The sequence below is a fragment of the Erigeron canadensis genome, chromosome 5 (genome assembly GCF_010389155.1).
Source record: "Erigeron canadensis isolate Cc75 chromosome 5, C_canadensis_v1, whole genome shotgun sequence".
Lineage (NCBI taxonomy): Eukaryota > Viridiplantae > Streptophyta > Magnoliopsida > Asterales > Asteraceae > Erigeron > Erigeron canadensis.
The window spans coordinates 38,058,054-38,119,001 of record NC_057765.1 but is presented as its reverse complement, the minus strand read 5'-3'; the positions used below and the strand labels follow the sequence as shown (position 1 = coordinate 38,119,001).

The window sequence follows — 60,948 nt, the reverse complement described above, 5'->3', positions numbered from 1 at the left end:
TAGTTAGTTAAGCTATTCCATAATCCCCAAAAGTATATTAGAAGCGATTTCGGAACGTTTGGGAAACAAACGAAGAGGTTTTGGTTAAATATATTTCAATGACTTAACACCTATATTTGACAACTTATTTGACATTTGTTTGATGATATAAGACTAGTGTATAAGTATCAGGCCTTGAAAAAGTCGACCGATGGCCAAACGGAAAAAGTATAAAAAGAAGACAGTGGAGCGCGTTCTATGCTGAAACACAGCGAACGCGCTTCCAACCTCAACGCACCCCCTACAAACACAGCGCACGCGCTCTCAATTTCAGGGCTAAACTCAATTGGTGATGGTCCAAAACCCATTTTCATACATTATTAACCATAAATAAACATAATTATAAACCGTTTGACAAAACCCATTTCATAAGTTCAATCCATAACCTTAAATTCATGTTCAACCCGTTTTTGACTCATTTGCAAACCTAAAGAACCCTAAATGGTTTTTGAGGTAGGATCCGGTTTGAGGAGTTCCAAGACTTGCTTTTGTGTAAAACAAACGTGTTTAAGCATAACCCACTTAAAATTCCCTTTCCATAACATCAATTCTTGACCTAAATGGTTTTTGACCTAATTCAAGAACCATTAACCCTAATTTGACCAAAATTTGGTTTTAGCTCGAATTGTGACAAGAGAATACTTTTATTAGTCTAGAAACATGTTAATAAGTGTAAATTGGTTAATTTGAGTGAAACTTTACTTACCAAAAATCACCACAAATGCTTAAACTCGAAAATTGACTATTAGATGAGAATTCTTGCACTTTGAGCTTCAATCTTTTAATATGTTGATAAAGAGATGATAATGATAATATTTCTAAAACCAACCTTGTTCAAACAATGAACTAAATGCTAGAATTTTAGAGAGGGGTGGAATAATGTGTGTGCGCGCATTTAGTTAGAGAGATGAGTGAAAGAATGAATGGATAATAGAATGGTAGATAATTGACGTAAAATTAATTGATGTAAAGGGTTAATGGAGATATCTTAAATAATAAAGGGATGATAATGTAATTTATTCATTAAGGACATTTTGGACAATTTTCCTCATGTAATTTTCAAGAAAGGTTATTTCTTTTATAATATAGTATAGATAACCAGCGTAGTAAGAAAGATAGGGGCCATTTGTTTTTAAAAAAAAACTCTCAATGGGCTCTTACATATTTTTCGGTCAGACAAATCCAGAAGAATGGCCGTGTTTTTTTTACTTTACATCCAGATGTTCTCATGTTCAACCTCTAAATATCCTCTAAGAAACTCAGACATAAACCTAACTCTAAAAACTTCTTAGCCCCCTAAAAAAGGAGCAACGCCTCTTCCCTTCTCCAACCTCTCCTCACCAACCATATGACCATATCTCTTCTTCTAAACATTACCTTCAACAATCTTCCTAAAGCTAGAAGTATCTTTTTTGAATTTTCAAGGTAACGACATATCCCCACTACAATTTTTTATTTTTTTTCTTCTCGAATTAGGTTCGTTAATAATTTTCTGATTTCTAGAGATTGTTTCTATAAAATTGTCATTATTTGATTCAAGTGAGATCATAAAATAAATGTGCAAATGGTTGATTATTTGATTAATGTTTTATTAAAAATTTGATGTTTTGTGATTCTGACTTATCTGCTAGATTGAAGTGTATTTGGAAATAAAAGTTTTGACATCTTAAAAGATGGATTCTTATGAGTACTTTAATGGTTATTGGCTTATTGTAAATGTTACGAGTATTATTTTAACTTTATGGATTGAAAGTCAACCAGATACTTGTGTAGTTATGTCTCTAAAACGATTCCGCGGAAACATATTATAGTTACTATTCATGGGTGATCATCGGGTAACATTTTCAAATGAACAAGAAAAACTCTTCTTAGAGACATGTATCGAAGAAACGATTAAGTTCGGTTACAAGGGGAAAAAAATGGATGAAGTGTATCCAGGTGTATGGCATAAAGAGTACCAGAAATCAGTTGAAAAGATAAATAAGTTTGATTACATCAGGGAAAGGTATCTGGCTTGGGCTTATATATTGAGAGTTGAGCAAGAGGTTCCATCTATTGATCAAATAGATGGCTTAGATGTGTTAGGAATTATTTTGTATTCATTTTAGTATCAACTGTTAATTGCTTGGAAAGGGCTTTAACTTTGACACTTTTATTTTTTGGGGGCTCCAACAAAAAAAAGTTCTATTTGAAGGATTGAAACCGGTTAAAATCACTTTTGTGGGGTTTTTTGCAAGTATCCGGTATTTTGATTTAATTTAGTCCATGTATTTCCTATGTGTATTTTCCATTTCACACGTTATTATACTGGCTATTTCCACGTAGACATTCCACTCAATTAACACCCTTTTATATTCCATTTTATTTGGATCAGATCGACAAAACAAAAAACATAAGAACCCCACAACCCCCTTTTTGTCTCTAAAACCCTAACCCCACAAATCGATTGAAACCCCACAACCCCACAACAAATCATCAATCGTCTCTGAAATCTTCAAGTATTTTCTGTTTGTTACATGTTTAAGGTATGTTTCATCCTTTTTATTACAAAATATCTCTTAAAATGCCTTAATCCTTCAAGGATTTTTTGTTTGTTACATGTTTAACCCTAAGGGTTTCGCAACTGGAGTTGCATGGGTTTTTTTGAAATTCGAGTTTTTACATTTAAATATTATTTATTTATTTAAAACTAATATATTTTGTTAATTTTATATTCAGGATGCGTGAACGTTTCTTTGAATTTGATGTACACTTTGATGGGGCGTTTGCCTGGCCTCCTCTAAGGTATGAACACGACATTGTCATGCCTATTTGCATAAGTCTTCTCGATCATAAGGAATTTATTAAGTATTTAGAGGATACATTGCAATGCTCGTTCAATTCAATCTACGTTTTACTTCCTGAGAAGGATCTTGGTGATCGTGGTTTAATCAAAATAGAAGGCCAGAAGGATATAGATGTGTTGTTTGATATTTCACATAGTTATGGTAAACTGCATGTATATCTTGATCATTTCATGGATGACCTAAGTGAGTTCCTAATGATACAATCTAAACCTAAAGATGGTGACTTAGTTGATGATGGATTTGATGTGAATGATCTTTTGATTAGTCAAAGTCAACCTGTTGCTAGCTTAGGTGGCCAAAGTCAAGTGCCAGATAAGGAAAATGTAGATGATAATGAGCATGCAGTTGATAATCAGAATGTTGATGATAATGAGAATGCAGATGATAATGAGAATGCAGATGATAATGAGAATGCAGATGATAATGAGAATGCATATGATAATGAGAATGCAGATGATAATGAGAATGCAGATGATAATGAGAATGAATCCAGTGAGGATTGTGACTATGAACCAAGTGAAAGTGACAATGAAAGTGGTGCCAATTCAATTGAGTATCTCTCAGAAGGAGAAGATGAGTTAAGGGAATTTAGGTTATTGAAAAAAGCCAATAAGAATAAACCCAAGACCAGAAGGCAACCAAAACTTGGTGATCCAGTTCCTAATGTTCACACTTCCAACCCTCACCTAAATGATGCAGTGGCTGATCATGAGGAATTTATGAAGGAATTATTTGAGAAGTTGAAAGCATCAGAGTTTGTAGATGAAGATCCATTTAAGACACTGCAGAATATAGACAAGTGGCCAGTTCATAATGCCAATACTCATTGGAGGCAGAAGAAACCAAATGTTGGTGAAAGGTTTGTTGATCATCATCAGTTTAGGGACATGGTGACATACTTTGCTCTTGCAAATGGCTTCTCCATATGGTTTGAGAAGTCTACACAAAAAAAATGTGTTGCAAGGTGTGGTTAAAGACCTCCTAAACTGGAGAAGCCTGAGGTTGGTAAGCAAAGAAAACAGCAAAGGTACCCTGCAGCAGAAAAAGGGGAGGAACCAAAATGCCCTTGGAGATGTTATGCTAAGAAGATGGATACTGAGGCCTCAATGCAGATTATGTCTTTAAAGGATGAACACACATGTGTAAGAAACTTCAGGTTTTGCTCATTAGTAAACTATAAGTGGATTGGTAAAAGGTTTGGTGATAGAATAAGGACACATCCAGATATCAAATTGGTTACTATAGCTGATATGGTCATGAAAAAGTACAAATGCCAAGTTTCACCAAACCAGTGTAGAAATGCCAAACTGTATGCACTTAATGAATATGAGAAGTCACTTGAAGAACACTATGGGATGCTTAGATCATATGGAGCTGAGTTACTGTCAACCAACCCAGGATCAACAGTCAAGCTTGCTGTTACCAGGGACCCTAATGACAAGGTGTACTTTGATAAAATGTATATTTGCTTTGATGCATTGAAAAGAGGGTGAAAGCATGGATGTAGAAGAGTGATAGCACTTGATGGATGTTTTTTGAAAAAGCCTAATCAGGGTGGGTTGTTGAGTGCCATTGGGAGAGATGGTAACAACCACATTTACCCAATAGCATGGGCAGTGGTCAGTGTGGAGAATAAGGAAAATTGGAAGTGGTTTCTAGAGTTATTGTCTGATGATCTTGACATTGGAGCTGGTGTTGGTATCACTCTCATATCTGACCAACACAAAGTAAGTTTATTGCTTTTGTTTATGTATATGTATATGTATTGTATATAGTATAGTAATATGTATATGTATTGTATATAGTATAGTAATATGTATATGTATTGTAAATTGCATGTCTGCCTATAGTATAGTAATATGTATATGTATTGTCAATTGCATGTCTGCATATAGTATAGTAATATGCAAATGTTTGCTTATTTTAGGGTTTAATAGAAGCAGTTAAAGAAATATTGCCCAATTCTGAACATAGACAATGTGCAAGACATATATATGAGGGATTTAGGAAGCAATTTTCTGGTGCATATTTGCAAGGATTATTTTGGGCTGCTTCAAAAGCCTCATACCCTCAACTGTTTGAGAGAGTTATGAAAAAGATTAGAGAGGCCAACCCAAATGCAGCCCAGTATTTAATTGAAAAAATCCCAGAACATGGTCAAGAGCCTTCTTTGAACTCAACAGAGGTTGTGAAAATGTGGAGAATGGTTTCTCAGAGTGTTTTAACTTTGTGATTGTAATGGTAAGGAACAAGCCAATAATTACAATGTTGGAGGCCATTAGAACTATTGTTTTGGAGAGGATGAGTACACTAAGAAGATTGTCTGAAAAGTGGCCCACTGATATATGCCCCTCAATCATCAAAAGATTAGATTGGTGCAAGGATCAGCAGAGGTACATTTTAACTATTTGTGTAACTGTTAAAAATTTAACTGCTTATTTGGTTTTCATTAGCCTAACTGTTAAGTATTTCTAGATATTGGAAGCCATTTCATTGTGGTCTAGATGAATGGGAAGTTAGACAAGGAAATGAAGGATTTAAAGTCAATGAAACAAGAAAAACCTGTAGTTGTAGAATGTGGGAGCTGACAGGCCTACCATGCCCTCATGCAGTGTCTGTGATATTCAAGATAGGTAAAAATGTGGAGGATTATGTGCCAAATTGGTTCAGAAAGACTTTGTACACTGAAACTTATGCTTTCTACTTGCATCCTGTGGGTGGAATGACTACTTGGGAAGAACATTTGGGTAACAAACCCCTACCACCTAGACCAAGGGTCATGCCAGGGAGGCCCAAAAAGAAAAGAATCAGGGCAACTCATGAGAGCCACATAACAAGTAAGGGCAGCAGGACAAGGGTGAGTAAACATGGTGTCCAAATGACTTGTCAAAGGTGTCTGCAACCAGGTCATAACAGGAAAAGTTGCCAAAATCAACCAGTTGAGAAGCCAAAAGAAAAGGTGTACAAGAAGTTGGGTAGACCTGAATCTAGTCAGAAAAGGCAAAAAGTGGGTAGCCAGAATCAAGCTGAATCCAGTCATACAAGAGAGAATGCAGGCCAATCTACTGGAAGCCAAGGTGTTGGTGGTTTTTCCAGCCAAAATCAAACTGGACCACCTGCATCTGGGAGAGGTTGGACAAAGAAGGCTATAGCTGTGGATAAAGGGCTAAGTCCCAGGAAATCTCAAATGGATGGCAACTTTGTTTTAGGGTCTTGTACTGCTACCACCAAAGGTGTTGCTCTTGGGGTATCAAGCACTGGGTTTAGCAGCCCTGCCACATTTGGGGTCAAAGGTATTGAACTGCTTCTTTATTTACATTTATTATTGTAAAATTTGCAAGCAGAATTGTTACATGTATTATGTTTCAATTAGGTCCAAGGAAACTACCAAAGTGGTGGGGTGCTGGAGTTTGTGTTAATCCAAGTACAGGTGAAACTTTCATTGGTGGGGCTGATGGAGTGCCAGTGCCTATTTGGCCACCAAATGTTCCAATACCAAGTGCATCTGAAATGCTTAAGCAGAAACAAGCAGAGATGGCAAAGAATCCAGTGAGGGTAAGTCCTAAAAAGTCAATAGCCAACAAATCAACTCCCAAACAGGCAACACTCAAGAAGTCAACTCCAACTGTGCTGCCAAAGAGGCCACCAAGTGAGAGATAACTCAAAAGGAAGTTGGCAATGAATATTGAAGGGCCTGGAGAGTCAAAAGACAATGCTTTGGAACTTGAGTAATATGTTGGAATTTCTGCAGCTTCTATTAAAACTGTCCTACTAGTCTGTTTACTTTGTTTAATGTATGTTGAAAAAAACCTATGTTTTATGTTTAGACTGGTGAAACCTATCTTTTATGTATGTTGCTAAAACCTATCTTATCTTACCTTTTGCCACTAGAATGTACAAACTGATGCCCAATTTTGTGGGGAATGAAGATGAAATCTTTTGGGCTTATTTACTTGATTGTACATTTTCATTTTGATTCATTAGTTTGGTGCATACAACACACACACAATGACAAGCAAAAATATGTGAAGACACACAAAATAGAGCAAATTGAACCAAATACATTAATATGCGAAAATACACAAAATAGTCTGCAAAATGAGTTCCCTTCATTACATGTCAAAATTAACCAAATACATTAATATTGAACCGATATGCCTAACAAAAAACACACTACAATGACCACCACTAACAAACAAATTAACAACCTTTCATACACTTGCATTTTCACCTTAGCCATTTGGTTATCTTCATTAAGCTTCGATCTTTCGACCCTTAAATCTGGAAGTTCTTCAACATTCGATCTTGTTCTCAGTCCTTCAACCTCACAATGCAAATCGAAAACCAATTCTTTGTAATACTCGCTGGGGAGTTCTTCATCCAAAAAACGATACATTTTACTCTTCCTCCTCTCATCCTACCAAAGAAGACACGAATTAATATATAATTTTCATTACAGGAAATCGAATTGATTGACAAAATACTTACCATAATTGGACAGCTTAGAAACCTTCTACCAGGGTTTTTCCGAGTCCAAGACGTACGAGGGGTCACATGAAAACCACATTCACATATATCGACGTTTCCCCTGCCTCTGCTTCTTCGATTTGATGATGAGCTCGACATCAATTTTATAATTAGGGTTTGTTTGCATTTGGGGGAAAATAAGTTGGTGATTTTAGGTTATGTGTGACTGTATATATATAAGGAGAATCTATGTTTTTATCTGAATATAATAAAGGGAAAATGACTTGGCATTAATAATAATAAAATAGTGTTTAAACCGGATAGTTACAGTACACGTAAACAAAAATTGTTCGCGGGCCCACAAAAGTGATTTTAACCGGTTTCAATCCTTCAAATAGAACTTTTTTTTTTAGAGCCCCCAAAAAACAAAAGTGTCAAAGTTAGAGCCCTTTCCAAGCAATTAACCCTATAAAAAAGGAAAGGAAAAATATGAAGTCTGAATGAATTTCTAGATTGATGTGATTTCATTATTAATGTAGGTTTTTTTATAGACAAAAGTGGGTCCCACACTTCTACTTATTTTCTACCAATAATCTATTGTTTTCATCTATTTTTATATAAAGAGTTAAATTATTTATATCAATAAAAAAAAAACATCTAAATGTAAGATATGATGACCGTTTTATAGTTTTTGTTTTATTTCAAAATCATAAATGTTTTTATGTATCATTGTCAATGTTTTAAATACTGGTATATTTGCAATACCGGACGGTACGACAATTTTTTATTGAGTTAAGTACTTTTTTCGTCCTTATGGTTTATCACTTTATCACTTTTCGTCTTCGCCGTTAACTTTTGGCTAAAATCATCCCCTTGGTTTGCATTTCGTCCCTGCCATTATAACTTTGCCGTTAAACCCTCACATGCAAGTCACGTGAGGGTCATTTTCGTCTTTTCAACTATTTAAGTGCAAAAATCGTCCCTGTGGTTTCTCGTTTTTGCATTTTTCATCCTCGCCGTTAACAAACAAAAAATTATTGGTAATAACTTAGTCCAAACAAAACAAAAAAACTATATATACATATATATATATATATATATATATATATATATTTGAAAATCTAGTCAAACACATTCAAATGCAAACACGTACATACAATATTTTAAATACAGGTATATACCGGTCGGTTTTTACCAGTAATACCGGTATCAGGATGGTAATCCGGTACAACTATTCATGGTATTTTCGATATTTTTCAGTATTACCGTACCGGTATTCTCATATTTTATTTTTTAAACTTTTTAAAAATTATTTTTATAATAGTTTAATGTTTTTCTTTTTTAATTTGTGAACTTTAAAACTTATATTTTATAATAGAATACTTATTTGACATTATTTTTTAGTGGATAGTAATTATATTTTGACTATTTCGTGAAATTATTGTAAATTTTATGACATTTTTATAAAATAAGATAAATTAAACTAAATTAGCCGTACCGACCGGTATTAAATTATATCTTCATATGTAATATATAGGTTTTTGATTTGAGTTTTTTGGTTTTTGATTAAATTCTTATTTGGGGGTTTGTTAAAGACAAGGATAAAAAATGCAAAAATGACAAATCATAAGGACAAATTTTGCACTTAAGATTGATGAAAAGACATAAATGCCCCTCACGTGCAAGGCACGTGAGGGGTTAACGGATCCAAGGACGAAATGCAAACCACGGGGATGATTTTAGCTAAGTTTTAACGGCGAGTACGAAAAGTGATAAAACGATAAACTACAGGGACGAAAAAAGTACTTAACTCTTTTTTATTATTATATTAATTTATAAAAATCCTCCAAAAACTCGTTTTAACAAAAATAATCAAAATACAGTTATAATTCATTCAAAAATAATATTAGATAAGTATCTCATAACAAAATATAAGTTTTAAAATTTACAAATAACACAAAATAACATTAAAGTATCTTAAAAATAACAAAATATAAGTTTTGAAAGTATGCCCACGTCTTCCATTGAATAATTTTTGTAAAAAGTTTGACATTAATCTATATGAGATAAATAAAATTTTAGGAAAACTAAGTATCTTAAAAAAAAACTTTTTTTTTATAGAAAACATACTCTGCTATGCGACTAAACTACAACAAATTATTAGCGTGAACAAATATAAAACTAAATAAATTAGATTCTTTATATTTTCTTTTACATAAATATACGACATTTGTTACTAATCTTATCTTGAAAATACACATTGAAATTGAAATGTATTATATAACTAATAGAGAAGATTGAAGTACATTTGACACCCTTAAAATCTCTTTTTAAGTCTAATGCTCTCTTCTAATAATCACTCAATAATATATTAATATGTGTAATTTTACACTTTTTTGTATTTCATTAATAATTACATTTTTTAGCATGAATACTCAATTTATATTTACTTTTAGTATCAACTTGAGTAGATTTTAATTATTTAATTAATTAAAAAAATTTCAACATATAAAATATTGTCTAAAAAAAATTATTTCAAAAGATAAATCCAAATCAATATGAACTCATTTCAAGATTCATTTAATCTTTCAATCAAAAAGGTATAGATTTTTCTCCCTTTTTATATTAAACTAGTTTTGTGTATTGAATAAATAATATATCTAAAACTCTATCATAAATTTTTTTTCTATCAGAACAAATGTTGAACCTGCCGCAACGCGCGGGGGTAATATTCTAGTTATTATATATACAAGCTAAATTTTTATTAGTTAACCTCATTTATATTATTCTCTCCTTCATATCTTTAATAAACAAATCAAGTTAAGTAAATTTTCAACAAAAGAAATATACGTTTTTTTTATATCACTTTAAGGTATTTTGTTCGTATTTGTTTATTATTTGATATTTGTTATGTTATTGTTAATTTCTTTTAATTTAGTTTGTTGTCAATTATAATTTGATTATGACTTCTTCTTTTACTACAAAAGAGATTATTATTTAAAATTTGTTTTGTTCATGTCTTGTTATTTTTTTACTTGTTTTGTTATTTATTATTTTGATATTTTTCTTTTATATATTTTTCATCAACTAATATATAACACAAATAAATATACTTACAGTCAAAATTGAAAGAAAAAGACTTAACCAGTCAAAATAGAAAAATTAAAATAGAATGGATAAAATATTATTATAAAAATAATTATAAACATTAATGTGAAAAACACATTATGACATAAGTCGTAAAAAAGGAAATTAAAAAAAAAAACTCCGTAGTAAACTTAAACGCCTTACCAAAAGCAAAAGTAAGGTGAGAAGGATTTTCTTGAAAAGTGTTTACTCGAATCGTCATTTAATATTTACCAAGAATATGTTGGGCTTTGAAAAAAGAGATATTGTAAATGTTAACTAAATTGGGCCAATTAAGGGATAAAGATATCACGCAGAAGAGATAATAATGGAACCTACTAAAAAAAATACTCGTAGTATTTTGTAAACCTCTTAAAAAAACAAAAAACAGACGGCCTTTAATTTGAGTACCATGTCATATTCATCTCAACCGCCTCTAGTAAATTCTTATAAATATTTAATATCTAAAAAAAACTTTCACCAAAAGTCTGTATATAATAGTAATACCATACAATCTGACTGTTCAAAAGAAAAAAATTCAAACAAAAAAAAGAAACAAAAATAGAAGACGTGGAGGGAGGGATCGTCTGGTAAATTGAATAAATATAAATTGAATTCGGGTAATGGTGTTTGGGCTGGTGGCCTGGTGCTCGCTTGCCTTCTCTGTATAAATAAAGCAAAACCACCCCGAATTTGAAGGGAAAGAAAAATACTACGCATGAGTAACAATTTTGGAATCGTAGGAAGTTTGGTTTTTTGTACATCAGGTCCCTCCCTCCTTCCCTCTTTAACTTTGCATTAATTAATATCAATATTATATCTAATGTAATATTATTATGCTTATGATGAAATCGCCGTTTAGGGTATGGACCTAGGCTGGCATCTCTTAATAATATATGATATAATTTGATTTGATTATATTCTTCTTCTTATCTATATTATACAAGAGATAGTGCATGCGCATTGCGACGGTAAGACGGTAGAGTGGTAGGTAATAGGAGGTGATAAGGCATAGAGTGTGATAGCCAAATGTCTTAGCCGTACGCCATCGGATTTAAAAATTCGTTGAAAGTATATCTAATGACATCTCTAATGAAAGAGCACGAAATTTTAAGAACACCCATACAATTTTTATAATTTACCGACATACGGTTTTTGAGATAAAAGATTTTGAATGAATTAGATGAATAAAATGATTTATGGAAGAGAGAGAAAAAAATGAGTGATTGAGACTTGAGGAGAGAGAAAAAAATAAGTGGTTTAGATTTAAGGGTATATTAGGTATATTAGGTAAAGATGTTTAAATTAGTGAATTAAGAAGAAGGGTAATTTAGGTAGTTTAATTCATCTTTTCTTTAAAAAAATGGTGGAAATGCTTTATAATGTATTATAGAATTATAGATAGAAGGGTATAGAAACTCGAGACAAATTCATCATGGAAAAAGTGAATATAACCTAAGCTTAAGTATAAATGATTAGACCCTATGTATTTTATGAATTAATAAAGATAGTTTATGTTAGGTGTGAGCCTTATATTCCCATCTCTGTATATATTATATATATAGCAAAATAATTTTTGAATGGTAGAGGTTATGCATTATATCTTTGCAAGATCGGGGTCTTTTTCTATCTTAGATAAAACATGAAAGCAACTTTTTTTACCAGGATTCTACATGTAGAGTTGTAGAATGTTGTCTACAACTCTACAACTCAACCATAAGCTAGTGAAAGCATTGTACTTAGTTACTAGTATATATTTACTTGCTATTTGCTAATGTAAATACGAGTAGTTTTTATCAATGCAGCTATATCATCTGGCAATATTGAAAGAGGAGTTAAGGTATCCCCATTAATATGAAGATACAATCAAGTAGCCTTGTTCCAGTTTTAGTGGAGAAAACAGATAGTATAAGCAGCGGCGCTGGCAAAGCAAAACTACAAGATCTTCCGGAGGAGTTGATCCAACATATACAATCATTGTTGCCGCCACCAGATGCCGCCCGCACATGCCTCTTGTCCCGATCATGGGCACACGCTTGGTCTACCTTCCCTATCCTCACGTTTCTTAAATCCTTTGTTTGGGATCATAAAAAAGAAGAAAGACAATACTACAATCAAATCGACCGTACTCTGCTAAGGTATCACCAGCATAACATACCCATCCAAAGTTTTTCTCTTCGATACGGCGTTTCAAACGACAAGTTGGCTGTTCTTGCTAAAAAGTGGATTCACCTGCTGTTTGTATCTCCCAACACTCGTCTCAAAGAGCTTTCCCTTGTAATAACCCTTGGGATTGATTCGTTTACATTGCCAGATGAGATATTATATGGTCAACACTTGAATAAGTTAAGTGTAACAAGTTGTGTAAGGTCCCTTAGGATCTGTGATATTAATAGCAATAGTGCAGCGTTGTTGATCAGATGTGTGTCTCTTCGTGTGCTGGACTTGACGCGTGTCAACATTAGTAAACAGCTACTTAATAACTTATTGTCCACTTGTTGCTTGCTTGAGAAAATTAAGCTTGTTTCTTGTAACGGCTTCAAGACCATCAAGTTTAAAGATCCTCCTTGTTTTCTTCGGGAATTGGAAATAGTTTCAGGAAAAGAGGACGTTTTTTTGGAAGTCGATGATGCCCCCCGTCTTCAGTCGTTTCATTATTACAGCTCAGGATCCTCATCATGGAGTAAGCCTCTGCCCTTCAACTTGGATGCACTACGAGGATGCGTGACACACTTATACGTAGCTGGTGTATTTATGGACAAGTCTTTTTTCAACACTATCAACTTGAAGTTCCCTTTTCTCGAGAGTATGACCATTGGAATTAAGTTTCCGGGTAAGGAGAGTTTCATTATCACAAGCGCTTCAATGAAGACGTTGACCATACATGTGTGGGTGGAAAGGTCGATGGACATACAAGTTTATGCTCCAAAATTACTTGCTCTCGATTTTATAGGTTGGAGGGTACCTCGTAATAAGCTTAGTATCTCGTATCCCATCACTCCTCCTGGTCAAGTGAAGCTTACAGTAAAGTGAAAGATCGATGTTCCACTTTATAAAGTTATATGGCTCGGGAAACTGGCTGATGCTCATCTTTGGTTCCATGTACTGATTAGTTAGTGTAAGCTTATCGTTTGTTCATCGTTTTATTTATTTTTTTTGAAAAGTAAACTTGCAACAGTTACACAGTTGCGTACGATATTTAGATTATATTGAACGTACACCAATCTTGCCAACTTAATTCCCTATGTTATGATTAGTTTATTCTTCTACTGATGAAGATTTTTTTGTCAATGTCAACGATAACCGTGTAGACACTCTTTTCCTTACCCGTCACAGGTAGAAACTGATGAAGAGAATACAATATTGCTTGCTTTTTACATAAATATTGATAACCCCCGATCAATTAAAACTTTTAATTAAACCCACTCCAGATATTTTTAAGTCCTTATTTCCTTTGGCGGTGCTTAATTGTGTTGCTTATTACTAAAGCTTTATCTTTTATCAAGCTCCTTTATGTGTTTCCATATGCATTTTTTGGTACAGTAATTAGTTTAAACTACATTTTTGGAGCTTATTCAGGATGCCAAAAGCATATAAACCCAAAAATAAGCTCCCCCAAATGCCCTCGAGTGTTTGGATACGCTAATCAACTTGTCGTATTATGGGAATAAAAGTTATGCTTTTTGGAGAACACCTTAAGAGGTGCTCATTTCAAACGCAATAAGAAATTTTGAAATTGAAATCACAAAATCCCAATTGAAATTTAGTAATCGGGGCCGGTGAAATATTGATTCGTCTTTAGATCAATGTCAAGGTTTAACATCATGTCAATGACTGTATGGCAGCATCCCCAAGTCCAAGAGAGTTCAGTACAGTTGACTTGCTGTGTTGTGTTTGTAGGTTGGACCTTCTATGTTCTTTAGTTGAAAACAATTTGAAGCATTTGATGTAGAACTGGTTGTTAAGGAGAACCATAGCTTTTTACTCGGGTGTTGTTTTCATGTTCCTACTATCGACTTAATACTCGCATTAGCAAACCCCCAGGTCAACCCTTAATCCTTCCTTTAGCCTGTGTTCTAGAGTTTTTTTTATAAAGGAAAGAGAAAGAAAAGAAGAGAGATGAATGGAAGAGAAGAAATGAACTTTCGTTCTTTCCAAATCATCCCAAGTGGGAGGAAAATATTCTTAACAAAATTTATTGAATTCTCCTCCTAATTCTTTTCCTTTCTTTTCTCTTCTCTCAATTAAAACTCAAGAACACAAACTTTTTTAAAATCCTTCCCAATCTTTTCTTTTCCCTTTAGAAAAAAACTCAAGAACATAGTAACTTCTGTTATTTTATATTTTACACATCTTTGAAATTTTCAATTTCATATTTGTATGTTTGATTCAGTTGGTCTATCTTTTACAAACTGGTATTTTTTCAACTTATTTCATCAACTTCCTATGACAGGTCACAGTACATGCACCTTTCTTGTGAGAGGTTTGCCTGATGAATGTTCTGTGATTTTTCGTATTGTTATGAGCTTCTTTCTGGGTTGGTTAGTATTGGAGTTAACTCGTATCCGCTTTTTTGTTAAATGCTTTTAACTGTGTAACCAAACAAAAATAAGGCCAAGAAACACAATGCTATTTCTACATCCCTTCAGTTTTGATGTTCCTTCCACCGCAACCAATTCAGATAGAAACAGAACCCAAGTTGAAAGCGCTAGATGACTTTTAAATGAATCATACCCGATTGACTCATTCCATCTTGGCTAAATATCTACGTTTCTAACGTCTATCCTAATTTACTGGAGAGTTTATTTCACTCCAATTGCTTATGAGTTATGAATGGTAGAATGGGTTGCCCTGTATCTCAGCTGTGTCAAATGGGTTACAATTAAATACTTTAGCTAAAAGGAGAAGGAATCAAACGTGCCAAATAGGTTATAATTCGTCTACTTTTACAATCTTCTAAATCGTTATCATTCGAAGATTTAGATTATCATTATATATACGAGAGTTAGGTACCCAGGCGTTACTGCGATGATAGAGGTGATGGCGAGGTGGTGATGTAATGGCGGTGATCTACCTAACGAGCTCGGTCTTTGGATTTAAAAATTCGTTGAAAGTATATCGAATAACCTCTTTAATGAAAGAGCATGAAATTTTAAGAACACCTATATAATTCTTATAATTTATCGATGTACAGTTTTTGAGATAAAATATTTTGAATGAATTAGAAGAATAAAATGATTTATGCAAGATAGAGAAAAAAAAATGATAGGGAAATGATTAATCTTCCTAACAAATTAGCTTAAATATCCTCCTAACTATTAAATTATGACATGTGGAAAAATCAGGGGGCAAGATTAGAAAAGAGAATTAGTGGATACCACATGTCACCTTCTTAGAGTGTCAGGAAGATTTTTAGGCTATTTTGTTAGGAGAATTATACATATTTCTTTGGAGAAACAAATGCTGAAACTTAAAATTTAGACCGTGGCTATTTGTTTTATCTATATCTATATCTATACTATATTAATAAACAAACTACCCTCCTCTATTTTCAATTCTCAACCTTTAAAATAATCAAAATACCCTTAATTTTCAAAACATTCGTAACTCACACAATAAATCTACCCAATATATCCCTAAAATATTTTACACCCATATTTATCCAAACTATCTATCTCCTTTATTAATAATTTAAATGTTTATACCTAACATCTCTATAATATTCTTAATAAAGTTATTTACAAAAGATATATCTCTTAACCATAAAATAACTACACTACCATTTACGTCAATCACTTTTAGATTAATAACCACATCGTTGCCGCCACTAGCATCACCCGTTGCCGCCGTCGAATTGCGCGGGTACCCATCTCGCCTTATCTATATAAACAAACTACCCCCTAAAATTTAACACTCTACCTTTAAAATCTCTAATTTACCTTTTAATCTATACTACCATCAAACAATTTATCACTAGAATTCCAAAAATACCCTTAAAAAAACCTTACGTGTGGCTCTTCTTAGTTGCTCACATAGTATACCAAAAAATACACATACGTTATTGTATTTAATAATCAATCAACATAAACAATGCTCACTTTAAAACAACAATGACGGTCTGCACTTTCAACCGGACTAGGAAACACTTGAGTTGAATCATACATCCATGTAATAACACGGTACCATTACTTAACCAGCGTTTTTTTTCCTATGCCCCGCCACATCGCGTGGGTACAAGGCTAGTAATATATATAACTATATAAGTAATGATCCATACACCGCCTAATTTTAGCCGTACACCACTAAATGTGCATAAAGGTGTTGTACAGTACAACACTGTGAAGAATAATTGGTGGTGTACAGTTAAAACTAAGTGGTGTAGGGATGTGCAAATGACCCGACCCGGCCCGACCCTCGACCCGCGAATGAATGAAAATTGGAACCGTGACCCGGCCCGTAAAGGTACGGGTCGGTTCGGGTCGGGTCGGGTTCAGGAGGATCGCGGGCGGTTCACGGGTTTCCTTCACTTTTTTTCGGTTTTTGCCTTCACCCAGCCCGGCCCGACCCGCGTGACCCGTGACCCGCGAATGCAACAAAAGCGTGAACCGTGACCCGGACCATTGGGGCTTCGGGCGGGTCAGTTCGGGCCGGTTCCGGGTTGGTTTCGGGTCGGGTGCGGGTCAACGGTTTATTTGCTCATCCCTAAAGTGGTGTACCGATCACAACCCATAAATATAGATTATACATTTCAAAACAGCCTCAACTACAACGAGCATGGTACCCGTGCAATGCGCCGGCGATGACATTAGTTGCGAAGTGGTGGCATCGGCGTGAAGTGGTATTGGTAATTGATACAAAGATATTTGATTTTTAGGGATAATGAATATCTTTTAAAAGATTATGGAATGATTGTGTAAGTTAAATAATTAAAGGTAAAATGGTAATTTTGCATGTCCTAAAATTATAAACTTTTTAACATAGAGGTCTAATTTTTATATAGTAATATAGAAGTATAGATAATATTTTTGGTTTTTTGATTTCCAGCACTGTAATTTCTTCTCCTTTACAATTTGCCCCCTAGTCACATACAGTACATGATATAAACACCATTCATTATTTTGTCCTTTAGCTACTCTTAACCTGCAGTAGCACCCCAGCATCATCAACTCCTTAATTTTGCTGCTTCCAATAGATGTTCAACAAACGGTCAACCACCACCATTGGTGAACTACAACCGGCAAAACACAAACAACCGCCGCCGCCATCTCTTCTCGGGAACCAAAACCGCCGGTCACAATCACTACTAGCACTTTCCAAGCATCATAAATCCTTTAATTATGATGATAACATTGGTCATGGGAGTTCATCTGCGGATAGCTAGGAGTATTTGCATGTCATATGATCAACGATGGAGAATCTATACTTTACCATCTTCCCTCCATATATAGCTTATCGGTTTAGGAGCCTGTTACCTATAATTTCATGGTTATCGGCAAATGCATCCGTGTGGAGCTTTGACATATACCAATCTGATGTTTTTTTCCGGGATCAAAGGCTTCAACTGGTAATAATCTCATAATTTACATACACTTTGTTATCTTATGGTTCATTGGCTAACACACTCCTTTCATTGGTTACTTTTCTCATCCTCAATGTCTCTTAGTTTTTTAGTTCCAGTTCCATTGTATGACTTTTTCCGTACTTGTTTGATGCTAACTGTGCTCAGTGCCGCCTTCCGCGGGTTTTGAGCCCCAGTACCTCGTCGGTGTATGGGGGAGGTTAAGATGTAGGCAGACCTTACCCATAGCCAAGTAGAGAGGCTGCTTCCAGTTTTCTACCTAAATGGTAGAAAAGGCCTCCAACCTCTGCATGAGATGAGGATCGAACCCATGACCTCTGTTTCCAGAGGCTAGGGTGTTTACCACTGATTGAACAATGCTGCTATGATGGTAACTGTATATATGGGGAAATACCAGTCTCATGAAATACCAATCTGCTATATAGATCCTTGACAAAGATTGTCTTGTTCTTAAGACTTCCGTAGGATAATTGTAATGGAAGGTTTTACAGATTTCTTATTTATATGTTATAAATCCCACATTTAGATGTCAATGATACTCTGAAGTCAGAATTTAGGGCCCTTCTATTGCATCACATATTCTTATCTGTTTGGATACTGTCCGTGATACTTGGATGCTCGGAGTATTCTACTTGCATATAAGTATATGACTAATTTCTACCATTAGATGATTCATTAAATGTTTACCTTATCCCTCGGGGGTTTTGGGAGTTAGGCCTTTTAGTTCTGCTAAAAAACAAGTATCTTATTTACGACGTCGTTTTGGAGCTTTACTATCTATATATAGCCGCATTTTACATAGGGTTTTGTATACACTGTTTAGTATTACCTTTTAAAATATATCCCAAGGGTTTCCGCCGCATCTAAAATGGACGATCGTCAAGATGGTGGAAATGTCATTCACATCATTGGTGGAGATGAATCTGATGTTTGGGATGACAGGCCTGTTTCAGCAACAATGTATGAGTATAACAAGACTTTTACTGAAGATATCAGAACTGCAGATCTGAGTTATGAAGAATATAGGCCTGTCGAAGATCATAGAGCTAATGTGGCTAAGTTAGAGGATACATTCCAGTTTCCGGCACTTGGATCCTCTAAAGTTTCAATGGAGGCTGGTAGATCTTGCAAAAGTCGGTACTGCAAGATGTTCAGTACTGCAAGTGGCTGTCCTTTTGGAAATAACTGCACTTATAATCATGATGAACAATCTATAAATAGAGAAACAACGACAATAGTGTTGGGTCGTGCATCTGCTGTTGGTCATAGGAATGGAGGAGTGACTGGGAACCAAGGACCAGTACCACTGCCTGCAAGGCCAATGGTACTGTCATCACCACTACCACCACCATTATCATCTCTGACAATTGCACGAGCCACGTTTAATACTAACTTGAAGCCTCCTAATTGGAGAACAAGGATATGCAGCCAGTGGGAACAGGCAGGTTATTGCCCATTTGGGAGTAAGTGCAATTTTGCTCACGGTGAAGCAGGTATATTCCATATCAATTAGCTTTACATATAGTAAGTTAGTAATAAGTTGATAATCACAAATTACCTTCTTGTTTATATATTTATAGTTTAGTTTTATTGTTGGATATTACAATTAATATCGTGTACTCGATAGCTTGACTAATACTTGTCAACCATGAGTGATTGAGTTTCTATCTTAAGTTGTTGATCAATATCTAAGTTACAAAGATTATTGCATTGTATGCAATTGGTAGTTTTACTTCTAACACTTTCGTAACAGAGACTTCACCTTAGATATACCCTGTTTATGGTCAATGGATCTCAAGGTTAAAACCAAATCTAGAAAATTGGTAATAGATAGTAAGATATACAGATAAATTCTAACTCTTATTACGGGAAGGGGTTACACTTTTTGGTCACTGCTTAGCTAAGGTCAATCTACAGAATACATAGTGTATGTTAACTAATCTTTCTAAAATTCATGTTGTGACTCTTAAGCCTACTCTTGAACCCGCTCATTGTCTTTACTCTGTGCATTAATGCTAAGTTGCTAAGTGCAAGGTTATGTATTCCTAAGGATAATTTCAGCAATGCTCATTATTTATGGAAATTGCAATTTATAAGTTACAACTCTTAAGAAGTGTTTGTCAGTTTGTTAAATTATACAATATGACCCATTTGACAAGGCTTACATAGTGAAGATTCAAATGAGAAGGTTGATGTGTAACCCCTGCACTAGGATAGACAGGAGTGTAACTAAGGATTTCATGAACCTGTTTAGGAATATGAATACATTGATCCATATATGCTTAAAGTGTGAACCATAGATAGATAAGAGGTGCGCATTCACAAAAATGCATTTTGCTTTGGTAAAGTAACATTCCTTGCTGAGGGTGACTTCACTCCCTCAAAACTGTTTAGAAATAAGTTTGTTGGAACTATCACTCTAGAAAACTCCAAGGTCATCACACTGGGCTGTTAACGAGTCATGCTTTTATCGAATTATTCGAGCTCAAACTGGAGTTCAGTTTGTTGAATCGAACTTTATCAAGCCTGAGTCCAACATTTGAGCTCAAACTATTTATCAAGTTGAATCAGAGCTTATAAAGACTCAGCTTGAGTTCTTATCTACCTTTTTAAGCCTTACATATGTATGTACATGTGTGTAGGGTGATCATGGGCTCAAACCTAAACCGAACTGGTTGTCGAAATGGGTTAGGATTGGGGACTGTAAACTAGACCATTTTTCCGGTTGGTGTTCCATCCGGGTTAAGTAACGGGCCGGGTTAAATGCTAAAAATCCGTGACCTGACTTTTCTAACTAATTGTAAGTAACATAGTTTTGTTTTAGCTTGTCTTGGGTATACGATGCCTTATAAAGTTACCATCACTATCTGTGATCGAAGTAATTTACTTCTTAGGGAGAACCTTAAGCTGTCTACTCATCTGTTTTGATATGTGAAACCATTTTGCAGTGCAAAGGTAGTTTGTGCATATTAATTAAGAGAAGCATCTCTTCATGTTTGTAGATAATAATCAAACCATATAAAACAAAAACCATCACATTCATGAGCAAGACTATTAATTAAGAGAAACATCATTATCTTATTTAGGAATCTAGAAGGTATATCGTGATATATATTACTGATGCAACATTCTTACCAGGCTACTCGTGTTTCACGGGTTTCACAGGTTAAATCCGTCCTGGCCTGTGAAATTTTGGGCTTACAATCATATGACCTGTGAGCCAGCCCATGTGTTCTTGGGTTGACTCGGTTACGCGTTACTTCCGCCCAGTTGTATATATATTTAATATGTATATGTAGTTGGGCCATGTTAAAATGAACTACATATATATATATATATATATATCTTATTAAAAGTAAAACCATATCTTGCAGACATTTATAACTACTGATAAACTATATATTTTATTGTCATTGGACTTGTCAAAGTTGTTGTTCTAGTTTTTTTTTTTGTTAATTTTTTTATATGTATATGAAGTCATTTTTATATGTATTTAACAGAGTTTTTTACAAATCTTATTCGATTCTAGTTCGAGCTTGCATCAAAAAGCTCATCTAGCTAACGAGCTGAGCTTGAGCTTAGCATAAATGTTTCCATTCAAAGTCAATCCCTGTCGAGATTGATCTCGGTTTGGCTTGTTAGCAGCCCTAAATCATTGTCTGTGAGTATAGTGTTTTATATAATCATCCTAGACTATGCATATCCCCTCATCATTGATCTGCTGATCTTTTTGCTTTTGGACTGCTGGAGGACATATTTATATGAACAAACCTTGCTGTATGAGGACATATATATTGTGCTAGTTATGATAACAAAAGCAGAGTTACTTGTATTGGTCTAAGGCTGCTTTATATGATCTAAAGCCGACTGGAGCGATGATCTTGCTAGCATAAATTATACAAAGTAGTAGCAGTCTAAATCATTGGATTAAAACAATCTTGGGAGGCCGTAAATAACTAAATATTATGATAGACCTTGGTCTTTGGGTGACCTTTTACCCATTTAGCATGTTCTCGTGTTAGTTACTTTTATTTATTTGACCCATTTAAGAGTAAGCAAAACCCATATCTACTAAAAGTTTAAGTAAATGGGTTGAAATTGTCACATCTCATATTCAATAGCGATGCAAGCAACATATATGCACACAAAAGCCATAATAAGTAATAACCACCCGGAAGAATGTCTGCTTGTAGTCTATCTCATATGCCTTTTGCCCCTTGACGACCTTGCATTCTAAGTATTCATAATTTATATTATCAAATAGCCTTATGATTTTTAGTAAAGATTGCAGAGTTTAAGAAAATAGAGGGTTTGTAAAGCTTATATGTGGCGAAGTGTAGGCGTGTAGCCAAAGTATCAGGAAAATGGAGGGTAATTTTCTGTCTCTGTGCTATGTAGTTGTCATATACAGTACATTTTTTAATTTTAACCGCTTGCTTAAAATTTAAATTCTGATGTGCATGTGCTCAACAGCTCAAGTATCAGGAAAAACTTGTATTTACATCAAGTAGAAAACTTAGATGTATTACTCGTAGTTAAAGAAATGTGTAAAGTTATGGATAGCAATTATCAATATAGCTCATACCCTTTGACTTTCAAAGTCAAACAAATTTTGTATGTCGACATTATATAATCCAAATAGCTTTAATATGAATCCTATTATTGGTATGATCATGAAAGTGTAGTCCCCACGGTTACTTGTCATTTGCGTGTCAGATGACTAACTTTCAAATTCTTGCACTGATGTCTAGTACACTAATTGTTGGAGAAATGTGAAATATTGAGTTATCATGCAAGTTTGACAAGTAATAGAGAACAGTTTTTTAAATTTTGTACACCTTTGGTTGTATTGTAACTAATGCTTTGGTTTGGCAGAGCTGCAACGATATGGCGGTGGACCTCTTAACAGAGAGGCTAATCTCAACAACCAAGGGCTCGTGTTTCTGAAAAATGTAGCAGCCTCTGTTGTCGGACCATCTGTCTCATCAGTTGCTTGTGCAGGTGGTTCTGAGAAGCTACCAATCGCAGAAGAAAAATCTTTTCAGAAATGGCCTAAGAAAATTAATCGTATTTACGGTGACTGGATTGACGACATTGAGTAAGCTTGATAAAATTACGGTGACTGGTCCGCCTTTTAAACCGTGTTTGCTAATCTTAATTATTTCTTCGACAATTAGACTATTAGTATTAAGATCATTGTCTAGTCATTTTGGTGAACCTTTAATTTGATGCCAAATAGGATCACTTCAAATAGTTCTATGGATTTTGCTGCAAGTTTTGGGATTTAGAGGTTTTCTTTAGAATGGTGTTTGTTCTTGAATTTTCATTTTTATTTTTTGCTTTCGTTTTTAACCTTGCTTGGTGTCATAGCATCATTTCAATACAGTGGTCAAATTAGTATATATGTTTTTACCAACAAAAAAAAAAAAAAGAAAAAAGAAAAAAAGTAGAAGAGCATTTAGCTTGTAAAAAAAGGACAAAGCCATATTTGTGAAGATTGAAGAGGAAAGAAACTTGTGGTCACATGGAATATCATGGCTTGATGTCTGACAGTCAGAAAGGTTGGACTCTGGTCCAAGGGAGACACCACAATCTCTATTGGTTGTAGCTTGCTTTCTTGGCCTTTTGGATCTTTAACAACCTATCATGAACATATTATCTGCTTTAAGATTAATTCGAACTTGACCAACTATTGACGATGTCAGGAACCCCATGCCACGGTAAATGATGCAATTAGGGCCCATAATTAATCAAAGTGAGCTTCATAAAAGTAGTTTTCCCACTCATTTAGTTAAAAGAGTTATAGGGTGGTTGTGCAAATTGAAAGTGTTGCAAGCTATTATGTTCGTTTGAGGTATGTGTTAGAAGTATATCGGTGTATTGAGTATGTCTTCCGATTTATGGTTTATATCGTCATCAATGATGTTTATATCCGTTTTAGTCTATATCATCATTTTTTCAACCCTATTATCCATCATCTTCATCCTAAAATGAAAGATACACCCTTACTTAGTATAATATACGAGGGGAAAAAAAAAAGATAAAAGGGCTCACATTTTGTTTCATCATGGACGGTGTCGGGTGAAGCTCCACCCTAAATATCATGTAGCCAAACATACCGGCCTGGCCAGATGCCATGTGGGGGTGTCCGGGTGATGCCAAAGACTACCCCTATGCATAGTATTTGTTCTAATAAGGTGAGTATGTCACATGATTCTTAACACACGAAATGTTACTTGGTAAAAAGTTTGGAGGAATAAGCTTTATCATTGAGAGGGAAACACTCGCATATATTTTGCCTTTGTGCCGATAAAAAAAAAGTACATATGCTTATAAGATAGATTTAAAAATGTGTCCAAGGATTGTAAATAATGTAAAAAAAATAATATAAGACACTGTTAATGACAACCCTTAGGACTGTCAGTAAAAACTAATTGAGAACATTAAAATTCGTATCTTGGTATTACAAAATTGAAGAGACGGTTTTTAATATATAATGTATAAATTTTTAAACATGTAATAAGTTGTTAGTGACAATTTTTAAGGCTGTTATTATCATATTTCATATATGATAGAAAGGGAAGAAGGCATGTACAGAAAACTAGAAAAGTAGGTAATTTATATTGTTACAAATAAAATGTTGTCGTAACTTTTAAAAGAAATAAATTTAAGTAGATTTGATCATTTTAGATAAATGATTCTTTGACCGAAAGTTGACCTACTACTTTTTGTCTTGGGATTCATATTTGACGACATAAAGCACCATTGAGGCCAATGCTATAGTCTACTTTCACTTTAACCATCATTGTTGATCTATCTTCATAAAGTGAAAATGAACGGTTCGAAAATGTTAAAAAGAATTATTAACTTTCCAACCTGCAAGAGTACTACTCATTCCCTCAAAAGTTGCATTGCTTTTTCACAGGTAAATATAATGTAAATAATAACGTCATTTCGATCATAATGATATGACCAGATCGTTAATGTCTTATAAACACCGAAATGTATTAATTTTGGTTATTCTTAAACAAGTTTATTATTGTGAAAAAGCTACACCAAGGCTGTTGTAATTTCTACACTTTTATTCATAACGGTTTTTGTTATAACGGTATTCTACATGACTAATTGAAACAAATACAAATCGAGAATTACGAGTTTATGTGTCTGTTTTAATATGGGGAAAATTACCACAATAGCCAAATATGCGTGTCTATATCAAAATATAGACACCTGCAAAAAATTTTACCATAATAGTCAATTCTTCCTTACCACCTACTCATTTTAGTAAGAATAATCAATAACCAATGTAATAATGCCAAATGTTTTTTGTTAGGCCCCACATGTGTATTCTCCTCTCAAAATAATTCATCTCTTTTTTTTTCTAATTTTTTTTCTCAAGTCAATTCAGAAATAACTAAAAAGATGAACAATTAGGTAATGAATAACAATTAGCGAACGGTCATCTTTTTTTTGTTTTCTTCAATGATTAGTATATTGATGGAAAATGATTTTTTTTTTTTTTTGGGGGGGGGGGGTCTGGATAACTTCTAATTGAATGAGTTGTTCACGTAATATTGTAAATTTGAGTTGTTTTAAAGGCTTTTTTGGTACTTCAAAAACTATAAGTTGATGTTGCCACCTCTAAATTAGAGCACTAATTAATGAGCGATTGTAAAATGAATAAACGATATATAAACTGCACAAGGTAAAGAACTTTGAAACAATTTAAGCATTTGAACTAATTGTCGTTTGAAAAAATAAGTATTATCTTTATAAATGACAAGAGGTTAAATGGATCATACATAACCAGTTTTCTATGATTGTGCACATTCACAACAATTAAAGATCGTTTGCTAATAGTTATCCATGTTACCTAATTGTTCATCTTTTTGACTTGAAAAAAAGAGAACAAGACAAAAAAAGATGGATTACTTTGAGAGGAGAGTACACATATGGAACAAAAAACACTTAGCATTATTACATTGGCTATTGGTAATTCTTACTAAAATAAGTAGGTGATAAGGAAATATTGACTATTATGGTAAAATATTTTGTAGGTGTCTTTATTTAGATATAGACACTTATGTATGACCATTTTGGTAATTTTTCTTTTAGTATGTGTTAATGGAGGAAATGTATGTGTGTGAAATGACGGTTACTCTTGTAGTCTTGTGTGTATCGAAAGAGAATATGTATGAAAGTGGATACGATTGGAACTAAAAATGAGGTAAAAGCCTAAAAGGTTACAATATACATATACCATATGTTTGTAGTTTATATACAAGGTAACTTATTTTACATTTTAACCCCTGAACACTTAATTGTTTACAATACAAACATTTATTAACATACAAATTGACACTACAAAGTATTATTTCTAACACTAATCAACCAATAAGTATGAATTCTAGTCTCGTTTTGGACAAATTATGAGTATGTATGGATGTGTGTATGCAACTATGCATACTTGCCCTTTTTTTTTTCTTCTTTAGTCTACAATCCACCACATTCAAGATTTTCAATATCTTTGACAAAATGGACACACTGTAAATATGATTATGCATAGTTTTGGCTCGTTGTTATATGCATAGTTTAACATAGATGTGGTCAATGTGTCCAGCCAATGGGTCCTCCGCAAACCTGCCTTGTTTCATGCCAGAAGACCTCTGTCTCTTTGTCTAACTTCTATTATTAGAAACTTTTTGGAAAGAGAGATACACTTGATAAGGAAAGGAGAGTAAATATTTGTATAAATTTTGTATTCCATAACTAAAGATAGCACAAAGGATTATGAATTAGTAATGAGACTATGACAAATTCGTGAAAGAGTTTAATTCAGGAAAAGGTTTCGACAAGAAAAATACATCATTTATTCATTTGAGTCTCCAAAATAAACCTTCGATATGTTTTTATTGTTTTAAAAAATTCTAGAACGACAATTATACATCCAAATTGTTAGGTAGTTTGTAGGCTACTAATAAGGATGTTTGTGGGAAAGATGAGGTAAGGCGGAAGATTTTTGTGGGATAATGTTGTTGTGGGTGATACATGGAGGCAAGGACGGAGCCAATATGGAGGAAGTGGGTCAGTTGTCCCTACTCTAATTTTAGTACAATGTAATTTTTCAAAATTCAAAAGGTGTATTTATATTTTTTTTCCTAAAGTAAGAAAAAATAAGTAGAAAATATACAAATGTTACCTTCGTGTCATAAGCTTATTTTTTGGAAGTCATTGGTCATCAAAACATTAGATAGATATTGTAAGAATAAAAAATTTGGGTTGTTTTGATTTTTAATATAAAGAATGAAGATTGGTTTAAAAAAAAGTTTTCTCTGTTTGGGTATGTAAATATGTAGTACATTAATAGTGTGGTTGTTTGTGAAAAATTTATTTTCTTTCAAATTATTATATTTAGTTATCGCAAACTAACTAATTATAATAACTATAATAGTTATGTATGAAAGATACATATACTGTACAAGCTAATTATTTCCTAAGAAATATATTTTTTGGGTTTTTTGCATTATGATTGAAATCATTTTCGTTTAATAAAACTTTGTTCGACACGTGTGATTTTTATTAATTAAAAAAACTGGTATTTTTAAATATGAGTGTTATACCCGGTGTAACGAAAAATATTCTTTTGAAAGCCCATTTTCTATTCTTGAGCTAGAGACCATTTTTTTTACATTATCGGGTACTACTCTTATAAGTATGATAAACAACTTTTAAAATTGCCCCCTCATACACAAATTTTTGGCCCCGTATCTGATGGAGGGTGTCCATCAATAAATATATATAAGGAAATTGTGAAGGATGAGGAGAGATTGATAATGTTTGCGTATGTATATTAATTGCATGTATACAATAGCTGGTAATTTGTGAGAAGTGAATATATTATTGATGTGGGTAAAAGAATGTTTGTTGGAAGAATATATAAAAAACTGGTGTGACATGCTGAATAAGTTGTTTATGTGAAGAACAACCTCAAGTGATATTTGCTGATAGTCTTGGATTGCATGCGTTAGATACAAAGACTCATTTTTCTTGGATAGTCCAAAGAGTCTATGTTTATATTTAGTTGCAACCTCAGACAAAAATTAAAATGACTTGACGAACAATAAACTACATAAAAGCGTATGTTATACGGATTTTGTTATTATATGTTCATGAAATCTCATTTTCACATTGTGATGTAACAAACCGTGACTTAGACACTTTTGTATATATCAGATTTCTCATACCTCGTAGACATTGGCACGTTGATAGTTCAAGTTCCGTTAGTAACCTTGTTAGGTAAACATTTTGAGTGACTAAAGCAAATGTTCGATGATGATCTTGGAATATGTTGTGTAGCCTCATATATCTAGGCAACCCGCGTAAAACGCGGGATTTATATTAATTAATTAATTTATTTTTACATTAAAAAACTTATAATATCTGAAAATTATTAACATCTAAATAGATATTTACATATTGAACATCTATAATACCATATTCATTGTCCAGGAATAATATTAACAAATCATGTTTTCAACCATAAAACTAAATTATATACATGAAATATTAAAGAGATATTTTCATTAACTAGACCTTTACTCTTATTGAGGATACCAAATATGTTATTTTTATTCATGTATTTAATCAATCACATTAAAAATATCGTAACATAAATATTTTTTAAAAATATTTGTAATGTCATATTGAAATAAAACGTTATTAATAGAAATAAAATGTGATTGAAAATTCTCGTAACAATATACGAGTAATATTTTTAATGTTTTATCATAACTAAACATTAAAAAGATAAAAATAAATTAATAAATAAGTCATATAACTAAGATTATTTACCAAAAGATAATTAGTGAAGTAAATGGTATAGGTTATCAACAAATAAATAAGCATATAGTAAATTTATAGAAGTTTTTGTCAAAACTTAAATATCATATTCAATTTATCAACCCATTTTAAATACAAATTTTGTCAATCACTCAAAAGTTTCTAAGTACTCAACCCATTTGTAGTGTGTCGTTGAAATATAAATATAAATATTACAATATATAAAACTTTGTATGCATAAAAATATAATATATATTTTATATAAATAAATAATTTCTTTTATAAATTATAACATCAAAGAATAAAGAGTATCATTATTATAAAAATTTTGTTGATAAAGTTATTTAGTAGTATTTTATTAGGCCATTACTAAATTAAAATAAATAAAATTAATTGTAATCAGTAAATTATGAGGACTAAAAATATTAGTGACATAATTCTTGAATCAATGATAATATTCAAGGAAAACTAATTGTGGAATATAAAAGATAAAATGTAATCAATGCTCACGCTTTTTTAAATTTGAATTAAAAGTTTTATATTAATATATATTAAAGATACAAATGAAAAGTGATAATATTAAGGATAATGATATTTTTCTAAGTCATTCATAACAAATATACATATTATACTACACAATATACCATTACATAAAACACGAATGGTTGTGAATGACTACAAATCATTATTTTTTTTTTTTTTTTTTTTGAAATTTGTAGATAAATTGTCCGAGTCACTTATGTTTAGTACTAACGAGGCTTGGTGCCCGCGTATTGCAGCGGTTAAACGGTGATGATAATACAAAATAGTGGGGAAAGAATTGATATGCGTGTGTGTAAATAGGAATGAGAAAAAGAAATTACTGTGTGTTAGATAATGGTAGGGTGTTTGTCTGATTATGTTTAGAGATATAGATTTAGAGTTAATGTGTGAATTAAGGCAATATGAGAATATTGAAAAAAGTGCTTAAATTACTTAAAATAGAGTATCAATATGTTTTATAAGGGTTTATACAAATGTTTGCTATATAAACAAAAACATAAAAAAAACCTTGATAATGAGGAGAGAAACAAAGGAGCAACAAAAGATGGGTACCATAGAGACACCTTGTTCGTGTAGTGAACTGCTTAACTTCATACTCCATGATACTATTTCTGAAACCCATTATGAAATCACCACCTTGTTCCCACCTCCCACCATTCCATCATATACTTCGCCACCTGAATCAGACCAAAAGCTAGTAGAAAAAAGTGGGAAGAAAAACATTAAAAAAAACAAGAAGAAGAAGAAGAGGGCAGTTTGTAAAACCAAACAAGAAGCAGAGTGTCAAAGAATGACCCACATTACTGTTGAAAGAAACCGCCGGAAACTAATGAACCAACATCTTGGTGTCTTAAGGTCCCTCTTGCCGGAATCTTATATTCAAAGGGTTTGTTTCATTTAATTTTTTCTTTATAATTTACGGTTCATTATGAGATTTGAAGTATTTGATTATGATGACAAAAAGTTAACCATAAGACAAATTATCACAAATAGTACTTATTATGGGATTGTTTAGAAGTGCAACTTTTTAAGTCTTTATATAATTTTAAAGTTATCCCTAAAATACCACTTAAACCTAAACCCAATACTTTTAATTTGAAATGTGTGTTTGGGATTGTGTATTTCTGAAAATACTTTTGGCTCATAAAGTGTCATTAACCTCAAATAAGGGTGTATTTTTTAAAAACCAAGCTAAAAAGCACATAATAACCAGAAAAAAGTGACATACAAAATATTGGATAAAGCTAAAACGTACCTAATGGCCAAATATTTCAAACCACATTTTGGTTTTCAGAAAACGCAATAAGCTTTGCACACTCCCAATACCCTCAATATGAGCTAATCTGGACAAGTTTTTTGGGATTATGTATTTGAAGTACTTGTTAGCTAAATCTTAAAAATAGGAAAGCATAATGTGGATAGTGTTTGTTTAGGTAAAAAGGAATTAGAAATTTTGGCTTGCTTATCTTCTACTAATATAACAACATTGTTCATGGTTATGTCATACACAAGTAATATGTAGCAAGTGCTTATATATTAACAAAATATGCAAATCCCACAATACAATAGCATAAATGGTTAAGAAAAGGACGGTATGTTGCATTATGTGGTTCAGTTGGTTTCATGAATTGATAACAACATATAACAATCAATTTAGCCTTAGTTTAAGACTTGTCTAATACAACTTTTCAAAAATAGTGGCTTAAGCTGGTTATATACATGAGGCTAAAGATTGGAGAATTAGAAACCTAAGCCTTAGATCCTGGCCAGTGCAGTCGACCCTTGCGTGGCCACGATAGTCGCCTTCTGAGAGAACTTTACAGATTTCACTTTGTGTAGTTGTGGATCTAGCCAGACAAGGATTAGATATCACAACAGCCAAGAAAACCAATTTACCAGCTACACATTAGTGTCTTGATTATTGTTGCCTTTTTGAGTCTGAACAAGACATCGATCTTATGTATTTAGGAATTGTAAGTCATAGGATTAGATGCTAGATTATATGTTAGTTTAAGCAACATTTAACCATTACAACTTCCCAGGCTGCAAAATTGTTTGTTAGCCATCTACCCCATGAAGCTGCAACATTTCGTTTATTTTAGTTTCTTAACAGGTACAAATATTTCTAAAATGTCATACAAGTGCACATGTTATTAATAGCAGAGAAATAATACATATCTGTTTGCTATAGTGAACCGTAATTTTAGGATGGGAGGGAGTATATATTATGAAATTATACTAAGGGACATATAGGTAACATTTCAGGGTGATCAAGCATCAATAGTTGGTGGTGCAATAGAATTTGTAAAGGAGCTTGAACACCATTTACAATCTCTTGAAGCTCAAAAGTTCCTCTCAGCTCAACAACAAGAACAAAAGCCAGTCATTCATGACCAAAATAGTACTTTTAACACTAACCCAACCAAGGAGTGTGAAATACCACAATTGCCCCAATATTTTCAAAAACTTTTTTCTTACCCACAATACACATGGTCTCAATCTTTCAACAACAATACTTCAAAGAGCAAGGGAGCAATGGCTGATATTGAGGTCAATTTGGTGCAAACACATGCTAATCTTCGAATCCTGTCACGAAAACGTCTAAATCATCTCTCGAAATTTGTTGGTTTCTTGCAAACGTGTTACCTCTCCGTACTACACCTCAATGTCACCACGTTGGACCCATCAGTGCTCTACTCCGTTAGTCTTAAGGTATGTACAGTACTTTAACTCCCCAAATGAAACCATACAAAATGAAGTAATGATAAGTATATTTTGGTCACGCACTTAAACTCAAATTTTTATTTGAGACAACTTGAACTTATTTATGATAAAATCTGTTAACTTATGTCATAGTTTATTGCTCAAGAATGAGCCTAAATTTAGCCGAAACATAAGACCGATGAACCCTTCCTAAAAAGTTGTGGTGGGTCCACATGACCCATTTTGACCCTGCCTAAAAGTTTACGGGCTTTAGCATAATATCAGTTTAAGCAGTTACCCAACTCATCCGACTTATCCATTGTGGCATTTGAAACTTGGCCTAATCACATAAGCATTATGCAGATGGAAGAAGAATGCTGGCTGAAATCTGCAGATGAGATAGCAGGTGTAGTCCATCATATACTTGGACTTGTTGAAGAGGAAGCTGACTTATGTATTGATTACAAAAATGAAAAGTGGCTGCATGTTTACTAATTTACCCCTGCAGACTGGGTTATATATACTACAATGTGAATACCATCCCTTCCATGGTAAATTGTCATCATTTTGATGTACAATTTTAGTTAATTAAGATGTATTTTTTCAAGTTGGCATGAATGATTGAGTAATATTTATCGACTTAAAGCGGGCAAGAATAATAGAAGGTAGGATAAGTTGCCACAAGCCCACAACTAATTCTGTGTAAGATAAACCGGCTGGATGGTCAACTTCCACTAAAGTGAGTCTAGTAGTCAACCATCAAGATGTTTTCACAATGTCGAACCTCATTAGGTAAGCATCTTGATGATGACCAGAGATAATATTCGAACAGGTTATGCCGTGTACATTAGAGTACAGACTTGTCTTTTCCAGTTACCTTGAACAGGGAAAATACCCTCAGTTTATAAAAGGAATGATCTATAGCAATTTTCATAATTTAACACAATATAGTCCGGACTCCGGAGTTAAAAGTATTTTAAAAAGAAATGATCGAATGTGATACATTTTGGACTTTCTAGAACCTTAGCCCATCGACTTTGAAAGTTTTTCTTTTGCCTCAAAACAATGTCTGTAACTTCAATGCTACAAAACTATCAACGTTAAAACTAGTTTGTGTTACTTGAAAGAACTAACCGATCATCAATAGATGAATTGGTATATGGTGAAGCTCGAGACTAAGAGGTCTTGAGTTCAAATTCTGGTTTGAACAAAATGCTCTCAGGAATGGAGATAGGGGTTTTACCATAATGGGTTCCATCTGGAATTGAAGTTGGGTATATAAAGAGTCATGCTGCTGAGCCCAAATTTGCCGTTAAAAAAAAAAAAAAAAAAAAAACTTTAAAGAACTAAATAGCCTTTCAATTGTTTACAAGCACTGTGGGAAAGTGTGCATACTTTAGTGATTGTGAGGTTTTTTTCTAGTGCTCTCTTTCGTCACAAATTATGTTGTTTAAACGGATCCCCTGTCCGAGAATCGTTTTTTAAGTAACGGGATTGGCTTTAGAAAATATTATATGAACCCCATGAACCCAATTTCATTTTGAGTTGAAAATATAAACTTAAACATAACAATACCAAGAGGTACGTACATGAAATGAATGACCATATATCCATCCAAAAATAACTACGACTTCAAAACAAAAATCCTAGTTACAACCTCTATGGTAACAAATATTTACAACTTGAATATGATCTTTTCCAAGATGGCTCGCATTAACAAACTTCAACACATGTTTTCCTTGTAAACATTTTGTGATGATTCAGCATCATTTCCATAGTAAACTTCTTGTCGTGCCAGTTCTTCCGCTTGATTAAAGAACGTTACTTGGGCTATTGATGCTTGAGTTTGGCACAAATAGCCCATTGATTTTGATCTGATTACCTCCCTTCGACCATCCTCTCCAATATCTCTTTCTTCTAACTCACTTGTCATCACTGGTGGCAGTAGTGGTGGAGTACTAGGAGGAGGTGGAGGTGAGCTACACGTCGAATCTTTAACTTCAAAGCATACATTTGCTCTACATAAGGGGCAATTCGAATGAGTTTTAAGCCAAGTATCAATACAATGAACATGAAAGGCATGATCACAATTTGGTAAAAGCCTAATGCTCTCATCTTCTTGAAACTCACCTAAACAAACCGTACATTCTGTACACAAAACCAAACCATCTCCTTTCTTGTACTTGCACATTGTAATCGACTTGATCATAGCCTCATCCAAACCCTTACCTAAAACAAGCCAAGGAACATAGCTTGAATTATCATCATCTTGATCAATACCATCCACTACAATTTCCAAATCACGGTTTTCTTGATTCACAACCACTCTACTTGACAACATAGATGATTCATTGTTTCTTGAACAATATCTCGAGATTATAACATAGTAAGCAATCAAAAGAGAAAATGTTCCAATAAGAGCAATGATCATAATCACCACCGGTGAAAGGGTGGTGCCACTGCCACCTAAATCGTTCACTAGAGGGGGTGGTGGTGGCGGCGGCGGTTGTGGTGATGGTGGTGAAGGAAGGACAACATATTTACACCATTTTGTGCAATATATGCTGCATATCTTTTTGGAACAATCTTTAGTACTTATATGAGGTATCCATGTTTTTGGATCTTTTAAAGAACCCATAACAACAAAAGTTGTAGCACAAAAACCTTTTATTCTATAGCTTAAGTATACATTAAAAAGGGGGGGTTCAAGAGAAACTCAAAACTACTACACACACATACCTCTAACCATGCATCAATAGAAACTTGAAACATGTAGAACATATAGGATCTTAAAGTAAAATTGGAGAAAAGTTGAAAAGATGACCAAAGAGTTTGGGACAAAAGAATGTAAGGAGAGAGCTTTCATTCACTTTCTCTTGTTCTTTAATTTTCTTGTTCTTCTATCTTTCAATTTTTTAATTTATGTTGGTGATATTTTGATAAGTGTTGGTTAGAAAGTCTTGCAAGTAATCAATGTTCTTTTATTATTTATAGAAGGTAAGTAGTAGTTGGAATTTCGACATATCTTTCTTTTTTTTTCCTTAATAGAAAATGATTTTTTTTTGTTTTATCAATATAAAATAACGAAGTGTACCAGAAATTGAATATGAACTAAAACGGGTTATGTGAAACTAAATTGGTATTTGGCTTAATGTTATGCTTTTCAAATAAATAAGCTTCTTATCGGCACAAAATCAGACCAATTTGATTAAAAACGGCCACGGAAATGGGGTTTGTGTGCGGTAGTTTAGGAGATGACATCTTAAAGTAGGAAATTGTTCAGACAAGGACTCCTTCTTAGGGCGTGAAAGCATTCCATCGGGCTTCCCACTGAAGGAAATGTTCAAGTCTCTTGTCTCATATCGTATGCTTTCTAGCCTGCCTCTTTCTTGAGCTGCCCATGGAATAAAAAGTAGATCTCTATCCGATCTGTGAAAGGCCATATTGCTATGCAATGTGGTCATTTGGGGAAGTTGTGTGAAGTTGATGAGCTGTTTTCTTGACAATAGCCAAATTAACCAAGTTCTTGGCCTAACTAGATAAAGTAGAGCTGCGAGAAACCAAATAAAGCAACATGGTTACATGGGTTTAAATTTGTTCATTAAAGGATATAGTATGCTAGAGCATGTGGCAAGATGGCCAACAAATGGGTTGTTTAGAATTAATTGTGATTGAAGTTGACTCAAAATTACGACTCAAAGAAGAAGTAACTTACGACTCAAAGAAGAAGTAGCTTTCTTGGGTCCATGAAATAAGTGGATTGCAAATTTGAACAATTCAAACTTGTAGAAATAACCAAAGTTATTAGAATCATCAATCGGTTCAAAATAACAACATATTTTAAGTTAATAAGTTTAAGTCCAGTGTGTTTAAACTTTTATATATAACAATCTAATCTGATTATTTATATTCTACTATCGAGTAGTGACGAAAGGCATCTGATTGCTAAGTTTATTGGGAAATCTCGTGATCATTTTCGAGTAAGGCGATTTTTAACTCGGATGTATGCAGCTAATTGGGAAATCCTTGTGATCATTTTCGAACTTGTTTTTAACAACGACTTAGTAGTGGAGCGACGCAATTTTAAAACGTCGATCTGACCACATAAGAGAAAAATATGGAAGTAGTAAACAAAAGATAATTCGTTGTATATTTGATGCACGAAAAAGCCCAATATATATTTGGATCGATGAAAGCAATATTTGATCCACCATAATTAATTTCAAGAAGTATGAGTATGATCATAAGTTCTACACAATAATGTCATTTTCTACTTACTGAAACTGTTGCATGTTGCACAATCTAATTTATGACAAATAGTTTTTTTTCGAAAGATGTGGATCATTTACTCGCAGCAGATGATTTAGTCTACGTTGTCTTAACTTGTTCTGCGTTAAAGAGCCCCCTCAGGAGAAACTCCCAACTAGACCTTTCAAAGGCACGATATTTAATTGGGATAAAAAACTCTCCCTTCTACAGGACTCATTGGAGGATTTTATTGTGAAATTTCTTTAAATGTTTTTTTCATATTTTAAACTCAAAACTTTCAGCATGTAAAACTAATGCTCAACCACTAAGGTATAATAAAAAGTACAATTTATGACACGTAGATATTATAAAAACTAATTATAATCTTTTTAAAATTTGATGGTGTTAGAAACTGTCAAATTTAGGGCCTCGGGAGTAAAAAAAGAAAAGAAAAACAACGTACTAAAATATACTTACAAATTCCACACATATTTACAATTCGTTCACTATGATATTTGAAGCTACAATCTTTGGGTAACAAATAAGACATAGAGTCGTGAGTCGTAACACAGTGTATGTTTCGTATACAATGTTACTAGATTATTTTTTTTTTATGTAATACACAAGATCAATATATTAAATTTAGTTATAGAATAACATGTTAAATTAACTATATGACGTTGTCATTTCGTTTAATCTAGTTATAATATAATACCCTTAATAATTTTTTCACATAGATATATCTAAAGATCTTTGAAAAAGTAGTAAAAAAACAATTAATGGTAAAATTGTTATCAAATGACATGTAATAATACTTTTATAATTACATGTCATTTTTACTATAGATATTTTTTTTGGGTTAGATGGAGTAATATTCACCATCCTTAACCTTTGCAATATATATACTTTATTATAAATGTCATATTGTTTTTATTAGATATATGGGATAATATAATTTAAGATTTTCTTTATTACTTTAAATAAAGATGTTTTATTTATACTTAATTTTTCTTATTATACAAACTACCACAGACATAACCTATCAATCATATAGAATGATAACCATTTTCAAGTATCAACATTTTTCAACAGATAGTACCCTTTTTTTTAAACGGCAAATTTTAGCTCAATAAAGAAATTGCTCAGTGTCGTCTTCTGCGGATTTTGAGCCCTAATATATCAACGATGTATAGGAGAGGTTAAGATGTAGGCAAACCTTACCTCTATCTAAATAGGGAGACTGCTTCCATATTTTACCTTAATGGTAGAAAAGACCCTCCAATCTTTGTCTCGGATGAGAATTGAACCAATAACCTCTGTCTTCAGAGGTTAGGATATTTACCACTGATCCAAATTTAAGCTCAATGACATTGTATATCCATGTTTCAAGTCCGGTGAACATTTTGATCATATCTTGATTTGAAATTACAATCTTAAATTGCGAAGTCTCTCCAAATACTAATTCATTTAATGGTCTATGAACAACTTATAATCTATAGTTAAGTTTACACTATTATAAAAAGACATAACATACATATCATATTAACCATCTTCGACACAATATATTTTAAATAATAATGTCAATACATCTCAATATGTCTTATATTTAATTATTGATCATTCAAATAAATAGTTAAAGTTGACTTAAAAATAAACATAAAAAAACATAATATATATGAAAGGACCCGACTCGACTTGACCATTTTATTATTATATTTCTTTAAAACAGTTGATTTTATTTGACCATTTCAATACTTAGAAAATTTTAGACCAAATAAAGTGAAAAACTTAAAATGTTCAAATTTGAAACCTAACAAATTAGAACACCTTAATATGTTTACAATAAACATATCCTATAAGTTTTAGACCTTGAAAAGTTAGATAAAGCTCGGAAAAACTTTTGTTTGAGAACAGGATAACTACGGCCGCGAGCACGGTCGGTTGTGCTCTGTAGTCGTACACCCAGGATGCTGAACACCAAAACGAAAATACTGCAGACGCTGAGTACGGTAAGTCGTGCTTGCGTCTATACTCTTACTGCACACATTTGAATCATAATTTCACAATCTTTCGACCTTAAACATTTAAACCAAATCACCAAAATGGATGAAAAAACATAACTCAGCATTAAAAGACTTTCATTTCATCAAACATTTCAATTGTTACATTCAATCGGCCAAACGGGTCATTTATCCAAGTTGCCAACAACCAAAATACCATTTGACATCTATTTTCATTTGACCATAAAACTCAAGATTGTTAATTTTGATATCCACCAAGAACCACATTGACAAAGACAAAATACAAGTACCATGAGCCAAGAATTCAAAGGGAGACACTACGGGTCCTATCCACATTACAATTTTCCGCATTTAGCTAATATATTCAATATCCATAACTCAACTTCAAACTTCAAAGCACATAATCTTCTTTTCCAACTTCCGGGACAACCTATAAAAAGGGTAAACAACTAAATGAATAAGCCAAAGCTTTGTAAATACTATTGCATGAACCCTAATTTAATTAATAATAAAGTGAAAATTATACCTTGGAAGAATAATCACAACAAGATGGAATAATGGAAATATCACTTGCTTCCTCTTTTCTTCATTTTGTGTGCATCAACACACTCTAAAATCTTCATTTGAAATTACTAGAATACTTGAAGTTATTATTATCAATTTAAGGATTTCTTAAAGTAAATTTGAAATAGAACACACACATGAAATGAAAAATTGCATGGATGAAGGAAAGAAGAAAGAATTAGGTAGGAGTGGAATGACTCAAGAAAAAAGAAAATGGCTGGCATCTCCTAGTGATATCACGCTTCTTTTAGTTTTTTGATGGATAAAATACCCGTTATCCACTATAGTTCCAACTAAATTAATCCTGTTTCCAAAGATAAAATGCTAGAAAATTATTTTAATGTTAAAACCATAATATAAAATTAATTTATTTTACCTTTTAAAATCTTGGGTGTTACAATATATATATATATATATATATATATATATATATATATTTGAAAGAAGTGAATTACTCATAAATAGTCAAAACGTTCATCATATGTTGTCTTAATTGGATCTGTATTAGAGAGTTACCTAACAATATAGATCCTCAATAAGAAATCTCTATACCTAATTATAAAAACCATTATGTATGTATATATACATATAATAAGTTTAGTTATATTTTATTTTTATTATTATTATTATTATTATTATTATTATTAATAAGTACCCTATAGGCATTGGATAACAAGCATTTACTTAACTATGTTTTTTAATATGACAATTTTACCCTTTCTTTTTAATTTCTTTTAGTTAATATAATATTTTCAAAAATTAAATAATCAGCCTAAAATTCTTTTCATTTCTCTTTGATTTTGTTTGACCAATTCACGAGTCACGCCTCCCAATCATTTGTTCCAATTTCTTTGTTTTTCTTTTCAGTGATTCACAATCTTATTAGCATTTGTTATTTAGAAGATAAAATACATCATTTGTTGAAACAAACAAAAAAAAATATTATTCTTAACGACACTAATAGTAATAGTTTTATAATTTCAAACAAATTAAAAACAAAAGAAGGAACACGTTCATTCAAATAAAAAAAATACCATCATCAAAATTATGCATATTATTCTTTTTCCATTTATCCAATATCATAAATTATAATTAAAATAAAACGCACTACTAAGTACATAATGGAGCCAGAAAAACTATTTCGAGAGGACGAATATAAAATGTTAGTTTTACGACTTGTATTTATTCACTATAGTTATATTTTATAGAAACAAAGTTACAAATATATTAAAATGAAAACAAATTACGTTGTGCTAATATAAGACTGGGACAGCTGCCCACACTACCCCTTTGATTAATTCGTCCTTGACTTAGTACAATTTCTCTACAAAACTAAATCAATTACCCTCTGTCTCATTTTGAGTATCTTAATTTGATTTTTTAAGTCTTTTATTTTAAAAATTTGACCTTAAATATTTTTGTTTAATTATACAGTATGACACTTGATATAAAATGTATGAATATATTGGGTTTTTAATGTATATTTCAAAGATATAAGTTTTATCAAATATTATAATAAACATAAAAAAGTATTTATAGTCAAGGTTAATATAATAAAACTTTAAAAGTCAAACTAATACACTTAAAATGCAACCGAAAGAATATCACAAAAAAGATGTTACACTTTCTCTACAAAACTATATCAATAAAATAGGGATAAATTACACAAATGATATCTGAGTAGGTGTCAAAATTTCACTTTTCGTACCTCAAAATTTAATTACGCGAGTCATACCCAGAGTTGTCAAATTTGGACGCTCACCATACCTACCACTAACGAGGCCTAACGAATCGTTAAATCTGGTCACATTCCGCACACGTGACAGTCTTTTCACACCATATCTAACCTCCCCTCTTTTTCACAAACAAATCACAGGTACCATTTGTGCAATTATCCTAAATAAAAAGAACAAAGTGAACAATTTCGCTTTTAGTTCTCACACCCATGTGATTGATTTGAACACTGCTCGTTGCTATTTCATTCTTTAACACTGCATTCTTGAGATTTTCTTTATGGGATAGGAAAGGAAATGCTAAGAAAACTTCATTTTTTTTCATTTTTGAGTTTTTTTTTTAAAAGAAAAGAATGAGAAATAAAGGAAAACTTAAGGCTTTTTTATCCAAAAATTTTCCAGCCAAATATGGCCGGATTTAGAAAGAAAATTGTACATCGAAATATAAAAGTACCAATCTACCCCTCGAATCTGCTACTGCTGCTGTTCGAATCTGCTATGCTCGGATCTTCTTCTGTAGCAACTGAATCTGTTAATGGGTGGAGATATTAAAAGTTAGGTTTTTGTATTTGTAATCAAGGGACAAATAAAAGGAGGATGAGATGGGTTTTTGAAAAAGTGAAATTGGATAATGAGGAGACTGTCATCTTTTTGGCTTTTAATCACATATATCCACCAACCAAGATACATCTCTATGTTCATAATATCAAAAATGTTGAAATGAGAGAAGAAATTATTTACATCTTCATTTTTGATTTGAAAAACCACCAGATTTGTAACAACCACCCATGTCATCATCATCATCATCACCACCCCTAGCTCTCACTATAATCATCGTCCCATCAATATTGTCGTCATCATCATCGACTCATGACTCATCGTCCCATAAGATTTCAAAACTCATATCTCAAAACACCTGTTTTCCCTGTGAGAACGGAGGTAGTGGGTGGCTGAAGGTTTGTCATGCAATCGAGATGGCCAACCGTCAACGCCGGCGATTAGTGTTAAATCCGACCAAACCCCCATTTTCGAATTTCGGATCTCCGCCAGATCTATGGCTAAACCTCCTTTGAGCAATTGTCCGATTATTATTCAGCTGCTACAACATTTACATGATTTAGATTTATATTTTCTGGCTTATTTATTTTCATGTTTAAATAGATGTAGAAAAATGAAATAGATAGATAAAAAGGTTGTTTGTAATATACAAAATTCAAAGATGTTGGTGACATGAATTTTTGAGTTGAAACATTGAGCTCATATATGTTTTTGGATCTATGTATCTTTATCAAAAATAAAAGATTAAAAAAAGTGCAAGAAAAAACTAATATTTGGTTGATGATTCATTCATCTTCTAGAAAAATGAGAAGATGTAATGTTTTGATCAATATTAATAATTACACAAATAGTACTTGTGATTTGTTTAAAATTGTGTGAAAAAAGAAGGGAGGTTAGATATGGGTGTGAAAAGACTGTTATATCCCCCCACGTGTGCGACATGTGATCAGATTTAACGATCCATTTGTCTCCGTTAGACGGAGGTATGGTGAGCATGCAAATTTGCAAATTCTTAGAGGTACAAAAAGTGAAATTTCGACACCCACTCAGATACCATCTATGTAATTTACCCATAAAATAATAGATTTAAAGTATAACTTTATGAAATTATAGAAAAAAAATCTTTCATAAACAATAATAAATAATTATTTTGTGATCTACTTATAAATAAAAAATTTGCAGCAGAATAGGTTTATAAAAAAGGGCTAAGTTCGCCGGAATACAGTCAACTAATCCTGAAAAGTTATTATGGGCACGAACTCTAGGTCGGCTTTATTGTATTCAGGAAACTTGTTCAAGAGTCTCATTGTAAACAAAAGTTACCGTGTAAGAAGTTAACCGGTCACCACTTTCACGTTGACCCGTTGACTGCTTACGTGGCATGCATACAATAACCTTTTGGGATTAGTTTATGCACACAATAAACATAATTTCAAGTTTTCTGAATACAATAAAGCCGTCCCAAAGTTCGTGTATACAATAATTTTTGGTCATTAGTTGACTACATTCCGGCGCACTTGGCCCTTTTTTATAAACCTATTATGCTGCAAATTTTTTATTTATAAGTAGATCACAAAATAATTGGACGGATTATATTTTTTGGTTTTGTTATACAAAGTTCTAAGGGCTTCGTTAAGGTGCATTAATTAGTTATAAACTTAACATAAAATTTAAAGGGTGAACTTTTAATATGGAAATGTACAATCTTTTTATGCACGTTGTCCAATTTCTAAGAAAAAAAACATAGTTAACTAAATGCTTGTTATCCAATGTCTATAGGACACTTGTTAGAAAACTCCTATTATTATATACTCCTATCAAGCATAAGTAATAACTTATAATAACTTATCTAATCTATATATACGATAAATTGTTAAATTATTAGATTCAAGTGAGATAGGGTATTCCGATGCGTGCATCTCCTTTTGAGCGTACTACGTGAATGTGTTGTATCAGATTTACGGTAAGTATTAATAATGAATTAAGAGGGTTTTTTTTTTTTTTACTAATGATATAAGGTAGTATGAGTATTAATATTATCATTGATTAAAAATAAAATAAGTAATATTTTTTTTCCTAAATATAATATTAAAATTAGGAACAAAGCAACCACAAGTTACAACCCCATAAATATTTGTTGTCCAAAAACACAGAAATAGGAAAAGGTCACTATTTTTCCTTAACCAACAGTTTGTAGATATATAAGCAGCAAAAATAAAATAGTGGTGACCAATGATTAGGAACAAAGTGATAGAATAATGAATTGAAATACTTGTTGTATATGTTTTTCTATGATAAATGGGTTACAATTTATAAGGGAAGAAAATGCTCTAAATAAGGAAAATGAATCAACTTCAATCTTCTGCTGATTTGTTTCTTGGAGTGTTGTCCAAGTCGGTTTCTATTGATGGAAATGATGACAATGTTCTGATCCTGAAATCTTCTTTCTAACACTCCCCCTCAAGTTGAATAGTGGGATCATCAAAATTCAACTTGCTCAGACATTTGTTGAAAGTAATTGTTCCTACGGCCTTAGTCAGGATATCTGCTAGTTGATCTTCAGACTTTACAATAACTTAATAATTCCATTTTCAAGTTTTTCTTTGATGAAATGTCGGTCAACCTCCACATGTTTAGTCCTATCATGTTGCACAGGATTTTCTGAGATATGGATTGTTGCTTCGTTATCACTTAAAATTTGGATGCTCTTTTTTTGATTAAACCCCAACTCAGTCACAAGTTTTTTCAGCCATAGTGCTTCTGCTAAACCTTTTGCTATACCTCGAAATTCAGCTTCTGCACTTGAAAGAGAAACAACCTTTTGCTTTTTACTTCTCCATGTGACCAGATTACCTCCTACCAGAGAGAAATATCCTGAGGTTGATCTTCTGTTCCCCTTATCTCTAGCCCAATCAGCATCTGTATATATTTGAATATCAAGATGACCATTTGCTTTAAACAAAACTCCATGTCCAGTAGTTCCTTTCAGATATCTAATAATTCTTAAAACTGCATCCATGTGTTCTTCTTGAGGTTGGTGCATAAACTGGCTTACTACTCCAACTGCGTATGCTATATCTGGACGAGTGTGAGCCAGATAAATCAGCTTTCCTACCATTCGCTGGTATCTATTTTTATCAGCAGATTTGGCATCTCCTTTTATGAACAACTTCTGATTCATAACCATCGGTGTGTCTGCTGGTTTACAATCAATCATTCCCATTTCTGCTAAGAAATCCAGTACATATTTCCTCTGACAAATAAAGATTCCTTGTTGTGACCTTAACACTTCAATTCCTAAGAAATACTTTAGATTTCCTAACTCTTTCATTTCAAATTCTGCACACAAGTTTTGTCTCAATTTTTTTATCTCACTTTCATCATTCCCAGTAATAATCATGTCATCGACATAAATTATCAGACACGTTATTCTATCTCCTTTTTGACTGAGGAACAAAGTGTGATCAACATTACTTTGTTTGTATCCATATTTTTTCATGGCTAGTGTGAACCTCCCAAACCATGCTCTCGGTGACTGCTTTAGTCCATACAAAGACTTCTTTAGCTTACAAACTTCTCCAAGTTTGAAACCATTGGAGAAACCAGGTGGAGGATCCATATACACTTCTTCTTCTAATTCTCCATGTAAGAATGCATTTTTAACATCAAACTGATGAAGAGGCCAACCTTGATTTGCTGCTACAAAGAACAAAACTCTTATAGTGTCTAGCTTTGCAACCGGGGAGAATGTTTCAGAATAGTCAATACCATATGTCTGGGTGTATCCCTTTGCAACCAATCGAGCTTTATATCGTTCAACAGAACCATCTAGCTTAAATTTGATTGTATAGATCCACCTGCATCCTACCGGTTCCTTTCCATGTGGTAAAGTGCACTTGTCCCATGTTTCATTTTTTTCTAGTGCCTCCATTTCAACTTCCATGGCATTCTTCCATTTTGTCAGCTTCAAGGCTTGTTCTACGTTTGATGGAGTTTCTTCTGAATATAACTTTGCTGAAAATGCCTTTGCTTTTTCAGACAGATTTCCTCTCACAATATTAGCCATTGGATATTTAGAGCCTCTTGAAAACTTTTCTGGAGAAAAACGCCTTGCAGGAATTCCTCTGGTGGATCTTGCCGGAAGCACATATCTTTGTTCAGGAACCTCTGGAGCTTCATTACTTACTGCTTCGTTACTTACTTGTTCTTCTTCTCCCTGTATAATTTCATTCGGGTAATCTGGTATGGTAAGTGAAGAATCTGAAGAATTACTTACCTCGGATATCAGGTCTGGACTTATATTTTCGGTGACACTTTGAGGCTGAGGGGACTGTACTAGAGCTTCTTCTTCTGTTCTTCGTTCTGAATCAACTGAAGTATGAGAATCCTCTATAGGATATTCCAGCCAACCCAGTGTGTCATTCTGTTCCTCCCCCTGACCACTGTGTGGCGAGGAGTAGAAGTACTTAGTTTCAAGAAAATCACAGTTCATGGTGGTGAACATATGACGAGTTTTTGGATTATAACACCTATATCCCTTTTGAGTGACTCCATATCCAACGAAAACACACTTCTCAGCACATGGATCGAGTTTATCACGATATGATTTTGGAATATGGACAAAAACAGTACATCCAAATACTTTAGGTGGAAGTGTAAGCACTGGTGGTAAGGTATGGAATTCAGTAAGTGTTTTAAGGGGAGTTTTCATTTTTAGGATTTTTGTTGGTAGTCGGTTGATCAGGTAAGTGGCAGTAGATATAGCTTCTGGCCAAAAAGATTTTGGAACACATGATTCAATTATGAGGGCTCTAGCCATTTCTAATAAAAGTCTATTTTTTCTTTCGGCAACACCATTTTGTTCTGGGGTATGAGGGCACGTGGTTTGATGAACTATCCCTTTGGACTGAAAAAATAGACTCATTTGTGAGTTCACATATTCTCCCCCATTGTCTGATCTCACAATTTTGATAGATTGTTGGAACTGGGTTTGGATCATGGCATAGAAAGCAGTAAACCTATCATGAACTTCAGCCTTGTTTTTTAAAAAAAATAGATCCAAGTCATCTGGGTGCAATCATCAACAAATATTACATAATATCGGAAATTTTGACCTCCAAAAACCGGGGCAGGGCCCCACACATCTGAATGAACTAAAGAGAAAGGAACTTGAACCCTGGTATTTCTAGGTTTATAGGTTTGTCTATGACTTTTAGCTAAAATGCAAGTTTCACAATAAATTGATTTATTCAACGGAAAAAGTTTAGGGAACAAAGTATGCAAATAACTAACTGACGGATGCCCCAATCTTCTATGCCATAGCCAAGCTTCTCTTTCACTGGTTCCATGAGCTAGCATAACACTCCCGCTTGAATTTACTTCATCAACATAGTACAACCCCTCTTTTTCAGTGCCACGCCCAATAATCCGTCCCGTCCTGATATCCTGTAAAATACAAAAAGTTGGATGCATAAGAATGGAGCAATTTAGTTCTCTTGTCACATGACTTATTGATAATAGTTTATGTGACAAAGAAGGAACATAAAGACAATTAGATAACTTGATGTCTGGTGAAATTTTAATTATTCCACCGGTTTTTACATCCATTTTCCCTTTATTAGCTGCTTCAATATGAGTTTTTCTAGGTTTGGAAACTTCTGAAAAATCGGACAACTCATACGTCATAGTATCTGTCGCCCCACAATCAAATATCCATGATCCGTTTGAATCATTACAATCCCCGAGAGTACTAAGGGCCTGCCCACTTTTTGATGGTGGGCTTAGATTAAAATGCACCCTTTTACCAAGCCCATTTGGCTTAGGCCCACTAGGTTTAGATAAAAAATTTATTTTTGGTAATGAATATTTATTTGTGGGGGGGATCGGTTTATTTGGGAAATAAAGGTTCCAAATTTGGTTTCCTTTTTCCCTTTTACCTCTAACCACCGAGAACTCCTCCTCCTTGTTCCCTTCTCCGGCCGCCGTTGCAACACCACCAAAACCGGTTGATCGCCGGTCATTACCACTATCTTTATTAGGTTTTGTAGCGGTGGTAGGGGTGATGTCCTTCTCGGCCTTTGTCGATCTATTGCTTTTCTTTGGACCGATCCACCAATCGGTATACCCTAAGATCTCAAAACATTGATCTTTTGTGTGTCTTGACATGCCACACTCATCACACTTTAGATGGGATTTATCATCTTGGGTCGTCTTTTTCTTGCCGTCGTTCCGGCGGAATCCCCTAGATACAAAACCACCGCCACCGCTACTGTTGCCGGAAAAATCTCCGGCGATTAAGCCGGATGCTATACCTTGTGTATCGTTCACTGTTGCTCCCATAATACGTTGGTGAGCGGCTTCCTTACGAACCGTGGCATAAGCAGATTCGACGGTGGGAAACGGGTCGACCCGAAGTATTTCCCGTTTGACGGATTCATATTTTCGATCTAGTCCATTTAAAAATTGGAACACTTTTTGTTTCGATCTTAATTTGGAATATATTTTGATGTCATCAGGGCACTTCATTGGATTTGGGTCTAAACGATCGATCTCACCCCATACGCCTTGAAGTGAGATCCAAAAATCTTCAAGTGATTTATCATTCTGCGTGAGTTCGTTTGCCTTGACGTGCAAATTGAAAGTTTGCAATTTATCCTTGCCGCTGCTATATGTGGTTGTCAGGGCATCCCACAGTTCCTTTGATGTGGAGAATTCGGTAAGATTTCCGGCTAATGTTGGTTCAATGTTCTGAATGAGCCAAGAAAACACGATCAGGTCTTCTTGTTCCCATTTTTCATATTTTTCGGTGGTTGCTTTTGTTGGTGGTTCTTCGGTTAAATGATTTAGTAATGATTTGGATTTTCCGCCTATGGCGACTCGGATCATTCGAGACCATAAAGCGTAATTTTGATTGTTTAGTTTGAGGTTAATTTGCAGGTTGTCGGATAGTTTAGGATTTTGTGGTTGGTTATTTTGAAAGAGTTCGGCTAATTGAATGGCTAATTCGGAACCCACGCCTGAGCTGCCGGCTTCTGCTGCCATGGTGGCTTAGGTTAGATGATGGTTTCGAATTTTATTGTGTAGATGATGAGTCCAGGCAGTATGCCGGCTCTGATACCATGATAGAATAATGAATTGAAATACTTGTTGTATATGTTTTTCTATGATAAATGGGTTACAATTTATAAGGGAAGAAAATGCTCTAAATAAGGAAAATGAATCAACTTCAATCTTCTGCTGATTTGTTTCTTGGAGTGTTGTCCAAGTCGGTTTCTATTGACGGAAATGATGACAATGTTCTGATCCTGAAATCTTCTTTCTAACACAAAGCTTTACAGAAATGTGAACCTTGTAAATGGAATAGATTCCAGGTTGGAGGGGGCTGAGCACCTTGTAACGCAAAAACATTTTAATTAAGGTGATAATAGAAACACTCTATCCTCTTCGGATCCTAGTATTTCCTCCATAGATGAAACGTCAGGCGCACCAAATCCATCAAGCTTTGGGTAGTTCACGTAGATGCAATCTCTCTGCATATAGTTTGTAATATATCTCTTTTAACTTACAGGAACTTGTAGAGGAAGAAGAATGGTGGAAGAAAAGTAAAAATTACCCGATCGAGAGATAGCTTCCGTAAAACTTCATCCGGCGAGTTTACATAGTAATTCCTTAGTATCACATTCTTGTTCCCATCCCACCAACGACGTGCTTGCGATTGATTGTATATCTCCCGGCTTTCCTACATTATATAGGTAAAGATATGTCAGCATAAAAGTGGAAATAGATTTAGTAATTATGGTAACAATATGAACGAGTATAACTTCATTAAATGGATATAAAGTCTTACTGAAAACGAATCTCGTTTAGGTGTCTTCTATTGCCATGGAAAGAGTAAAGAGCTTGAACATCATAACCAACCAATGTCTTCAATGTGTTATTCCTGCGATCTCTCTTCTTTAAGTATTCGTTCATAGCGATCCCTCCCTGGATTTGGAAGGCACACTATACGTAGACACAATCTAGCCTATCTGCATATGTCACTTGTCCAATAGTCTTCATCATCCACTAAAAGCTCCTCCAGGTTATGCATTTCTATGCTCAAAGTTTCATATGCGGAAAGTATTGAAATGTCTTCATTCTCGGCCATCCTCGCCTACCGGGGATTGGATACCAGCTTTGAAAGAGGTCTCGAACTGGTCCTTGGAGCTTTAAGACTTTAAGATGATTATTTGCATGATGTTGTGAGAGATAAACCGACATCCATTCAAACTACGGGAATTCAGAGCAAGTGATCGCGATCAATGCGAAGTAATAGCGGACATCTATTATGTGATTATTTGGGTCCGTCGTCCTACTCAAAAAACGAATACCCTTTTTAAATTCTTTAAAGTTGAATCCATGCTCAAAATATGGATAGTCAAATGGGCACTTCAACGCGTTAGATCCTTCAATCAATTGATCGAGTGACATATCATAACCCCTCATTTCCCAAACTTCTCCATTGGGGCGCTGATAGGCAACCTGATATACGTCATCCAACCTCATAAAGGTTGTCAGAAGCTTCTGACCACGAGAATCAAATTCAAATTTTACTTTTCCTTCATACAGTAAAAACTCGCCACTAGGATAACAGTTTGTAGGCCGGTTCGGGACCTCTTTTAAAGCTGGTATCCAATCCCCCGGTTGGAGAGGATAGCCGAGAATCAAGACGTTTCAATACTTTCCGCATATGAAACTTTAAGCATAGAAATGAATAACCTAGAGGAGCTTTTAGTGGATAATGAAGACTATTGGACAAGTGACATATGCAGAAAGGCTAGATTGTGTCTACGTATGGTGTGCCTTCCAACTCCAGGGAGGGATCGCTATGAACGAAGACTTAAAGAAGAGAGAGATCCCAGGAATAACACATTGAAAACATTGGTTGGTTATGGTGTTAAAGCCCTTTACTCTCTCCATGGCAATAGAAGACAGCTAAACGAGATTCATTTCCAGCAAGACTATATCCATTTAATGAAATTATACTCGTTCATATTGTTACCATAATTACTAATTCTATTTCCACTTTTATGCTCACATATCTTTACCTATATAATGTACCTGTTTTGAACCATAACTCAAGCCACCGATTTAGAAAGCTAAAAATAATCCAGAGTTCAAAATGTGTTGCATTACAAGGAAGGACGAGCAAACTTTATTCACCAAATGCACCGCCGAGTTGATCCACAATAGCAACCAGCACCAGCAAATTTTTCTAAAAATAATTTACAATAGATTAAGTCTCATTTAAAATATGAACATGACATATAGAATTAAAAAAACTTACAATTGTTACTTTCAATTATAAACATTGCGGACACAATATATATAAACTTTAGTAACAACATGCTAAAAACAAAGTTAATGGTGGATGTTAACCCGAAACCATTTCACCCACTTGGGTGCCTATGTATTTTAAGTCTGCTAGAAGGCATACGCATGAGTTAATATCCCTAGAGCATACCCACACATGGAGTCGGTAGAGGTAAGCCTCAAACTTGCATCTGAAATTTTGGAAGACAACCCCCATGTGGGAACACCCATGTTAAGGACTGGCTGAACCGTTGGGCTATAAACCCATTGGTGTAACAACATACTATGTAATATAAGAACCTTTTGAAAGGTCACCTGACTAGTAACAAGGCAATGGCATTTTCTTACTTCACAAAAACAGATTTGCTGCCACCAGTTACAGGACAAGATTTGTACTGAAAGGGCGTTGAAAGCCAACAACATGAAGCGAAGAAGAAGCCTGCAACTCATAGAATTTTCCACTGAAATGATTGAGACAAAATAGGAACTGACTGTATTTCATGAATACATTAATTTGATTAGAAAACTTACAATGAATCTCTTAATAAAATGATTCAAACAATTAATGAGTAGCAGAATGGGTAGAAAAGGCACCTGCATATGTATGGATGAAGAATGATTAGTAGCAGAATAGCAGATCACCAAGCTTTGTAAATCAAACTCTCCATATCCTTAGTGTTAACTCTCCAAATCTCTCAAACTTTGTAATATTATTGATCCCGTGTATTAACTCAATCAGCGCTGACACGTGTAATGTTATATCCCAAACAAATTAGTTGTAGAAGTTAAGAACTAATTGCAGTTACCTAAAAAATAGAGTTGGCGGTTTTTTAGGCCACGACTTGTATTCAGGATGAAACTGTACCCCACAGAGAATGGATGGCTGGGAAGTTCCAAAATCTGCAAAAATAATGTGAAAAGGGTAACATATTTTTACAATAATATAACATGAACAATAGTAAATAGCAGGGGTAACAAGACTCCATAGAAAAATAGGTGAACCCCATAAACAGAAATAAATTTTATCAACAATGTGCGTTTGCCAAAAATGTAATTTTAGCGTATGACTTAAAGTAATAGGGATCAGTAACAACCTCAAACCAGTTATTTAAAAGCTTAGATGCGGGTGACAGTAGAAGATCCATGAAATCCCTGTAACAAAATAGAACTAGATAAGCTTATGAGGTCTGGAATGCAAGTTTTCTTAAGCTACCCAAGCAGAGCATATTAATGTTTATAATCTCTCCCTAAAAGAACGCCACTTTGGAAACACTTGTTAAGAAGTCAAACAACCAATTGTTAGTTCTTCAAAACAGCATGGCCGCATTTTCTAGATTCAGCTGCTACTTGTAAAAAAACTACACAATAACACCAACATCTAACAATACTACTATCATATTCGCCATCATAAAAGCTATAATTATCTCATTTTTGGTCATAGTAAGTACTAAATTAGGACATAATGAGTATCAAATTCCAGCATCATCCAAACATCAAATGCATTACTGCAACTACAAATTCTAGAACAGATACGGACATATACATTCACAGACAGATGAAGATTAAAAAGCATACATTGAGTTTAGTAACGGAATCCTGCTGGTTCATTGGAGCTAGTAGAACCGAACCTAAATCCGACTTATGTTCCACTATAGCATACACATTACTAATTTATGAGTCGTTAACCACGAAAACCAATTAAACGGAAATCCTCTCACCTAAACACAAACTAACGTCGTCGTTTCCGCACATGAACAATAAAATTTATCTATATTTGTCATATACATATATCTATAGATGTAGAATTATAGATATATATCAACAAAAGTTACCGGTGCAAGTTCCGCAAAGTGATCCGGAACCACAAGTCAAATCATTAAGGCAAATCCATACTTCCTGTAACATTGAAATTTAATAAATTATAATACATAATTTCTATACATCCATATACACAAAATCTATACATACATATATAAATATATACAGAAATTACATACATACAAACATAATTCACACAAATACACACACAAATACATATAAAAATAAATATATAAATCCACACACACACACACACAATCACACACACACACATATATCGCTGTTATATATATACATATCGTGCCAGATAAAATCCCGAGTCGAGTTTAATTGAAAGTAAGTAAGTAAGTAACTCCCAATGCCGTCTTCCACGGGTTTTGGGTCCCAATACCGTCTTCGACGGTTGTATGGGGGAGCTTCCACGGGTTTTGGGTCCCAATACCGTCTTCGACGGTTGTATGGGGGAGTTTGATATGTAGACAACCTTACCCCTACCAAAGGTAGAGAGGCTGCTTCCAGGTTTTACCAAAGGCAAAAAAAGACCTCCATGAGGATCGAACCCATGACCTCTGTTTTCAGAGGCATGAGCTCCAACCACTGATCCAACCCAGTTGGTTATTCGAGTTTAATTGAAAGTAGATAACGTTATTGAGATGGAATTAAACGATTTAGAAGCTAGGGTTTGAATTGTTAATTTTGGGGGGAAAGTGAAAGGGGGAGTTGGGTTTTACTTTGATACGACTGTAAATTGGCTTAAATATTTTTTATTTTTAATTTTTATATTAATAACTTTTGTTCACTTCTATTAGGGGTGAGCAAAAACCGAACCGGAAAACCGAAAACCGATAAAAACCGAACCAAAAAACCATAACCAAGAAAAAACCATTGGTTTCGGTTTTAAATTTTGTAAAAACCGATTTTTATGGTTCGGTTCGGTTTTGTCCCAAAAACCAACCGAAAAAACCCGAACCGAACCATGGCTAAAACCAAACCGATCGAATCTATTCAATTACCATTTTATATAAATGTCTAATTATCATATCTATTTACCATTTATTTAATTTAATATATATTCCCTTATACTAAACAATAGACACATACCCTACAAAATATCTAATCCCACTATCTCAGATCTAATCCTTTTCAACCTTTCATCTTTACTTTTCAAAATCTCATCTAATCATCTATGATCTACCCAACCTTCTTTTTAACCTAATTCAAGAACTTCTAAAGGTAATGATTTTTTTTATTTATTCATCCATGATTTCCTATGCTACGAGTAGGTTTAAACTTCTAGGTTTATACTGTAATACGTAATGCTAGCACCAATGTAAACTTTATTTTTAGGCTTCTAGTGTTATACGTGTACAACATCATCTACTTCTTTACAATCATTAATCTTTATAATTTGTTATTATTTATACCTTGTCAAGTTGTTACTTAAATGACAAATTGATTTGTAATTTTCTTTTGCAAGATTTTATCTATTTAGATGGGTTGTTTTTGCTTGTATTTTATGATTATAAAAATATAATCTTCGTAGTACTTTATGATTATATATTTATGTTGTATTATATGTCTTTTGGTTACATGTTTCTAATAGCATAAAACATCAATAAACCGGTTATAACATAGTTTATTATTACTTTTGCTTCTGCTTTGTTTGTTAGTTTATTATTTTTGCATATGCTTTGTTAAAAAATAGGGAACATGTTGTCGTGGAATAAAAATAATCCATATTGACCCCTTTCATTTATTTTACTAATTTATAGATGGAAGCGACAAGTAACCAAAATATTACTGAAAAACTCGTGATTGATGTCGATAATGAAAATAATGATGTAAATGAAAACGAGGATGTTAAGGAAAATATTGAAAGCAAAGAGAAACGTGGTGGTCGTAAAAAAATCTTGGGTATGGGATCATTTTCCTTTAGTAAAGGGTGCGACCAAAACAAAATGCCCTTACTGTAATACTATGTTGGCCGGGGATTCAAAAGTAAATGGTACAGCTTCACTGGGGAATCATTTGAGAAACGTATGCGTAAGGTTGCCCGTTTACAAAAAGCCGGATTTAAAGAAACAATCTACATTGAAGTTGAAACCTACAGCTAAGGGTAGTTCTGTCGTTAATCATGCTTTCAGCCAAGAAAGATGCAAGTTAGTTGTAGCTCGTATGTGCATTATAGATAATCGACCATTTAGTGTTGTTGAAGACCGGGGGTTTAAGGAACTGCTTTGGGAATGTTGTCCAGAGTTCAAACTTCCATCAAGGTGGACAGTTGCTAAAGATTGCTTGACGATATACAAAGAACAAATGCAAAAGCTCAAAGATGAATTAAAAGGCAAGACAGTATCTCTTACCACCGACACATGGACTTCAGTGCAAAATATAAATTATGCTTGTCTTACGGTGCATTGGGTAGATGATAATTGGGTTTTAAGAAAGAAAATTCTAAACTTTTGCCAAATACCAAATCATAAGGGTGAAACGATAGGAAAGGTGGTTTATAAGTGCTTACAAAAATGGGGTATCCAACGGGTTCTTACAGTAACAGTGGATAATGCTTCTTCTAATGATGGGGCGATTAAGTATTTAACCACCATGCTAAATGGACCTCATGCTATCTTAGATTGCAAATTTTTGCATCTGAGATGCTGTGCACACATAATCAATCTGGTTGTTTGAGATGGCCTACAAGAACAATTCACATCCATTTCCAGGATTCGTAATGCAGTATGGTATGTTAGGTCTTCTGGTTCAAGATATGATAGCTTCAAGGAAAGTGTTGATAAAGTAGCAATTCATTATGAAAATAAACCATGTCTTGATGTTGCAACAAGATGGAATTCCACATTTTTAATGTTGGAAACAGCTGAAAAGTTTGAGGCTGCGTTTGACAGGTACTTTATTAAATATATGCTATATTTTCACTTAAGTATGTCATCGTCTTTTATCTAACACTAATATGGTATATATTTTAAATAGGCTTCTTGTAGTAGATTACAATTATAAATCTTATTTTCGTAGTACTGATGAGAATCTTGGTGAGGAAACTACCAGAAGTAGAAAAAGAAAAAAGAGTGAAAAAGTTGTTGGTGCTCCCCAAAAAGAGGACTGGGAAACTGCCCGATTTTTTATCAAGTACTTAAGAATTTTCTATAATGTTACAAAGAGGGTTTCAGGCACAAAGTACATGACATCAAATTTGTTTTTTAACGAGCTTGTCACAATGCATAAAACCATTGCAAGAATGTGTATAAATGATGATGAGAAAAAGAGAAAAATGGCTCTGTCTATGAAAAAAATATGAGAAGTATTGGGATAATATTGATAACGTCAACTTTTTGTTGCATGTTTCATTGGTTTTAGATCCAAGAAAGAAGAAGCTTTATCTTGGTTTTTCTTTGGAAAAGATATATGGCAAGAATTCCCCTAAAGTTTCAGAGATTATGAAACAAACATTGGATACTTTAGAAGCTTTGTTTACTCAATATAAGATGAGGGAGGATGGAGTCAATGGTAAAAACATTGCATCTTCTACCAGTAATGTGTCTAAAAGTGGTTATGATGATGAGGAGGCTGATTATGCACGATATCTGGAAGAAAATGGGCAGGGGGTTGGAAAAACTGAAGTCGAGATTTACTTAGAAGATGCGACCGAAAAAAGGGACGATAAACTTGATGTCTTGAATTGATGGAAAATGAATTCTGCAAAGTTCCCTATACTTTCACAAGTGGCTAGGCATGTATTGGCAATGCCAATCTCGACAGTTGCATTAGAGTCCGCATTTAGTACTGGTGGTAGGGTCATTGATAAGTTTAGGAGTTCTCTTAACCCCAAGACCGCTGAAGCCTTAATCTGTGCACAAGACTGGATAAAATTTAAGGGGGCTGACTTGCAAGACGTACCTCTTAATGCTGAAGAACTACAAGATCTGGTCGAGAACTTGGAGAGAATAGAACTTGGTAAGAATATTTATAAATTTACAGTTATCTTATCTATTTAATGGTTCTGACTGTTATATTTTTATTTTTGTAGAAGAATTTCCTACAACTGAAAAACACGTCAATGACTCTTTCATGGATGAGGAATCGTACTAAAGTAAGCCTCAATACTAGTTTACTTATTATTACTATGACTATTATGTAGTTTGTATCTTGCTGGAGGTGCATCATTTTAATTGTGTTGTGCTAGATTAGTCTGATCTTAATTGTTTTAGAAAAAAATTGTACTATATAGTCTGCTTTGTGGGAAGCTCTCTCTCTGTGTGCAGCATCTTGGTATTACGCATGATGATAGTTTGCTTTTGTTTCGTTTTTGGTGACTCGACTGCATGGAACACTTGGAGTATAATGTTTCATATTTTCACTTCATGATGGTCTGATGAATCAGTATATACTTACATGTGCATGATTCTGTTTTTTTTATAAGTAATTGTTAGTTTTTGTTTTTTCATCATGTAGGATCAAGATGATGGATTTGGCTATTCTAGGTGGCTATGAATTGATATGGAGGCATTGCTAATGTCTTTTGATGTGTTAATATTTCCTTTTGTCAAAAAACAATCATGCCTTTCGTACTAATATTTTTTGGATGATCTTTATAAGATCAAATGCTATTTAAGCTCAATCTGTAATCTTTTGGAAGTTCACATTTATATCTCTCAATGACTACTAATATTATTAATCTCTTATATGTTTATGTTTATATTGGTTTTATATACTGATAAAGTGATAAGTTTTGTTTTGTGTTGTGCCCATGATACTGGTAGAAAAATTAGGCTAAAAATGTTTACTTGGGCCTTTTATATATTTTTTTTTGGTTGTTAGTACTGAAACTTTTAGCCCAAGCCCAAATGGGTAAAAACCCAATAAAAACCGAAACCGCTCCAATAAAAACTGAAAAACCGAGAAAACCGAACCGTTTAAAAACCAAACCAATCGGTTTCAAAAAACCAAAAACCGACTTGATCGGTTTTGGTTTCGGTTTTGGGCCAAAACCGACCCAAATCGAACCATACTCAGCCCTAACTTCTATTGATGTGAAGTTATTTTCTTCTAAGGCCTCTCCTTATAAGGACTGGAATCCTGGAGAGTCCTGATTGCCACGTCAGCAGGACTCCCCTCAGGACTCCCCCAGGACTCTCCTTGCCTATAAGACAATTTCTTCAGGACTTCTTCGCCACATCATCAATTCTTTTATCATTTATTTAATTAACAAAACACCATTCAAATATAATAAAAAAACACATTTTATTAATAACACACATATTACATTACTTAAAAATAAAAGACAACACAAAATTAATAAAACATAGTACTAGATAAAAAAAACACGAAATACATAATCATTAAAATTATTCTTCATCTTCATCATCTTTGATTGACATTTTCCCTAAGCCACGGTAAACGCTTTCGTTTGCCCACCACTTGTCGTGTTGCGGGCATTTGACTTCCCAAGTACTTTTGTCTTCCCCGCAGTTGTCGTGATACGATTCGGCCCAAGTGCACTGGTCACCCAACGTGTGACCAACGTTAAAAACGTCATCGACCACCCTTTTTATCTTCTTGATCTCATCCTGCAGAAACACAGAATATGTCTCTTCGTGCTTCGAGACCTTACGGCCTGGTGCTTGTATTGCCTCAAACTCATACTCGCATTGTCGCCTTTTCCTCCGTAGGTAGCCCATTTGGTTAGATACTTCAGTCTGAAGAAGGGTATCCTCTTTGATATCAGTCATGATTCGTGTTTTCATCTCTTGTTCGGTCAGACGAGGTCGATGAACATTCTTGTTTGATGATGAGGACGCCATTTGGTTAGAAAGAGTGAGTGAGTTTGTAAAATAATGAAAATGGGTATGAGGATGAAATTGAATTCTGCTATAGGTTGGTATTTATAGCCTGGCAATCCAACTAGCTGTTCAGGGACTGAAAGTGTAATTGTTTTTGAATTTTTGGCCGTTTGAGGGACTAAAACTGTATATATTTTGAATTCGAATGTTGGAGGGACTAATTGTGTAAATATTTTAAATTTTGAATGTTGGAGGAGCGTCTTTTTGTTTAGCTATAAATATTGGCTCTTTATCAGATATTTCTTATCAACTCTCAAACTCTTATACATCTTAAATGGCTTCCTCATCAAATGTCTGTCGATCATGTAACCATAAACCACCAATGACTGTCGATCAAGTGAATGACAGTATCATGGCTGATATCCTCGACCACCAAAAGTCCAAAGAGGAACTTGTTGAAATTGGTCTAAAACTGGCAACGAAAAAGAAATGGTGTCTTGAACAAATCCGTTATATACAAACCAGGCATTGTACTGATCTTGAGTGTCAATACTTCACATATTTGCAAGGGAAGTACGACAAAATTCAACTTGCTATTGACCAACTTGCTAATGCGGTTTACACATTCAACGAGTTCATCATGAATGCCAAAGCAGTCCATGAGATGAAGAAATAAGTTCTATGAACTATTATGTTGTATGTTTCTGTTTAATAAGTTTGTATCTAAATTATGAATAAAAGTCTGTTTTTATTAAATTACAAAGTAGGCATTACAATACACTGAACACACAGAACCATTTCAAATGCTTGTATCCAATACCTGCAAAACAAAAGATCTTCGGATGTAGTCCACACTTGTCTTGCCATTTTAAAATTGAATGGTTTGGAGAAATGAGTTGAAATGGTGTTTTGTTGTTTGATTGTTGTAAAATGATAGGGTTTAAATAGATAAAAAAAAATATTAAAAAAGTTAAACTAGCTTAAAAAAGGTTTTTTTTTTTACATTTGCTGCGCTCCGCTCCTCGTGGCCCCACATCCATGCGTTCTTCATAGTCCTCCTGAGGACTCTTGGCTAAGGACACCACATTTGGACGCTCGCTGACAATAAGGACTTGCGTCCTAGTCCTCAAGGACTCTCCGGAGGACGCGCTATAAGAACCGGCCTAATTGTTCACGGTTAGAACTCTTATTTTTGAACCATGTCTTCAACCTAAATACTACATGCGATCTTATTTTTGAACCATGTCTTGTTAATTTTAATTCGAAAATGCTTGCCGAGGACAGGATCAGAAAACTCTTGAAGGAATTAAGGCCGACACTCTTTCTTCCTAATGATAAGACTGGGTTCTCTCTCTTCTCTCTCTCTAACCCCTCTCTCCCTAACGGTAACAAATTTCTAGATCTAAGATCTGAATTTGTGATCCGAAGAGTTGGATTGATATTGAGATTGAGATTGAGAGTTTGAGATCGAGATTATCCTTATCCGGTTAAGGCTTCCACTCCGGTGGATCAAACCCTATTTTTCACTTTTGGGCCGGAGGTCCCTTCCACTCTGGTGGATCTGGAAGCAGTCTCTCTACCTTTGAGTAGGGGTAAGGTCTGTCTATATCATACTTCCCCCATAGCCCGGCTTATGTCGGGATTTGGTACCTTGTTGTTGTTGTTCACGGTTAGAACTGTGAAGTTTTTATTTGAAATTTTTCACATTTGTTGATGTAAACTAATTTTTCACATTTGAAATTGTGAGAAAATTATTTATGAGTACTTTTTTAGATTTAAATATGTGGTAAGATTATATGTTTTTTCACATATATAAATGTGAATTAGTTTAATAGTATTTACTTCACTGTTAAAAATGTTTGTTTATAAATGAAAGTGTGAATTTTTTTAATAACTTTTTATATATTAAACACTTATGATTGTGAATAAGCAGCATGGTTAGATCAGTGGTAAATACCCTTGCCTCTGGAGATAGAGGTTATAGGTTCAATCCTCATCCCATGCAAAGGTTTGAGGGTTTTTTTTTACCATTTAGGTAGAAACTAGAAGCAGCCTTTCTACTTAGGTAGAGGTAAGGTCTGCCTACATCTTAACATCCCCATACACCGTCAAGGTATTAGGACTCAAAACCCGCAGAAGGTGGCACTGAGCAGTTACTTACTTATTTATGATTGTGAATAAATTTTAAACATTTTTAAATGTGAATTTTGCTACAAAATTTTTCACATTTTCATAGAACATGAAAAAAAATGCGTGAAGAATTGATATATTTGTTCTAGTGATAGTTAGCTTATGACGTATATACCGACAACATTTAATTTAAAACTTCTCATGCTACTACTATCTTGTTAATTTAACGATTAAGGCTTGATATCTTCATTTAGCATGTCTCATGTCCTAAATGAAGTTGCTAGTTTGCTACACTATTCGGGGTTGGTGTGTCCTAGCAAAAGAAGCTTTTTTAAACTATCTTCATTGTGCCTTAATGGTTATCATTTTACACCTCTTTATATTATGATGTTTCAGTCTCGTTTAGTAGATTTGATCAGAATATAGAACTTAAGCGAAAAAGTGTGTTTAGTTGTGAAGATGTCTTTTAATTTCAAAAAGATAAATGAAAATTTTATTTTAAAAACAAACAGAAAATTTAAAAACGCGATTAAATCTAAAAAATATTATTTTTATTTTTCATATTAAAAAACATGTTCTATTATGCTT

The 60,948-nt window shown here is 33.7% G+C and overlaps 4 protein-coding genes and 1 long non-coding RNA gene across 8 annotated transcripts; 4 read left to right on the top strand and 1 right to left on the bottom strand.

Annotated features, from left to right (window-relative positions):
- Positions 1–12,332: 12,332 nt before the first annotated feature.
- LOC122601744 (F-box/LRR-repeat protein At3g26922-like) lies at positions 12,333–13,511 on the top strand. The gene has a single exon (XM_043774483.1). It carries the CDS (start codon positions 12,333–12,335, stop codon positions 13,509–13,511), a length of 1,179 nt encoding a protein of 392 aa, XP_043630418.1.
- Positions 13,512–17,634: 4,123 nt separating this feature from the next.
- On the top strand, positions 17,635–23,409 carry LOC122600430 (zinc finger CCCH domain-containing protein 12-like). Of its 2 annotated transcripts, none has more exons than XM_043773141.1 (3): positions 17,635–18,042; positions 18,907–19,550; positions 22,933–23,409. In XM_043773141.1, the coding sequence occupies exons 1-3, from the start codon at positions 17,975–17,977 to the stop codon at positions 23,157–23,159; spliced, it is 939 nt and encodes a 312-aa protein (XP_043629076.1). In that variant the 5' UTR covers positions 17,635–17,974; the 3' UTR covers positions 23,160–23,409. The 2 variants fall into 2 exon arrangements, with proteins under 2 accessions (XP_043629076.1, XP_043629077.1); XM_043773142.1 differs by having other exon boundaries at positions 17,637–18,042; positions 19,000–19,550.
- A 6,558-nt stretch (positions 23,410–29,967) lies between these two features.
- Positions 29,968–33,080, top strand: LOC122600589 (transcription factor bHLH71-like). 2 transcript variants are annotated; one of them, XM_043773335.1, is made up of 3 exons: positions 29,968–30,325; positions 31,705–32,151; positions 32,506–33,080. In XM_043773335.1, the coding sequence occupies exons 1-3, from the start codon at positions 29,984–29,986 to the stop codon at positions 32,635–32,637; spliced, it is 921 nt and encodes a 306-aa protein (XP_043629270.1). In that variant the 5' UTR covers positions 29,968–29,983; the 3' UTR covers positions 32,638–33,080. The 2 variants fall into 2 exon arrangements, with proteins under 2 accessions (XP_043629270.1, XP_043629269.1); XM_043773334.1 differs by having other exon boundaries at positions 31,693–32,151.
- Positions 33,081–33,687: 607 nt separating this feature from the next.
- LOC122602104 (RING-H2 finger protein ATL51-like) lies at positions 33,688–35,029 on the bottom strand. Its single transcript, XM_043774833.1, has one exon. It carries the CDS (start codon positions 34,778–34,780, stop codon positions 33,866–33,868), a length of 915 nt encoding a protein of 304 aa, XP_043630768.1. The 5' UTR covers positions 34,781–35,029; the 3' UTR covers positions 33,688–33,865.
- A 20,159-nt stretch (positions 35,030–55,188) lies between these two features.
- Positions 55,189–57,132, top strand: LOC122602395. Of its 2 annotated transcripts, none has more exons than XR_006324243.1 (4): positions 55,189–55,338; positions 55,808–56,404; positions 56,478–56,540; positions 56,903–57,132. It is a non-coding gene; the product is annotated as an uncharacterized LOC122602395 (long non-coding RNA). The 2 variants fall into 2 exon arrangements; XR_006324242.1 differs by having other exon boundaries at positions 55,424–56,404.
- Positions 57,133–60,948: the final 3,816 nt, after the last annotated feature.

Coding starts and splice junctions, on each gene's coding strand:
- LOC122601744 (XM_043774483.1), top strand. CDS start 12,333: ATGAAGATACAATCAAGTAGCCTTGTTCCAGTTTTAGTGGAGAAAACA.
- LOC122600430 (XM_043773141.1), top strand. CDS start 17,975: ATGCATCCGTGTGGAGCTTTGACATATACCAATCTGATGTTTTTTTCC. Junction 18,043..18,906: donor GGGATCAAAGGCTTCAACTG/GTAATAATCTCA, acceptor ATATATCCCAAG/GGTTTCCGCCGCATCTAAAA. Junction 19,551..22,932: donor TTTTGCTCACGGTGAAGCAG/GTATATTCCATA, acceptor TTGGTTTGGCAG/AGCTGCAACGATATGGCGGT.
- LOC122600589 (XM_043773334.1), top strand. CDS start 29,984: ATGGGTACCATAGAGACACCTTGTTCGTGTAGTGAACTGCTTAACTTC. Junction 30,326..31,692: donor CGGAATCTTATATTCAAAGG/GTTTGTTTCATT, acceptor AGGGACATATAG/GTAACATTTCAGGGTGATCA. Junction 32,152..32,505: donor TCTACTCCGTTAGTCTTAAG/GTATGTACAGTA, acceptor AGCATTATGCAG/ATGGAAGAAGAATGCTGGCT.
- LOC122602104 (XM_043774833.1), bottom strand. CDS start 34,780: ATGGGTTCTTTAAAAGATCCAAAAACATGGATACCTCATATAAGTACT.